The sequence below is a fragment of the Pongo pygmaeus genome, chromosome 15 (assembly GCF_028885625.2).
Source record: "Pongo pygmaeus isolate AG05252 chromosome 15, NHGRI_mPonPyg2-v2.0_pri, whole genome shotgun sequence".
Taxonomy (NCBI): domain Eukaryota; kingdom Metazoa; phylum Chordata; class Mammalia; order Primates; family Hominidae; genus Pongo; species Pongo pygmaeus.
This window is the reverse complement of record NC_072388.2, coordinates 18,905,369-18,977,457: the sequence shown is the minus strand read 5'-3', so window position 1 is coordinate 18,977,457 and position 72,089 is coordinate 18,905,369. Positions and strand designations below refer to the sequence as shown.

At 42.0% G+C, this 72,089-nt stretch overlaps 3 protein-coding genes and 1 pseudogene across 3 annotated transcripts in view; 2 read left to right on the top strand and 2 right to left on the bottom strand.

Annotated features, from left to right (window-relative positions):
- LOC134738129 (seminal ribonuclease-like) overlaps positions 1-737 on the top strand; it is a 7,183-nt gene extending 6,446 nt beyond the window's left edge. Inside the window, exon 2 of the transcript XR_010123675.1 lies at positions 1-737. This exon is cut by the window's left edge and continues 394 nt beyond it. The gene's annotated coding sequence lies outside the window, so the exon portion shown is untranslated.
- Positions 738-1,773: 1,036 nt separating this feature from the next.
- LOC129012716 (non-secretory ribonuclease) lies at positions 1,774-2,728 on the bottom strand. The gene is made up of 2 exons (XM_054448678.2): positions 2,674-2,728; positions 1,774-2,443 (listed from the first exon to the last, which is right to left on the bottom strand). The coding sequence occupies exon 2, from the start codon at positions 2,436-2,438 to the stop codon at positions 1,953-1,955; it is 486 nt and encodes a 161-aa protein (XP_054304653.1). The 5' UTR covers positions 2,439-2,443; positions 2,674-2,728; the 3' UTR covers positions 1,774-1,952.
- Positions 2,729-23,346: 20,618 nt separating this feature from the next.
- On the top strand, positions 23,347-24,679 carry LOC134738102 (ribonuclease pancreatic-like; annotated as a pseudogene).
- Positions 24,680-43,864: 19,185 nt separating this feature from the next.
- Positions 43,865-44,828, bottom strand: LOC129012943 (eosinophil cationic protein-like). Its single transcript, XM_054449111.1, has 2 exons — positions 44,762-44,828; positions 43,865-44,531 (listed from the first exon to the last, which is right to left on the bottom strand). Exon 2 carries the CDS (start codon positions 44,524-44,526, stop codon positions 44,044-44,046), a length of 483 nt encoding a protein of 160 aa, XP_054305086.1. The 5' UTR covers positions 44,527-44,531; positions 44,762-44,828; the 3' UTR covers positions 43,865-44,043.
- Positions 44,829-72,089: the final 27,261 nt, after the last annotated feature.

Genomic DNA, 72,089 nt, shown 5'->3' with positions numbered 1-72,089 from the left:
AGCAGAGGTATGGAAATCAGAAATCTCTGACTGAAGGACCAAGGTGCAGATCTGATGGCATCATATCTCTGTTGCATTCTGATTCGGGCCGTTCAAAAAGACCCACTCTGTTCCCAGAACAATCACTTGAATGTTGCACCTGTCCACAGCTTCCTGTTTCTCATGGATTCCTGAGTGAAGCCCTGTAATGGAGTCCAGGGCAAGGGCTATCATTATCCATTTCTTCTCTCTCTGAGTCTACAAATCCCTAATTTTCAAGGCTGTGCCCTTCCTGACAGGTGTTGAATGAACCCTTTGACTCACCATTGGGAACATCTGTGGAGGGCAGAATGGGCAGAAGCCAACTCACCTTCATGAGTGCTCCCACTTCCCCATCCTCCTCCTTCCATTTCCCCTTCCCAGGTGACCAGCAGCTCCCCATCTCCAGGACATGGAAGTTTTGGGAAAGATGACCACCTCTCCTCCAGGCAGCATTACAATCTGTCCATATTGCTGTCTGAACAATTTGTCTCATCCACATTTGACTCAAACCCTGGATCCACCTCTAGTACAATTGCTAATAGCTGGAGATTTGATGTGCTCATTTAAAAGGAATATCTCTGAGGCTAAACTTATTTTTATCTTGGTTTCACCACGTTTACAGCATTCTTCACTTTTTCTACTTTCCGTTTTTGTGTTTTCTATCATAACATTCAATCCTATCAAAATTTATCATTCATAAATCATAATGAAACATGTGCATTTTCAGCTTTTTCACTGCAGCCCCTATATCTCTTGAGATAGAAATTATGTCAATAAAAACCAGACTTCGACCATAGAGCATCAAATAGGACCTCAGTATCAAATTGGGCTCAATTGTGAAATACAACTAAAACAAGTGGAGATCTATACTCAAGTTATAGGTTGGTGTGGGGGAAGGGGTCAGTAGATGGAAAATTACCTAGAGGAGATATCAAGCCTAGGGAGATCAATGCTAAGTTGATGTAATTGGATTTTTGTCTTTTGAAGGTAGGCCAGGAATCAGTTATCACATGGAGAATGATGCGGGAATTAAGGAATTTGGTCAAATATTGAGTGTGAGAGACTCATGATAAACCAAGTCAGGAGGACTTCTGTTAAACCTGACTTTAGGTCTGGCACTGGTGGCTCATGCCTCTAATCCCAGCACTTTGGGAGGCTGAGGAGGGTGGATTGCCTGAGGTCAGGAGTTGGAGACTAGCCTGGCCAACATGTTGAAACCCCCTCTCTAAAAATTACAAAAATTGGCTGAGTGTGATGCTGCATACCTGTAATCCCAGCTACTCGGGAGGCGGAGGAAGGAGAATAGCTTGAACCTGGGAGGTGGAGTTTGCAGTGAGCTGAGATCTCACCACGCACTCCAGTCTGGGCGACAGAGCAGGACTCTGTCTCAAAAAATAAAATAAAATAAAATAAAATAAAATAAAATAAAAAGTAAATATAAATATAAATGGCTCTACAAGGAAGGGCTAGGAAGCCCAACAGGATGACCTAGTTGTGAAGAGGGTTTAGAGGAGATGACTAAAGCTTGATCAAACAAGAGTCTTCGACAGTTGCTAGATATCGGTTGAGACCTCAGCTTCTCAGCCTAAAGCAGGGAGAGGGATAAGTCTGTGCTGCTTCATGACAGAGTCTCTTATCTTCAAATCTCTCTGTTTCCCGGAAGTCTCAGGTTAGAGGAAAGAAAAATCTCTAGAGTAGATTGTCACTAAATGACAGCAGAGCGGCTAACGAAGACACACAGACACTTTCAGATGAACTTGCAAAGCAGTTTATTGCAGCCTTCACAAGGGACTTCAGCTCAGGAAAGCTGAAGGGGTATGGAGACTGATGGGGACAGATGCTGATACCCAGGGTACATGGAGAGATGAGATCTTGGCTATGATTGAGGAGCTTGGCAGATGAGTGATGACGAGGAGTGCTGATACAGGAGCTTAGATGATTCTATCCAGGTGAACTGGAACCACTGGATACTGTGGAGGGTCCCGTCGTGGATCCCTGTTGTCACATGCAACTATATAGAACATGTTTGCTGGTGTCTGCGCATACCTGCAGTTTGAAATATTCTGTGGACTTGGAGTTGTGAGGTTACAGTGGATTAAAGGCACCTGGACTCCACTATGATGACAATTGTTGCGACTTCTGTTACTAGGACAGGTTATATTTGGGTTACCACAAACATTAACTACATTAGCAAAAGTTGTACGAAGAAAAGTATTTTGGTTTTTGCAACGCCGTTGAAAATTGTTAATGACCTGCATTGCATTGTTGCATTGCTGGGAGGTCATATTGATGTGCTGGGTTTCAAACCATTGAGCCCAGGTAAACTGTGGAGGTTTGACATGGAGTGAGCCGTCCACAGCCAGAAGCCCCAACAGAAGAAGCAGACAAATTTGAGAAGTGAACAGTTTTGGAACCATGTTTCCTGTGAGAAAAGAAGAGAAGTAACTACTCCCCAATCCGGTCTCGGTTATGACACACACTGTAGTGTCTTACCCCACAGGCCCCTCTGCTGCCACTCTGGGGTCCCATTTCCTTTACTTCCTGTCCCCAAAGTGTGCCACATCTCCTAAGCACTAACGTCAGCTCCCTTCTCCCTCAGTTGCTGCCCCATTGCTGCCCCTTCTGTCCCAGCTCTGGGGATTGTTGACTTACCCAGTCTCTGAGCTGTGGCTCCTGTGAGAACTGATCCAGCTGGTTGTTCTGGGGTTCGGGGGCAGCTGGTCTCTCCTACTTGGAACTGTTTAAATAAAGCATCCCTTGGTGGGTTGGGCCAGCAGAGCCAGGAGGGAGGGTCTGACTCTTGGCCATGCAGAAACCCACAGATTGGTACATAGTCCACTTGTGCAATCATCCTTTTTATTTGATGACTTGGCTGAGCCACGGATACCCAAGGACAGCCCTGCTGCTCTTTCTGCTATAAGCACTCTAATTCCAAGTCATCCTGTGTAAGACAGAGTTTTGCTGGTTAGATCCGAACTCTGGATGAAAACTATACGCTGCCTGCAGAATGACCACAGATTTTATGACTGTCCTCTGGCAGGCCACTAAATGACCAAAGTACATGAAGGCAGGCATAGTAGTTAGAACAAACAGAGCCACAGAGGGCTGTTTGCCCAGGAGAAACCCAGCTTCCCTTTCATTTTTAGTAATATCCTTGATTCTCTCTCACACAAATGCTCTCCATCTCATCCACCACTCTTGCTGGAAACTTGAGCTATTAATTTCTTGAGGCACGAGATTCTGTAGATAATTAAAACAACCTGCGCCACATATTTGAGGGATTTTTTTCCTTTATTCCTCTTGCATTAGATTCACTTTCTCTTAAGTCTTGCCCTGATTATTGCTTCCACTTTGTGTAAAGTTACACAACCTAAAAACACACTGAGGAAAGTTGTAAAATCTGGCATAGAATTAATGAACATTTGGTGTCATGAAAGATTCCAACCTAGCACTCGGTATTCCTGTGATCTTTTCAGCCTATGGTATTTTCTGCAAAACAGTGTGTTGTGGGGTTGTCATTCATCTTCCTGGTAAGTTTCATTTTGTGATATTAACAAGAAAATGGTTCTGTATTTACAAAATGAACATTTAAGGAAAGAGCACTGTATTCCTGAAAGTATAGAAGTCAAGTGTACAGTTTGATACACAAAGCATACACTTATTCTTGGCCCTCAGAGACATACAGGAAAGTAATTGTAGACACATAATTGTATTGCACTTGTGTGAACATGGTTTCATGGGGACGCCGAGGGTGAAGGAAATCACTTGGCTTGAGGGACAAGGAAGACTTCAAAAAAAAAGTTTCATTTCAGCAGGGCCCTAAAGGATAAGCAGGGAGTTTTCAGGGGCTTTAGGGAAGAGATGAGCATTCTGGGCACAGGGGATGATGTGGGGAAATTGTACAGAGGTGGGAAGTGAATTGCAGTGGTAAGGCCTGGGTACTAAGAGATGTTAAATCTGGTCTAGCTTTGAGATTAGAAAATTGATATTAGACCCTTAAATGATATCATATACCTTCCAACAGTTAATCTACATAATTTTTACTACCATCCAATTTTCCTGTCATTTAGAAATGCAATAATTTTATCACTGGAGTCCTTAGGTAAATGTGGACACAATGATGACCTGGTGAGGACTCAATGTGCAGCTAATAGTGCTCTGCCTTGAAGTCCTGTTCTGGCCGACATTCATTAGCAGCTTTATCATGAGGTGAGGATTTTTTTTTTCATGTATATTGTGTGGGGATCATTTTTGTAGGTGATGAGAATGTAAAGGTGAATGATACGTAGAGTATCCCCTCTGTGATGCTGACAGCCACACTGGGTAGAAAGACTTGCACTCAAGTGTCTATAGTACGAGGCAAAAGATGTAGACTGCAGCTCCAGGGCATGTACTTGGCTAAAAAGTGCCTCTTTTCAGCATACACAGTGCAATTTATAATGTTTGGTTTGGAAGGTAAAGTTTGACGTTGGAATAGTTCACTAAAAGTTTTCATTACTGTCTTATCTTTAAAAATCACATGATGTTGGTTGGTGCACCGTGTCTCCTTTACTGTGTTGTATCAATTAGAGCTGAGTAAAGCTGCCTCTGTGGAAGGGGCTCTAGCTCATGGTTGTTCTCTGACTCCATCTCTCCCTCCTGACTTTCATCCTGTCTGTTCAGGTGATGACACCTGCCTGGCTCCTGGAGACATCTGTGCTCATGACACATCAGACTTGTTGCAGTGTCTTAAGAAATAACTCACACCATAACCTGCCCAATTTGCAACCATATTCATCCTTTAAAATTGTGGATTTTTTTTTTTTTTGAGATGGAGTCTTGCTGTTGTCCCCCAGGCTGGAGTGCGGTGGTGCGATCTTGGGTCACTGCAACCTCTGCCTCCCGAGTTCAAGTGATTCTCCTGCCTCAGCATCTCGAGTAGCTGGGATTACAAGCACCCTTCACAATGCCCGGCTAGTTTTTGTATTTTTGGTAGAGACAAGGTTTCACTATGTTGGCCAGGCTGGTCTCCTGACCTCGGGTGATCCGCCCCCCTCGGCTTCCCAAAGTGCTGGGCATGAGCCACCACTCCTGATCACTAAAATTGTATTCAGAACATGCCCATAAGATTTTTCTGATTCTCCCTTGTGTAGATTTCCTGTGTACATTTCCAACTACTTTCATTTGCCTGCAGAACTGTAGAAAAGATCTACTTTGATATTTACGAGCTTTGGGAGAAGACTGTTTTATATGAAGCGGGAATAAAGTATAAGCCAACGTTAAACAAAACTCTCTGTGACTTCAGCATGATTTTGTCTTTAACAGACGTGAGCCACTTCTCCCGGGTTCTTTATTTTATTAGCATAACTTGTCTTGCAGCCTAATTTAATGACACATTTTCAGACCCAATCCACACTTCCACTGAGAGGAATAGTCAGAATTATGCCCCAGTATTAAGTACTTTTTCTGGAAACCGATGAACATTGTAAAATATTGTCCCAGACAAAGACTTCTGCATTTATGGTAAAAACCACTGTTGAGTACACTGGATTGATCAATGACTTTTTGCATAGCATTTATGTGCAAAAAATATAATGTTTAATGCTTGCAATTTCTTCAGCCCCAGGGTACCCTTGCAATATTTGCTCTTAACCTGCTGACAGGGAGGTACCAAACCACCGATACCTTCCTGCACACAGATTTCCCTCATGCAGCAGTGGCTGTCTATGGGAAAGACAATGCACACTATTTACTAGGTTGGTGCAAAAGTAATTGCGATTTTTGCCACTAAAAGTAATACAAGATTGTCATAATAATATGGTGCAGGTTAAATTGCACCAAATGGAGTAATATTTTACTTACCTAAATTCTAAAGGTATTTGGTGTACTGAGCTCTTTCTGGTCTCTTAAACCACAGAAAGGTGGCCCTAGGCCTTCCCTCTTGTGTGGGGCCTCCTGCTTGTCTCCTCTGAAAGCCATTAAATAAGTAGATCTGACACCTTTGATTAAGTTTCTGGCATGAAAGAGGAAAGAACTAAGCCTTCTTCTTTTTCCTCAACTATAACAAGTCCTTTACTTCTCTGGAAAGGGAAGAAAGGGAAATAGAGCTCAGATGGAATTAGGGAGAAGTGTGTCTTAGGAGGGATGAAATAAAGTGTGTTTCCTAAGAAACTGGAAAATTGCATTCATGTCCCATTGAACATTTTTAAAATCTCTTTCTTTCTTTCTTTCTTTTTCTTTCTTTCTTTTTCTTTTCTTTCTTTTCTCTCTTTCTTTCTTTCTTTCTTTCTTTCTCTCTCTCTTCCTTCCTTCCTTTCTTTCCTTTCTTTCCTTTCTTTGTTCTTTCTTTCTTTCTCTCTCTCTTCCTTCCTTCCTTTCCTTTCTCTTTCTTTCTTTCTTTCTCTCTCTCTCTTCCTTCCTTCCTTTCCTTTCTCTTTCTTTCTTTCTTTCTTCCCTCCCTCCCTCCTTTCTTCCCTCCCTCCCTCCTTTCTTCCCTCCCTCCCTCCTTTCTTTCCTTCCTCCCTCCTTTCTTTCTTTCCTTCCTTCTTTCCTTCTTTCCTTCTTTCTTTCTCTTTCAGATGGAGTCTCACTCTGTCACCCATGCTGTAGTGCAGTTGCAAGATCTCAGCTCACTGCAACCTCTGCCTATCGGGTTCAAATGATTCTCCTTCCTCAGCCTTCCGAGTAGCTGGGATTACAGGCATGCGCCACCACGTCCCGCTAATTTTTGTATTTTTGTAGAGATAGGGTTTCACCATGTTGGCCAAGCTGGTCTTGGACTCCTGAACTCAGGTGATTCGCACACCTCAGCCTCCCAAAGTGCTAGGATTACAGGCGTGAGCCACCGCACCTGCCCTTATTTCTTTTCATTGACACATAATAGAGGTACATATTTTCAGGGTACATGTGATAATTTAATATATTCATATAATGTGTAAGGATCACATCAGGGAAATTGGGATATCCAATACCTTAAATATTTGCCTCTTCTTTATGTTAGAAACGTGCAAATTATTCTCTTCTAGCTATTTTGAAGCGTACAGTAGATTATCATTAACTATAGTCATCCTCCTGATCTATCAAACACTAGGTCTTATTTCTTATATCATTTCTTATATTTGTACCCATTAAACATCCTCTGTTCATCCCCATTGCATTTTGAGCATGTAGATGCATTTGCTAAGATTTCAGAGCTCACACAAAATGAATTATTGTATAGGTTAGTGTCTCTTTAAATGAAGTTGTTATATAAGTTTTGTGTTACAGCGATGTTGGGTGTAGATTTTGTATAGCCTTGTCCAGATACCAGCTCTGACATTTTCTATTTGAGACTCTTACTATAAGAGTTGTACAGGGCCAGGTGCAGTGACTCATGCCTGTAATCCCAGCACTTTTGGAGGCCAAGGTAGAGGGATCACTTCAGGTGAGGAGTTTGAGACCTGCCTGGCCAACATGGAGAAATTCCACCTCTACCAAAAACACAAAAATTAGGTCGGGCGCGGTGGCTCATGCCTGTAATCTCAGCACTTTGGGAGGCTGAGGTGGGTGGATCATGAGGTCAGGAGATCGAGACCATCCTGGCTAACATGTTGAAACCCTGTCTCTACTAAAAATACAAAAAATTAGCCAGGCATGGTGGCATGGGCCTATAGTCCCAGCTACTTGGGAGGCTGAGGCAGGAGAATCGCTTGAACTCAGGAGGTGGAGGTTGCAGTGAGCCGAGATCACCTGCACTCCAGCCTGGGTGACAGAGTGAGACTCTGTCTCAAAACCAACAAACAAAACAAACAAACAAACAAAACACACACACACACACAAATTAACCAGGCATGGTGGGGTTCACCTGTAATCCCAGCTACTCAGGAGGCTGAGGTAGGAGGATCACTTGAACTCGGGAGTCAGAGGCTGCAGTGAGCCGATACTGCGCCACTGCCCTCCAGCCTGGGAGACAGAGCGAGATCCTGTCTCTTTAAAAAGATTTAAAAAAAAAAAGAGTTGGACAGTTATTCATCATTTCTATGCCTCCGTTTTATAATCTGTAAAATACGACAACACATACATTGGTTTGTAGGGGAAGTTTAATGTGTTAATTTTTGTGTGTATGTGTGTGTATGAAATAATGAAATATGTAGCATAAAACATTGCAAAAGGAAAAAAAAAGTCTTGATGAGGACGATCAGTCTTATAAATCAAGGTGTTAGTGTAGTATCCGTTACTGCGCTATCTTCTCTGTGGTATTTACGATGAGACAGTATGCTTGTTTCCTTTCCTTATTTCCCAAAGTGAAGGCATTAGAACTAGAGCTCAGGTTTTTGTCTCTTTTTGACCAAGTGCTGCTTAGGTGGACAGCAAGTCATTTTGACAGGGCCGCTGTTTCTCAGGGACCCTTCCCAATTTGAGATAGAAGAAATCACCTTTTAACATCTTGCATTTACTTGTGAAGTCAGAACAAAGGGAAATAGATCATCATGAAAACTAGGTTTTCCATCAGTTTGGTGGTAAATTTGAGGAACTGTCTTAGCAAATAATTAGAGCACCTTTTCATGATAAAAATACAGTACTTGCACAATTTAGTCTCTTTCATACAGAATTTGATGAATTTGGCCAAATCATTGACCTTGAGCTTCACTTTTTTCTACTGTCCTTGGATCCTTTATTCTTCTGTGAAAATATTTTCCAAGGTAGAATTGTTTAATTTACAGCCATAGATGAAACTGAACACAAAATTATGAAATATGTACAACAGGTGGAAAGTGAAGTGACTGATGTTAGAAAGTACACATAAATAGTAAAAATTGTTCATTGTTATGCATTTCTTTTAATGGGAGTGAATAATTAACACATTAGTCCATAATGTTATGCATATTATTGCTTAGGACCATGTTATATAAATGTAAGAGTGAATAAAACAGATAATATTAGTCAATAGTACAAATGGAACGGGGGCATGGTCCAGGGATGCCTGATGTCTGGGAAACCCTGAGATAGAGAGTTGGGCTTGCCGAAGTCAACAGCCTACTTGCCTACATTTCTCAATTTGTGATAATTCCTTTATTTCTCAACAATAGTCACTCTGACTGATATTTTTTAGTAAATGGTACCTTTTCTTCAAAGGGATTCTTGGCCTCTTACTCTGTCAAGACATGCTCTTGCTTTGAAACCAGGATATTTTCCTTCATGGAGCATCATCCCTTACTCCATCTCTTTGAATCTCCTATTTGGCTCACATCCTTCTCTTAAGAGGAACAAGCTTGGTTGTCCATCTAAAGTAATGGACTTAAAAAAATAGATTAGAGTTTGACTCCAAACTCTGCTATTCACCCACACGGGACCTCAAACAAGGCACTTATCTTCTCTTTTCTACCAGGGAAATGTTAACATTCTTTGTTTCTTATATCACAAATACACAGACCTAGTAAGTCTGATGGTGGGACACCCTGCATCCTGAGCACAAATGAAAGTCTATGGTGTCTCTAAAAAAGTAGAGACGAGGATTACCTACAAGATAGTCCTGTTGTGAGTCTTAAAAAAATGCCTTGAATGAAATGGCTACCCCCATGTGGTGTTGGGTTCCTTCTTTTTTCCCAATGCTTAGTGAAAAATTACAATGTATGTAAATGTTCAGTGATGCTGAGATTTTCTTGGCTAGATAGCACCTGCCAAACAAAGCTTCCTCTTGGATGTAATGAGTTTTGGGCCCCTTGATCACCTATTAGACTGGAGGTAGGCGAAGGGAAGGGAGATAGCCAAGAAGAGGAACTACTACATTATTGTTTGTTGACTGAGAGATATCTCCCAGGCTATTAACCGGTCCTCTAATCTAGATCTCAGGGGCTTGAAATCATCCCATAGTCTTTACGCTAATGTTTTCTCTTGCTCCATTAAATAACAGTTCTAAATGACAGGACCTCACATCTTCTCTACAGTGAAATTGGTTACAAGTGTGTGTGTGTGTTTTTTTTTTTTTTTTTGCATAGTTTAAAAATAATGATGTAATCTGAATATAGTAATTTTATTTCAGATAATTATGCTTTTTTCTGCCTAAATTCGTAATGATTTAGGAAAATCAGATTTACACAGACAAACAGTGCACAAATGTCAACCAAATTTTCTTTACATCTTTTCCTACAGACAAACACACACACACACACACACACACACACACGCACTCCAGAGTATTGGATTTCTAAATAGTCTGAGCTGGAAGGAACTTCTGAAGACATTTATACCAAACCCCTCAGTTTCCAACTGAGGAAGAGTAATGGTAGAGTGATTTGTTAAGCACACTAAAAAAATTAATGATTGAACTGAGTATTAGAAAATATCTTTTTGCAGCCAGGGACGGTGGCTCACACCTGTAATCTCAGCACTTTGGAAGGCCAAGGTAGATAGATCGCTTAAGGTCAGGAGTTCGAGACCAGCCTGACCAACATGGTGAAACCCTGTCTCTACTAAAAATACAAAAATTAGCTGGGCGTGGTGGTGGGTGCCTGTAATCCCAGCTACTTGGGAGACTGAGGCATGAGAATTGCTTAAACCCGGGAGGCGGACGTTGCAGTGAGCCGAGATCATGCCACTGCACTCCAGCCTGGGCGATAGAGAGAGACCCTGTCTCAAGAAAAAAAAAAAATAAAGAAAGAAAAGAAAATATCTTTTTACTTTGAGAATTATGTTAGTACTATGTGTATTCTATTTGTACAATTCAAAACTGAGATGGGTGTGGAGATGTAGTGTTTAGCAAGATGACTATAGTTAGCAATACTGTATTGCATACTTGAAATTTACTAAAAGTGTAGACCACATGTGTTCTCAACACACAAAAAGAAAAGAAAATGATAACTATGTGAGATGATAGATATGTCAATTAGCTTCATTATTATGATTATCTCACAATGCTTTTGTATAGCAAAACATCAACTTGTACATCTTAAATATATACAAGTTTTATTTATCTATTATGCCTCAATTAAAGCTGTAAAAAATGAGAAGAGTATATCTGTAATCAGTATAAACTTCCAAGAAAACCTGTTGGGCCAGAGTAGTGAAATGGGAAGAAAGAAAAGAGAGAGGGGCCAGGCATGGTGGCTCACCCCTGTAATCCCAGCACTGTGGGAAGCCGAGGTGGGCAGATCACTTCAGGTCAGGAGTTTGAGACATTCCTGGCCAGCATGCTAAAACTCCATCTCTACTAAAAATACAAAAATTATCTGGGAGTGGTGGCAGGTGCCTGTAATCCCAGCTGCTCGGGAGACTGAGGCAGGAGAATTGCTTGAACCTGGGAGGTGGAGGTTGCAGTGAGCCAAGATTGCGCCAGTGCACTGTAACCTGGGCAAGAGGGCGAGACTCTGTCTCAAAAAAAGAAAAAGAAAAGAAAAGAGAGAATGATATGGAGATGAATGTATAAGAGGGAAGGAGGATGTGGTGAAGTGAGTTGCTCAGGTGGGTCCTTAGAGGAGTGAAGGGAGATGGAGACAAATGTGAGAAGTACTGAAGTCTGGGATATGATTAATAGGGGAACACCATCATCACTGGCCATCAGAGAAATGCAAATCAAAACCACAGTGAGATATCATCTCATACCACTTAGAATGGCGATCATTAAAAAGTCAGGAAACAACAGGTGCTGGAGAGGATGTGGAGAAATAGGAATGCTTTTACACTGTTGGTGGGAGTGTAAACTAGTTCAACCATTGTGGAAGACAGTGTGGCGATTCCTCAAGGATCTAGAACTAGAAATACCATTTGACTCAGCGATCCCATTACTGGGTATATGCCCAAAGTATTATAAATCATGCTGCTATAAAGACACATGCACATGTATGTTTATTGCGGCACTATTCACAATAGCAAAGACTTGGAACCAACCCAAATGTCCGTCAGTGATAGATGGATTAAGAAAATGTAGCACATATACACCATGGAATACTATGCAGCCATAAAAAAGGATGAGTCCCTTTGTAGGGACATGGATGAAGCTGGAAACCATAATTCTCAGCAAACTATCACAAGGATAGAAAACCGAACACTGCACGTTCTCACTCATAGGTGGGAACTGAACAATGAGAACACTTGGACACAGGGCGGGAACACCACACACCAGGGCCTGTCGTTGGGTGGGAGTGTGGGGGAGGGATAGCATTAGGAGAAATACCTAAGGTAAATGATGAGTTAATGGGTGCAGCAAACAAACACGGCACATGTATACATATGTAACAAACCTGCACGTTGTGCACCTGTACCCTAGAACTTAAAGTATAATAAAATAATAATAATAATAATAATAATAATTAAAAAAAGAGAACAGTATCTCCAGGCACTGAGACACAGATGCCCTACTCTCTTTTTATTCCCTCCACTGAGATGAAAACATGACTCAGATGTGGACCCTTTTCCTGTTCACCTCCTGGACAAGATTGTTTTTCTCTAGACCCAGAAATTTGGATATCTCTTCAATGAATTGCCCAGACTCTTCCACCCTGTCAACAGTGGTCATGAGGGAAGCCTTTGCACTTGAAGTAAGACATTTCTCCCCTGACAGGGTTAACTTTCCATGCTCAGCAGGATTTGACAGAGTTGATTGCTCCCTGCTCCTTGATGAAGCTGACCTGAGAATGATCTTCTTGTGACAGAAACAGGATGAAAAGTCTGGTGAGCTCAGGCCTGGTGCCTTCAAGGCAGACACTCTTGTCAAGGATGTGTGCTGAGTTACAGCACCCCACCCTTTCCTGATTATTTCTCCTACATCCCTGGACTCATGTTCTCAGTCATCTTCATTAGTTCTTCCCCTTTCTCTCCAGCCTCTTGATGGTGGAGATTCCGAGGGGTTAGCTATTCTTTCTTTTCTATGGACACATGCACTCTCTTCATAATCATATCTAATCTCATGGCTTTTGTTGGGGCTCAGCACACTATACTCCAAAGTATGGCACTTTGGCATGCTGAACTCTTTGAAATAAAGGAGATTGGAGGGCCTCAGAAGCAGCCTCCAGAGCCAAGGTCTCTCTGACCTTCTCCTGCCTTCCAGCCTCTTGCTCCCCTCTCCCCAGATCACCCATAAAATCTAGAAATATTACTCTAGTCTTCCCTCTGCCATTCTGTGTAGGAGCTGGCCATAAAGAAATTACCTGACCTACCTTGTCTGATAGTAGGTCATATGACTGATTCCAGAGGGGATCTTGCTGTATAGCTGGGAGGGAGAATTGCTATACAGAGAGGCCAAGACAAATCTAAACAGACAGGCCATGCTGGGTTCCTTCCTCAGCCTGTTACTATCAAATCATACGCTTTTTGTCCAATTACATTGCTACATGGCTGTTCATCCCTCATTGAACCTGAGCATAAATCTGGACAGTTTTGTCTGGGTCTCTGGGTCTTCATTTCTGAAGGTTTCTGAGTCACATAAAACTTTAAGTAAATTTGTTATGCTTTTCTCTTTTTATCCTGTCTTTTGCTGTAGGAGTGTCAGAGCCTTATGAGGAGGGAGGAGAGATATCATACTTCTTCTACCTCTACACTTTTAACATCATCAATTTTCTAACAATGCCCAAATCTTCAGTACACCTCTCTCTCCTGAACCCTATACTTGTACAGCAACTTCCTATATGACATTTCTTCTTAAATGTCTAATAACTATATCAAACCTAGTATGTCCCCAGGAAACACTGATCATCTTTCCTACTCTTCCCCCGAAGTTGTTCCTCCCTCAGTATTCCTCATCTCAGGAGAAGGTAAGTCCATCGTCTCTAATTCTTGAATAATCTTCTTTTCTCTTATATCCCACATCCGGCCTGTCAGGGAAGTCTGTTTCTGCCTTTAAATCACACACAGAATCTGACCACTTCTCGTGGGCTTCACTGCTACCACTGTTCTGAGCCACCAGCACCTTTCACTAGAATGACGGGAAAAGCATTCTCACTGGCCTTCCTGCTTCCACCACTGATAGCCCAAGCAGCTAGAGGGTCCTTTTAAAACACAAGTCAGGTCATGAAACTCTACTCAAAATCTTTTAGTGCTTTTTTATTTCACTTTGAGTAAAATGAAATCCTTATAAAATCTCATGTGCTCTTACATGATTCATATTCCCAAACCATTTGCTTTTCAAAACTAATCTCCTACTCTTCTTCCCAATCAAGTTGCTCTAGTTCTCTGGCTTCTTAGCTGTACCTTAAAGACACGAAGCGTATCCCTACCTCAGGGCCACCCTAGCCACACCACACCCACAATGTGCATAGCTAACTTCCTCTCTCTGTCTAAGTCTTTGCCTAAAAATAGTTTTCTCGGCTGGGCGTGGTGGCTCACACCTGTAATTCTAGTACTTTGTAGACCGAGGTGGGCGGATCATGAGGGCAGGAGATTGAGATCATCCTGGCCAACATGGTGAAACCTCATCTCTACTAAAAATACAAAAATTAGCTGGGCATGGCAGCACTTGCCTGTAATCCTAGCTACGCGGGAGGCTGAGGCAGGAGAATCACTTGAACCTGGGAGGCGGAGGTTGCAGTGAGCTGAGATTGCGCCACTACACACCAGCCTGGCGACAGAGCTAGACTCTGTGTCCAATAATAATAATGATAATAATAATAATAATTTTCTCAAGGAGATCTATTTTGACTACTTTATTTTAAAATGCTACCCATGGCTAGGTGTGGTGGCTAATGTCTGGAACCCCAGCACTTTGGGAGACCAAGGTGAGAGGATCACTTGAACCCAGGAGTTCAAGGCCAGCCTGGTCAATATAGCAAGACCTTGTCTCTACCAAGAAGAAAAGAAAGAAAAGAAAATAATAATACATTTTTAAAAATTAAATTAAATTAAAGGCGACGTATATGAAAATGAATAAATGACACTCATGGATTTCTAATCCAAAATTCACTGTAATCTTCTTTCGGCCACTTACCACAACTGAAACCCCTTACTCCGAAGTACTTGATCTTTTCTGATGGTCTAAGAACCTGAATGTACCGTTAAACTATCCTAAGCAATAACGAACTGTTATGGCTTAATGAGCAGTTTATCAGAACTTAGATGATGAAAACAGTACATGGTTTCTCTGTATTTTCCTGTTTCTTTCTCCTCTCTCATAGTCCCACTATCAGGCAGATGTTCCTTGTATATCTGTAAGATGACAGCAGCAACTCCACATCTTCCATTCTCTCAAGATGAAGTCCTGCCTTCATCTCCCAATATTCCTAGCAAAGGTTTCTGACTGGGACAAGTGCCCATCTCATCTAATGAGACACACACACTGAGTAGCTCATTAGTGGAGCTGGGGTGGAGCCAGTCCATCCAAGACACAGACTGCAGCAAGGTGGAGGATTGGTTTTTCAAATAAAACAGGAATATGGTTTTCAAAAAGACTAGCTCATCTCCACACAACCAGTATTCCCCATCCCGATGTCTGTACTTGCATTGTCCTCCAGTGGGCCACAGCTCCATCATCACTTTACCCACCTTTGCACCTGCTAAGAGGGGGTCCTCCCCCTCTGGTACCAGAACCACTGGACTTACAGTTCTTGAGAGAAAGGGCTATGTCTTGGTTATCTTTGTGTCCATCTCCCAGCCCTGTTCTGGCACAGGGTAGGCTTCCTTAAATGTGTGCTCACATGATATTTTTAGGCTGTCCTGCATGATAGCTCTTCTTTTGGTTACTCAGCATCTCTTGAGCAGCTAATACCCAATTATCAATGTCCTTCTAGGACTCATTGCTAATTTCCAAATCCCACTTCTCTGGCCCATATGTCTAAATATGATATTGCAGTATAGTATTATTAATGTTGCTGCTGTTTTCTAATAAGAAGATAAAGTGTTTTAGGTCCAGTTTTGGGACTGACCGTTTTTTCTCCTTGCAAGTTTGTTGACACTGGTGTAAATCACTGATGAGAGTTTGCACAAGCTCCTGGGTCTCATCTAACTCATTTTTGGGAAACTCTGTGTTAGATTTCTCTCTACTTTCATATTTCAACTGTACTGCATCTATTCTTGTCCTATCTGTGACAAAGATGAAACTGGCAACACCATTTACATTGCTGTGGCCGTAGTAACTAGCTGCCCTCAGGCTTATGCTAACCCTTGCATGGTGTAGGATTGATGCTGAGAAGTGATAACTCAGGTAGGAACTATAGTTCCCTGCCTGAAGGCCATGCCAGTGAAAAATGGCCAAGGCAGTTAAGAAAGTGTGCTTCTCCCCCTTCTATTCTGTTTGCCAGCTACATGAAATGGATGAGGAAATGACAGAACCAGAAGATGGAAGTAAACTGTGTCTCTGAATAACACATGGAACAAGGCTGCCTGTCAATGAGCAATACTAGGCTTTTATGTAACAAGATACTGTTTTCCGTTTTATATATACTCTGGTAGAACAAACTCTCTCACCTTGTTTTTTAGTTTGTTTTTTTGAAGGTGTCTTTGCTATTCTTATACATCTATATATCCTCTAGAATCAGTAAGTTCCCAAAATAAGCAAACAAAGACTTGGTTGAGAATTTGATTGGAATTGTTCTAAATCTGAAACTGCCCTTGCAAATATCATGAAGTAAGAGAAATCTAACATAGTTGACTCCGTCTTGCTTCTAACCTCCAAGCTGTCCTTGGTCATTCCTGGGCATATGCCAAGCTACTTCGGGTGGAAGTTATAGTTGAAATTTAAAGTGAGGATGATAGTAGCCTTTCCCAAAACTTTGTAAAACTAGTGAAAGTCTGCAAGGTTAGGATTATGAGAGGTGCCTGAATTCTGATGAAATGTATTTTCTATAATCCCTTTCTGCTCAAGGGTCACGTGGCCAGAGGTCACAAGATTTGTCACTTCTCCAGTTGCTCCTGCTGATCACATCACTACTGTGGAAACTAAGGTTGGTCTTTTGAGATGCTTTTTCAGATTTTTGCATTCTGGCAACCTATGGAACCAGGACTCATAACTCAACCAGTCCTGTGGTTCCACCCAGATGCAGACTCAGCCTATGAGGATTGTTTTTCACACCCCTCTGAATTCATCCCCAGCCAGTCAGCAGCACCCATTCTCTAGCCACCTGCTCACCAAACTATCCTTGAAAAACCCTAACTTCCTGGCTGGGCGTGGTGGCTCATACCTATAATTCTAGCACTGTGGGAGGCCGAGGCGGGTGGATCACAAGGTCAGGAGTTTTAGATCAGCCTGGCCAACATGATGAAACCCTGTCTTACTAAAATACCTAAAAATAGCCAGGCGTGTTGGTACGTGCCTGTAGTCCCAGCTACTTGGGAGGCTGAGGCAGGGGAATCACTTGAACTCGGGAGGGGGAGGTTGCAGGGAGCCGAGATCATGACACTACACTCCAGCCTGGTGAGAGAGTGAGACTTTCTATCAAAAAAAAACCCAAAAAAGAAAAAAACCAAAAAACCGCTAGCCTCCAAGACTGCTGGGAGAGTGATTTGAGTAAGAACTCTGTCTCCGTGGTCTCAGTGAACTGATTCTGTCTGTGCAGCAGGCAGGAAGAACTCATCAGGCAATTACAAATCTATAGGTCAATTTGCAGAAAAATTGATATATCTAAATTAATGAGTCTTACAATCTATAAACATGCTATACCTTTCTATTTACCTTAATGTCTCACAATAAAGTTTTGTATTTTGTCCGTAAAGTTCTTTATCTTTTCCCATTTTTTCTCCTTATGAACTTAATATTTTTAATAGTATTGCAAATTGTATCATTTTAACATTTCAGTTTCTGCCTGTTGCTGGGGTTAGGGCTCAGAACACATCACTCCAAAATATTCCTCTCTAGCATATTGATTATTAACTATTTATTTAGAAAAACTGCCCGCACAGGGGTTAGCTCTGAAAAGCTGCCCTTTTGTAAAAGAAATTCAGATCTATAAAAGAAATTTTCATTGGTAAAGGTGTTTTGATCAGGAAGAGAGCTGCTCCAAGGCAATTTTTATCCCCTGAGAGACTCTTATCTGCATAACAAGGCAACCTTTATTTACCATGTATTTACTATGTGTTTCCTCCTCTCATGCTCCCATAACTTGCACCACCACCCTCCAGAAGCCCCAAGCTTCTGTTTCTTTCTGTAGCTTAAGATGCTATATAAGCTTTATTCATCTGGCCTTTATTTGAGTCTTATATTTTTGTGGGACTCCTATGTATACACACATAATTAAATACAGTTTTTCTGGTGTTAATCCGTCTTATGTAATTTAACTTGTAGCCCAGCCACAAAAAACCTAAAAGGGTAGAAGGAAGTCATTTTTCCCTCCCTTGTGCTGAAATATAAAAATAAATAAACCATATGCCAATTTTATATCTAGCAATTATTAATCTAAATAATTAATTTGCATGTTAGGGGCAAAGGGGAATTTCCCTTTTCCTTTAAGGTTTGAGTTTGCTGAAATTAACCGACTGTAGATTCACTGGAGAAAAAGGAAAGTTTATTGTATTCATGGGGGAACGATGAGAGAGTGACTACCCAGTAACCCAGCGAGGTTCAGAATCTATATACCCTTCTTCACAGGAGAGAGAGAGATGGGGGAATGTAGGCAATTTTGAGGAGTAGGAAATTATTTTTAGGAGAGTTGAATGGGCCTAAAGAACCTACCATAGTTTGTAAATTATACTCTTTGTAAACTCTTTGGAGTATGACAAAGAATAGACAACAGCTTCTGACAAAGTCTGCCTAGGTGTGGTGACATCCCTCAGTCTTACTTTCTGCTGTGAGTTTAATCCTCCCTGGTTAAGAAAGTCTCAGGGAGGTGACCAAAGACCACTGGGTTCTTTCTGGAGGAGCTTCGGATAAGGTAACTTCAGAGAGGAAGAGTTTCATCCTGCACTTGGGGGCAAAACAGGAGACGTTAAGAAAGTCCGTGGTTCTGAGGCTGATTCTAACACCCTTTCATTTTCTTTAGTTCAAAGACCTTAGCATTGGAGGGTGAGAGGGAAGTGAATGGTTAATGGGTAAAAAAACCAGAATGATTAGGCCGGGCGTGGTGGCTCACACCTGTAATCCCAGCACTTTGGGAGGTTGAGGGGTGCAGATCACCTGAGGTCAGGTGTTGGAGACCAGCCTGGCCAACATGGCTAAACACCGTTCCTACTAAAAATACAAAAATTAGCTGGGCATGGTGGTGCATGCCTGTAATCCCAGCTACTTGAGAGACTGAGGCAGGAGAATCACTTGAACTCAGGAGGCAGAGGTTGCAGTTAGCTGTGATCACGGCACTACACTCCAGCCTGGGTGACAGAGGAAGACTCTGTCTCAAAAAAAAAAAAAAATAAAATAAAAATAAAAAAAAAAGAATGAATAAGATCTAGTATTTGATAGCACAAATATAGGGTGACTATCATCAATTATAATTTTATTGTACATTTTAAAATAACTAAAAGAGTACAATTGGCTTCTTTGTAACATAAAGGATAAATACTTGAGGGGATGGATACCCCATTTACCCTGATGTGATTAGGCCCTGGATGCCTGTATCAAAATAGCTCATGTTCTCCATAAATATATACACCAACTTTGTACCCACACAAATATTTTTTAAAAATTTAAAAACAAGCAACAGAAAAAGCCCAGAGTGCCCCTTGTTCCAAAGCACCATAATTTGAGGTATTGTTTCTGAGTCCCAACACATTGTTTTCAGATTTTTCAATGTATACTATTATATCTGTAAATAGTGACAGTTTTGTTTCCTCTTTTCCAATTTTAAAACTCTATGATGGCCAGGCACAGTGGCTCATGCCTGTAAATCCCAGCACTTTGGTAGACCGAGGGGGGTGGATCACCTGAGGTCAGGAGTTTGAGACCAGCCTGACAAACATGGTGAAAACGTATCCTTACCAAAAATGCAAATTAGCCAGTTGTGGTGGCTCATGCCTGTAGTCTCAGCTACTCGGAAGGCTGAGGCATGAGAATCTCTTGAACCTGGCAGGCAGAGGTTACAATGAGCCAAGATCAAGCCACCGCACTCCAGCCTAGGCAACAGAGTGAGAATCGGTCTCAAAAAAGAAAAAAAAACCAAAACAAAATGAAACAAAAAAAACTCTATGTTATCAGAGAGGGATATAGTCTTATTTTTTTGAATGGATCACCAATAGTCTAAGTGCTATTGATTGAACAATTCATTATTTCCTCACCAGTTAGAAACGCCAGCATTATGAGATTTAGTAAATCGCCATTGTTCATAGTTTACTTCTGAAGACTCTCTATTTCAATGATATTTTGTCTTCTGTGCTAGTAATACACAGTAGTACTGGTGAGGATACACCAGTTATCAAAATGCTGTATGAAGATTATTTAATCAGAGTAAAGAGAAGCAAGTGGTCTTGAGGGATGTTTCATCAATGCCCCGGAAAAGCTTTATGAACTAGCCCATGCCACAATGACCAGAAAGCTAAAGGCTGTCAGATACAAGGTCTGTCTCCTCCAGATAGTGTTGGGCAAATCTTGTGAAACTGCTCTATATAGTCTCATTTCTGCTTTCGTGGCAAGTTTTCATATTTCCGTAAAACATCCTACTGTGTTCAATTTATTAGAATACGTTGTCAGTTAAGCAAACGTATTTGCCTTAAACTAAATCTCCTCATGTGGTAAATATTTGTTGGCTAAGCTATACATTCTTCCATAACTGCCACTAATCACAACTACTTATTACTTTAGGTAGTGTGGTTTTTTTCTTCTTGGTTATCTTTGGAGGACTAGGTTAGTCTCTCACACTATGAAGGCATCTGTCTCTTCAGAATAAGGACACATTTTTTTTTGCAGAATAAATTTCTGAATCTTGCCTTATCCTGCTGTCTGCCACATATTCTCTTCAAAAAGTTAAGATACAGGACATTGTTTTACATCACAGCTCTACTACTTATGAGTAATAAGACTTTTTTCATAGTACTCAGACAAACAGAGCATAAAAGCTATATTAGTCCATTCTTGCATTGCTATTAAGAAATATCTGAGACTGGGTAATTTATAAAGAAAAGAGGTTTAATTGGCTCACTGTTCTGCAGGCTGTACAGGAAGCATAGTGGTTTCTGCTTCTAGTGAGGCCTCAGGAAACTTCCAATCACAGTGGAAGGCAAAGGGGGAGCGAGGTGTCTCACGTGGTGGGAGCAGAAGCAAGAGAGACAGGGAGGAGGTGCTGCACACTTTTGAACAATCAAATCTCATAACTAACTCACTATCACAAGAACAGCACTAAGAGGATGGTGCTAAACCATTCATGAGAAATCCACCCCCATGATCCAATCATATCCCACCAGGTACCACCTCCTACACTGGGGACCATAATTTGACATGAGATTTTGTGGGGACACAGATCCAAACCACATCACCAGCAGATTGGATATTATAAACATAATGGCCTGTTACGTGAGGCTATAAACATAAGAAATTATGAAATCCATAGAAGTGGTCATAACAATAAATACCTGTCAGAATTGTTGTGTGAATTAAACAAGAATAACTGAGCATGAAGTTCAAAAAGAGTTCATTTCTGGCTGGGTGCAGTGTATCATGCCTGTAATCCCAGCACTTTGAGAGGCTGAGGTGGGCAGATCACAAGGTCAAGAGATCGAGACCATCCTGGCCAACATAGTGTAACCCTGTCTCTACTAAAAATACAAAAATTAGCCAGGCATGGTGGGGAGTTCCTGTAATCCCAGCTACTTGGGAGGCTGAAGCAGGAGAATTGCTTGAACCCAAAAGGCGGAGGTTGCAGTGAGCCAAGATCGCGCCACTGCACTCCAGCCTGGGCAACAGAGCAAGACTCCATCTCAAAAGAAAAAAAAAGGAGTTCATTTCTCTTTTCTTGGCAGCTTGGCCAATTACAAATCAGATAGAAGTCAAGGATGTTAAAATCTAGGTATTAGATCTCAACTCAGCTTCTTGCCATGGATTAGTCAGTTTTGCTTAATTATATAAAAGGTTTTTGAGGCCTATCTGCTCAGGAGACCTATTAAGACAAAAAAATTATGAAATCTACTACATCACACCTTGTTGATAGACTGTATATGCAACTCCTCCTATCACCCTCATTAGCAGGTCCCTAAATTTAGCTGATTTTGGAGTTCTGAAAAATGTACGTACTAATTTCTTCCCTTGCCTTACTGAAATACAGACTGGAGTTCCAAGTAGCTTCTCCTTCAATAAAAACATATATAATTTCAGCTGGGCTCAGTGGCTCACGCCTGTAATCCCAGCACTTTGGGAGGCTGAGGCGGACGGATCACCTGAGGTCAGGAGTTCGAGACCAGCCTGAACAATATGGACAAACCCTGTCTCTGCTAAAAGTACAAAATTAGCTGGGCGTGGTGGCACATGCCTGTAATCCCAGCTATTTGGGAGGGTGCAGCAGGAGAGTCGCTTGAATCTGGGAGGCGGAGGTGGTGGTGAGCTGAGATAGCATTATTGCACTCTAGCCTGGGCAACAAGAGTGAAAGTCCATCTCAAAATAAATAAATACATAAAAATAAATATAAATAAATGAATATGGCCGGGCATGGTGGCTCATGCCTGTAATCCTGGCACTTTGGGAGGCCGAGGCTGGTGGATCATGAGGTCAGGAGTTCAAGACCAGCCTGGGAAAGATGGTGAAACCCCTTCTCTACTAAAAATACAAAAATTAGCTGGGCATGGTGGCCCATGCCTGTAATCCCAGCTACTCAGGAGGCTGAGGCAGAGAACTGCTTGAACCTGGGAGGCGGAGTTTCCAGTGAGTCAAGATTGCGCCACTGGATTTCAGCCTGAGTGACAGAGCCAGACTCGGTCTCAAAAACAAACAAACAAACAAACAAACACCAAAAAACCCGTATAACTTTAATGGTGGAGACAAAAACAGATTATGCTGTAATCTTTACATAATAGTGATTCAATTTTTTTGACCTTGCTAACAACTGCTTTAAAGAAAAACTACACTTAATTAAATTAACAATTCTGAAATGGAAACTCAATTTGCAGACTAAGTATTTCTCCTAACCTGAACATGTATAAGCCAATATGCATATATACAAAATCACACGTGAACCCAAACACACAGTAATGTATACAAAAATACAGAATGTCAGAGCTGAAAGGGATCTTTTGTCTACCATCTTCACTTTAGAGATGAGGAGTAGAAGGATAAGGTGATTTGCCAAGCTCCAATAGAAAGCTTATGATAGACACCGAGCTCCAAGTTTCTGCATATTTGCAGTGATGTCATAGGCACTCTGTGTGATGCTGGTGAATATTTTAGGTGTGCAATAGTAAGAATACAATTAGTATTACCTGGTAATCTGTTTAAGATCATTGACAGGCCTAAGGGTTTTCCATATGGCCTGCACCCTAACCTCTGGGAAGAAAATATCCACAATGAAATTTCTACAAGATTAGAGGAAGGAGAGAGGCAACGGGGATTCCATTTCTACTAGGAGTATCCACCTCTGAGAGGAAAATATCCATCTCTGTGGATGTCATCTGGTCTGCAGAAAACCCTTTCCTGGAACTCCCAGGTATTTAAAAAAAGAGTCACATATTAGACCTAGAGACAGAAAGCTCACACCCAGTCACCCAGAATCCCTGATCACCAAGAATTAGAACATTTCTGGAAGATGGGCTCTATACATGGAAGAGTTGGGAATCTTTATTTTGAGACAGAGACATATGTCGGGGAAACACAAACTCTACTCCCTTAGAATTGAAATGCTCACATTTTTAAAAACAACGTTTAAACAGACATTTGTATTTAAGGGAGTGAAAATATTTTCTAAGATGCAGGTCATATGGATCTGTCAATTCCCTTCTGAGTTAAGTCACTCTAAAAAGGGGTTGGCAATGATACCTGCCTCATCTTAAGGCTATGGGTGAGCATCAGATGGACTGATAGATGCAAACACCTCAGAGATGAAAGTTTTTAGTTTAACTGGTCTGCTTAGGTAAGGAGCAAGAATCACTTTGGGGTTTGGAAATAACCTTGTACATAGGACAATCCCATGAAGGGTTGAGAGGGCTGTAGCCATCTCTATTATTGACAAGGAGGTGGAAGAAGGATGTGAGAACACTTGTTGCCATGAGTACACGAAGAATAAGTGTAGAAAAGGCAGGAGGGGAGAACTGCGAACATTAAGTGTTGGGCCAAGACTTCTTAGGAACAGGACAAGGGATCGTGGCTTGTTCTTTTGAATCTGCTCTTCTTTGAAATGCTTTCACAGGAAACATGAATCTGATGTGGACCCTCCTCCTTTTCCTGCTTTTGGACCTAACTGTCTTGACTCCAGCCCTGCCCTTCTCGACACGACATATAGACAACCCCAGTTCTTGGGTCCCTAGAGGACACCACCGATACTGTGATGTGATGATGAGGCGCCGTTGGCTGATCTATAGGGGTAAATGCAAGCAGATCCACACATTCATTCATAGAATCTGACCACCATAGCAGATTTCTGCAGAACTCCACCACTGCCCTGTACCAACAGCCCCTCCATGTGCAGCTGCCACAACAGTACTCATGATGTCAACGTCACTGACTGCTTTGCCAGCACAGGGACCTGACCTCTTCACTGCCACTACCAAAAATAAGAAGGAGTCCACCAGGCCCATGCGAGTGGGCTGCAAGAAGGGGGCACCTGTTCACCCGGATGGCTAGGTTCCTCCTGACACCGGCACCTGAGTGACTTGCACCCTATGCCTTCAAATCTTTGCAGCACTGTCAAGGTGTTCTTTGTAAATGCTTCTTCTCTTGCACGTGGACCCCTCATTGTTCTCAGACACGTATAGGCTTCCGCGTCTTTCTTAGAGCCTGTTCCCCACCAACCCCACGTCCCCTATCCCTGCCACAGTGTCAGGGCTTTTGGTGGAGGATAAGGTGGCAGTGGAGGGTTGGGAGGGAGCTTGAATTACGGAAATAATTCTCTGGAAAAGGCTTGTTCCAACCAAGCTGCTAGACAATCCCCTTCTCGTCTGGCTGATCTTCCCACCAGCTGCTCTCATAAAACCTCCTGATGGCTGGCCGTACGTGTCCCGGATCATAGGGTCCTTCTACATTCTGCCGGACTTTCTGTTCCTTTCTCCTCAATGGGCTCCTTCGGAGGGTATTAGGGACGACACCCAGGTTGGAAACCGCTTCCTTTAGGGAAACAAATCGCTGTGGCTCCCGGGGTGTCACCAGAAGAAGCCTCTGCTGGAGAAGTGGGAGGAGAATGGGCAACTCCGCCCCGCCCAGAGCCTCAGTGGTCTTCCAGTTCCCGTGGCAGTCGTATTGGCCGGCAGGGGGCGCTGCGCCGCGTGCTTCCTGCAGGCCAAGAGTCCAAAACGTCCTTGGTTCCCTTTAAGACAGCGTGAGATGGGCTGCGAGTTTCTTGGTTGCTGACAGCGATAGAGGATAATAGGTGAATAAACAGAAAATCCAGCCAGCATAAATACAGTCTAACTGTTGAAGAACAGATTTCTGAGTCTACCATAACTTTCATGCACTCCGTCACTTTAGTGTTGAACCTGCCACCTTCAGATTCACACTGCAGCACCTTGGGTAAGAAGGAAAGGAAGTGAATATGCACAGAAGACTTACTTGTATTATGAGCTTTACAGTTTAGCTGCACTAGAAAAAAGTTTATTCCTTTCTTGGAAGTAAGGGCCTCAGGCCCTAAAGCTCTACAAGGCCCTAGAGCAGGTGGCAATACCAGCCAGGCTGTGTCCTTCCCTTCAGGGTGATGAGTTCCTCTAGGTCCAGGCATGTCCAGAGGTTCTGTCTGAGAGCCACGGACCGAAGTAAACAACCTGGGAAGTTTACATGGTGTTCTGTTTTACTGTGGCTGAGCTTGCACTCAAGCCATGAGATGGAGTCCTTCCAGTCTTCCTTCACCTTTCCACGGGCAGAGGAGCCTCTCCCCAGTGCTACATCCAACACAGGCTCAAGGGGAATCCTGCCAGGCTACCCGCCAATGTTCGCTTAAGGCCCCAGAGCTCTTCAGTCAGCTTGTGGTGAATGCTGCCTGGCCTGGGACTCACGCTGCAGGACAGTGGATTCCTCTCTGACCCAGGGCAGGTCCAGAAATGCCAGCCAAGAGCCAAGATCTGGAATTGGGGATCCAAGACCTGGCTTGGTGCTCTACCCTGCTGTAGCTGAGCTGCTACCTAAGCTGCAAGACAGAGTCCCCTTTACTTTTCCCTCTGCTTTTCTCCAGCAGAAGAATTGTCCCTTCATGACTGCCACAGCTGTGAGTATGGTGGGTCTCACCTGAAGCCGGCATATCTCAGAGTCTCACCCAAGGCCCATGGAGTGTACTGCTGGGTATTGCTGCTGGTTATTTAGGGCCTGAGGGTTCTTCAGTCAGCAGGTGATGAATCCTGGCAGGACTAGGTCCTTTCCTTCTAGGCAGTGGGTTTTCTTCTGATGTAGGGTGAATCTAGAAATGTCCTTCAGGAGCGAGTGCCTGGAATGGCAGCTTCATGATTCTGACTGGTGCCCTATCCTACTGTGGCTGAGCTGATGTTTATGATGTAAGACAATGTCCTAGTTACTCTTTCCTCTCCTCTCCTCAAGCAGAAGGAAGGAGTCACTTTCACTGCTGTGAGCTGTGCTGCCTGGGGTTGGGGGAGTCATTGTGCAAGCACTCCCTTGGCTGCCCTGACAGGTGTCACACTAGTGGTGTCCAGGTCCACTGGCTCTGAGCCCAGCACATCACTGGGACTTGCCTTCCAGTTGTAGTTCTTGTGGCCTAGATTGAGTTTCAAATGTATTTAGGACCCCAGAGCACTTTAGCCTATTGAGCAAGGCTTTCCCAAACTCAGGTTCTGACTGCTGGGATAGACGATTCCCTTTCGGCTAAAGTGGTCTAAATGCTCCTTCTGTGGGTAGGCTGTGACAGGGCAGCACTGAGTTCAATGCAGATTTCCACAGTTGCTGCACTCTCCCTCCCCCATGCTCTCAGATTCTGTCTCAGCTCCATGTGGCAGCTAAGGGAGATGGGGGAGTGGTGGCCTTAGTGATTCAAAATTGTCTTTCCTAACCTCTTCAGTGCTTGTTTCAGTGATACGAAGTTAAAATCAGGTACTGTGATAGTTGACTTGATATTTGTTTCCTATGTAGGTGCTTTTTTGTGTGTAGGTAGTTGTTAAATTTGGTGTTTCTGCTGGTATGTGTGGGGGTGCAATCAATGGACACTTCTATTTGGCCATCTTGCTTGACCCCTTCCCCTTGATTCTTTGGCTATCTGAGGAGCTAAATATATTCTCATGTATTAACCCAAAAGAGTTTTTTAAGCATTTACTCAGTGACTTCTAAACCCCAGGGTTATAGCAATGAGACTGAGTCACTTCATACCCCATGATGAGCTTCAGCTAAGCCCTGTACAAATTCTCCCTACATTTAAGTGAAGAGTGTTGCTATAGCCTGACAGGTCAGTTGTGTACACTTGGATATCAATAGGGTCAACTGAATGCAAGCCTCATATCAAGACATAAATGCTGGATAATAGGTGTATGTAGCTGGAATCATCTCAGGAATAATGCAAATAGTATCACTGCCTCCTGTGCTTTGGAATTTCTCCACACCGAGATTACTTCCGATGTACATGAAAGCTTCTGAAGTCAGAGTTTGGTAACAAATGGATCTCAAAGTTGGGCTGGAGACAGGTTGTTGGAGAACTACTTGAGGATATGATTGAAAATGCAGAATCCTGAGCTCCATGTGCAGACATTCTGTGTGAGTATATGCGGAATGGAGCCCACTAATCCGTAGTGCAAATCTTCCCCCAGGTGATCCAAATGGAAAATACTTAATGTTTGAAGTTCTTTAGGTGTGGCACTTACATGCTGGCAGAAAACACTATGAATGAATTTGTGTATAATATTTGATTATATAGTTTATTATTATAGAAGATTAGATATTAGTCATTAGGGATTGATTATAAATATCCCAGGGAGACAAATTTGATGACCTATGTGCTAGTCTGTATATGTCACTGCTTACCCATAGCTTCCTTTTAAGATTTAAAGAATTTTGTCCTCTTGCTTTTCTATTTGGCTAGAGGCAGTTGGGGGCATGAGGAAAACTCCTTCCTGTTCCAGAAATACTGAGGAGTGAACTGTTACATTCATATTTACTGAGTATCCTGTCCCTTTAGTTTTTTCACAAGTCAGTTAACTCAGTCTGAGGAACACTAAATCCTAAGAATACTTAAAATAACCCCTCAGGCTTTTTTTTGCCAGTCTTTTGTCCTACCAAATGCAAAGACAGTTTTGAAGGTCAGGCCAAAATAGCTTCCTCACTAAAAATACAATTAGATATTACTGTGGAGTCTTACAGGAATAATGATCAAGCAAGGAAACTATGTAAAGTTTTGTACATGATGTAATTATATTTCATTTATTCAATTAATCAAGTATTCAGAATATTCCCATATAAGCAATCAAGTAACTCATATACATAAACCAAGTAAACCACATATATGCCTCTTTAAAACACACACACACACACACATTCATTCCTCATTGCAGACTCATAGATTGCAAAGTGTCTGAGATAGCCATTTTTTCGAAGCCCATTTTTGGTGATGGGTAGCAGAATGTTACGATAATTTGCTCAGATTCCACATCCAACTGGTAGGCCATCGGCAGTGAATCCCCCAGAGTTTTGCCCTGAGACTTTTATTGATACAGTCAAGATCATGTAATGGCCCTCTACCACAATCCTAAATATGGGAATGCACTATATTTTGAGAAGTGTGTGTGGTAGAAAAATTGTTCAAGGAAATTGCTGGATCTCAAGAGCTTTGATTGTGGCTGAACATCCAGAGCTTTGTGGCTGAACATCCAGAGCTTTTGTCCTGTAGTGACATGACCTGGATCTTTCACAAACCTTTCCTGTAATAATGAGGTAATGAACTCAGAGGATTTCAATATCACAAAGCAGATTGGCTTTCAAAGCACAAAGTTCTTACAGTACCACAGCTAACAGGTCTCACGCTCTGTCTCACTCTACGTGCTGACTTGGGATAGTCACACTCTTCCTCCAAGGTGAGAAGGGGAGGGACAGACATGTGTAATAAGGGCCAGTTTAGAGCCTCACTCTGTGACCAGGTGGCTGGACTGGAGAAGAAAGAGAGCAGGAGATGGAGTGAGGGATATCTCCATCACTCTCTGATTCCCAGCTGTGGGGTGATGGGTGTTGGGCTCACCGACCCTCAGCCTTCCAGGTCATCCAGTGCTGCCTTATTATGGGTCTTTTAGTTTTACTTGATTACTTCTCCTTTGTTTGAATGTTGTAGTAGTAGGGAGTCTGTGGTTAACAAATATACGCATCTCTACAAATATAGATATATGCACATAAGTGCATATGCATATGTAGAATGCATATACATTCATATGGTGAAAATATAAATTCAATCATTAAAAAAGGGTATCTAGTGAAAAGGATGTCTTCATAGAAACTGCTATGCTTTCTGCTTTCTGTAAATTCTGCAGAACTGAGAGCTAACTTAACCTCTTTTCTTTATAAATTACCCAGTTTCAGGTGTTTCTTGGTAGCAGTGTGAGAAAGAACTAATACAGGGGCAAACGTCTCATGAATGGTTTAGCACCAAATCCTTGGTGCTGTCTTGGAGATAATGAGTGAGTTTTTCTGAGACTGGTCATTTAAAAGTTGTGACACTTCCCCCTACGACTTCCAACTCTCTCTCTTGCTCTTGCTTTCCCCATGTGAAGTGCCTGTTCCCGCTTCATCTTCTGCCACGATTATAAGCTTCCTGAGGCCTTCCTAGAAGCTGATTCCAGGGCTATACTTCCTGTGCATCATACAGAACCATGAGCCAATTAAACTTCTTTTCTTTATAAATTACCCAGTCTCAGGAATTTTTTCATAGCAGTGAAAGAACAGCCTAATACAGCAATATAGCAAGATCCCGTCTCTACAAAACAAAACAAAAAACAAAAACAAACAAACAAAAAAACAAGAGACACACCAGAGAGCTTACTCCTTCCTCGCCTACGTGAGGACATAGTGGTAGGGGAACAACTGTCAACAAGCCAGGAAAGGAGACCTCACTGCAAACTGAACCTGCCAGAACCTTCATCTTGAACTTCCCAGTGTCCAGAGCTGTGATTGTGATATTGTGATTTATAATGAGAAATGCAATTGCTGGGCATGGTGGCTGCAGCCTATATTTCCAGCTACTTGGAAGACTGAGGCAGAAGGATGGCTTGAACCCAGGAGGTGGGGGCTACAGTGAGCTATGATGGCACCACTGCACTCCGGCCTGGGTGACCAAATGAAATCCCATCTCTAAAAAAATATATAGCATATATTTAATGTTCCTGCCTGTTTCCTGACTTAGAGCCCCTAAAACTCTTAAAATTTCTGAATAAGTGTCTAATGAAGTACATTAATGAGATGAATGGCACCTGTGTAGCCTCAGGAGGGGGCTGGTTGCTAGCAGACCTGAGCAAGTGATTAGAGGGTTAGAACATCCATTCCCACCCTAGCTAACCCCCTGGAAGGGGGATTGAAGGTTGAGTTGCTCAGCAGTGGCCAATAATTTCATCAGTCATGCCAACGTAGTGACACCTCCATAAACCCCAAGAGGAGAGAGACAGACTTTGGTAAGTTTCTGGATTTGCTGAATGATATGGTTTGGCTCTGTGTCCCCACCCAAATCTCATGTCAAATTGTAATTACTAATGTTGGGGGTGGGACCTGGTGGGAGGTAATTGGGTCATGGGGGCGGATTTCCCCCTTGCTGTTCTCATGATAGTGAGTGAGTTCTCATGAGATCCGGTTGTGTAAAAGTGTATAGCACTTCCCCTGTCACTCTCTCCTGCTGCTATGTGAAGATATGCTTGCTTTCCCTTCACCCTCTGCCATGATTATCAGTTTCCTGAGCTCCCCTCAGCCACGCTTCCTGTGCAGCCTGCAGAACTGTGAGTCAATTAAACTTCTTTCTTCATAAATTATCCAGTCTCAGGTAGTTTTTTCTTTCTTTCTTTCTTTCTTTTTTTTTTTTTTTGAGATGGAGTTTCACTCTTTTTGCCCAGGCTGGAGAGAAATGGCGTGTTATTGGCTCACTGCAACCTCTGCCTCCCAGGTTCAAGTGATTCTTCTCCGTCAGCCTCCCAAGTAACTGGGATTACAGGCCTGTGCCACCACACCCATCTAATTTTGTATTTTTAGTAGAGTCAGGGTTTCACCATGTTCGCAAGGCTGGGCTGAAACTCCTGACCTTATGATCTGCCCATGTTGGTCTCCTGAAGTGCTGGGATTACAGGCATGAGCCACCATACCCAGCCTCAGGTAGTTCTTTATAGCAGTGTGAGAACAAATGAATACAGTACACAAGAACATATCCCTGTGCTGGGAGGGTGGCACACCCCAATTCCACAGGGACAGAAGATCCTGCACTTAGGACCCTTCGAAGCCTTGCCCCATTATCTCCCTGTCTGTACCTTTAGTATACCTTTATGATAGATGTGTAAACCTAAGTAAAGGGTTTCCCTGGGCTCTGTGAGCCATTCTAGCAAATGATCAAACTGAGGAGGAAGTCACGGGATCCTCCAAACTATAGTTCATTGGTCAAAAGCACAGATAATGATCTGCTACTTGAGACTGACAGTCTTGTGGGACTGAGCATTAACCTGTGGGGTGTGCATTCACTCCAGTTTTTGTCACAATCGAATTGAATTGTAGGATACACAGCTGGAATCGGTTGCTGTAAGAAAGCACCCTCCCGTATTTGGTGGCCAGAAGTGTGAGTGTGAGTATGGAGGAGAAGAGCTGATGTTTCCTCGACTGGGAGAAAGAAATTTCTGTTTTTTCAGCTACTCATTTGTGGTATTTTGTTATAGCAGCCTGGGTAGATTCTTACAGCGGCCTACACCATTCTTCTTTCTCATTAACAATATATTTTGGTAATATTCCATGCCAGTAGCAAGAGATTAACTGTACGTTTTTTGCATTAAAAAATACTGCAGAAAATTCCATTGTAAAGATATACAATCCTATTTTAACCAGTTCTGCAGGATGTATTATTTGTTTCTAAATTTACTATTTTAAACAATTCTGAACTGTATATTCTGAATGAAAGACTGACACTGAACCCCATATATTTGCTATTGCATTGTGGTTAACAAGTCATGCTTGTACTATGCAGGGTGCTAGGATCGGCTATACTGAAGCTACTGCATAGCTGTGAAGTGTGGGAGCTGCTGGTGAAAACAGTAAATCTTTCCAGTTGCACGTGTGTGTCACTTAACCAAAGAATCATCGGAAAGTAAAGTTGTCACCACAAAATAGCAACTGTAGTAGGAGAATGTCTCTGTCATTTTCTGTGTAATGAAAAATCTGGTAACATCTGTGCACTGAGATTCACAGTTATTGGGTTAGACTAAAATCTTTAACACCAGAAAGGGTAAATTTAATACCTATTTTTATATGTGGAGGAAGAACATGGGCAGTGGGAAGGGTAACTGACTTTTTTTCATTTTCATTTTGAGTCTCTTTGTCTTTGACATAACTACTTATTACCAAAAAGTTTTGGCAAATTTTTCTGTCATTTGTAAAAAAGCAAATGAAGAATCCTTTCTTTCTCATTATTAGCTGTGGCCTGATTCTTGGCTCCACTCCAGGTGAACGTGATGTCACAAAGAAAATGAATCTCTGGTGAATTGAGAAGTGCACTGACCCGGTGAATGTATGTGGGTTCTGGCTGATGGTGCCATTTTGTTAACATCTCCTGGTGCACCTGGGAAACCATAGGTCATCATGATGATGGATTTTGTATTTCAAGTTGCTTGGGCCTGTGGGTGCCCGGATTAACATTATTTCTGGGTGTGTCTGTGAGGGTATTTCTTTAAGACTAGCAGTTGAATTGGTTGATTAAGTAAAGTAGGTTGCATTTCCAGTGTGGATGGGGCTCATCCAATCTATTGAGGGCCAGAATAGATTGAAAAGTGGAGAAAGGCAGAATTCATCACTTTTTCTTGCCTCACTTCTTAAGCTAGGACATCTTGTGTCATCTTCCTGTAGTCGGGTTGACATTTACATAATCAGCTTCCATGGTTTCTGGGCATCGGGACTCGAACCGAATTATCCCACCAGCTTTCCTGCGTCTGCCAGCTTGCAGAGGGCAGATTGTGGAACTTCACAGACTTCATAATTGCCTGAGCCAATTTCTCATGATAAATCCCTCTGTATCTATATTTCTATCTGTGTCTACCTAAATCTTTTATGTTTCTCTCGATGATCCTGACTAATACAGTCATATTTTCTAACTCAGTGGGGATTTGTGATAAGCATGTAATGTGCTCAGTTTCCCAGATATTCATTTGGGTAACCTGGCTGGCCCTATATTCTAAATTATCTCACATCAGCCATTTTACATCCAAAATAGCTTTGAAATAGTGAGAATTTTGAAGTAGTAAACTGATCTTCTTTTGAAATCACTATAGGTCAGAACTAAGACAAAAGTGGCAACTCTGTCATAATTCTACGTGCATTTTAAGACAAACATTTATTTATTTATTTATTATTATTATACTTTAGGTTTTAGGGTACATGTGTGCAACGTGCAGGTTAGTTACATATGTATACATGTGCCATGCTGGTGCGCTGCACCCACTAACTCGTCATCTAGCATTAGGTATATCTCCCAATGCTATCCCTCCTCCCTCCCCCACCCCACAACAGTCCCCAGAGTGTGATGTTCCCCTTCCTGTGTCCATGTGTTCTCATTGTTCAATTCCCACCTATGAGTGAGAACATGCGGTGTTTGGTTTTTTGTTCTTGTGATAGTTTACTGAGAATGATGATTTCCAATTTCATCCATGTCCCTACAAAGGACATGAACTCATCATTTTTTATGGCTGCATAGTATTCCATGGTGTATATGTGCCACATTTTCTTAATCCAGTCTATCATTGTTGGACATTTGGGTTGGTTCCAAGTCTTTGCTATTGTGAATAATGCTGTAATAAACATACATGTGCATGTGTCTTTATAGCAGCATGATTTACAGTCCTTTGGGTATATACCCAGTAATGGGATGGCTGGGTCAAATGGTACTTCTAGTTCTAGATCCCTGAGGAATCGCCACACTGACTTCCACAATGGTTGAACTAGTTTACAGTCCCACCAACAGTGTCAAAGTGTTCCTATTTCTCCACATCCTCTCCAGCACCTGTTGTTTCCTGACTTTTTAATGATTGCCATTCTAACTGGTGTGAGATGGTATCTCATCGTGGTTTTGATTTGCATTTCTCTGATGGCCAGTGATGGTGAGCATTTTTTCATGTGTTTTTTGGCTGCATAAATGTCTTCTTTTGAGAAGTGTCTGTTCATGTCCTTTGCCCACTTTTTGATGGGGTTGTTTGTTTTTTTTCTTGTAAATTTGTTGGAGTTCATTGTAGATTCTGGATATTAGCCCTTTGTCAGATAAGTAGGTTGTGAAAATTTTCTCCCATTTTGTAGGTTGCCTGTTAACTCTGATGATGGTTTCTTTTGCTGTGCAGAAGCTCTTGAGTTTAATTAGATCCCATTTGTCAATTTTGGCTTTTGTTGCCATTGCTTTTGGTGTTTTAGACATGAAGTCCTTGCCCATGCCTATGTCCTGAATGGTAATGCCTAGGTTTTCTTCTAGGGTTTTTATGGTTTTAGGTCTAACGTTTAAGTCTTTAATCCATCTTGAATTGATTTTTGTATAAGGTGTAAGGAAGGGATCCAGTTTCAGCTTTCTACATAGGGCTAGCCAGTTTTCCCAGCACCATTTATTAAATAGGGAATCCTTTCCCCATTGCTTGTTTTTCTCAGGTTTGTCAAAGATCAGATAGTTGTAGATATGTGGCGTTATTTCTGAGGGCTCTGTTCTGTTCCATTGACCTATATCTCTGTTTTGGTACCAGTACCATGCTGTTTTGGTTACTCTAGCCTTGCAGTATAGTTTGAAGTCAGGTAGTGTGATGCCTCCAGCTTTGTTCTTTTGGCTTAGGATTGACTTGGCGATGCGGGCTCTTTTTTGGTTCCATATGAACTTTAAAGTAGTTTTTTCCAATTCTGTGAAGAAAGTCATTGGTAGCTTGATGGGGATGGCATTGAATCTGTAAATTACCTTGGGCAGTATGGCCGTTTTCACGATATTGATTCTTCCTCCCCATGAGCATGGAATGTTCTTCCATTTGTTTGTATCCTCTTTTATTTCCTTGAGCAGTGGTTTGTAGTTCTCCTTGAAGAGGTCCTTCATGTCCCTTGTAAGTTGGATTCCTAGGTATTTTATTCTCTTTGAAGCAATTGTGAATGGGAGTTCACTCATGATTTGGCTCTCTGTTTGTCTGTTGTTGGTGTATAAGAATGCTTGTGATTTTTGTACATTGATTTTGTATCCTGAGACTTTGCTGAAGTTGCTTATCAGCTTAAGGAAATTTTGGGCTGAGACAATGGGGTTTTCTAGATATACCATCATGTCGTCTGCAAACAGGGACAATTTGACTTCCTCTTTTCCTAATTGAATACCCATTATTTCCTTCTCCTGCCTAATTGCCCTGGCCAGAACTTCCAACACTATGTTGAATAGAAGTGGTGAGAGAGGGCATCCCTGTCTTGTGCCAGTTTTCAAAGGGAATGCTTCCAGTTTTTGCCCATTCAGTATGATATTGGCTGTGGGTTTGTCATAGATAGCTCTTATTATTTTGAGATACATCCCATCAATACCTAATTTATTGAGAGTTTTTAGCAAGAAGGGTTGTTGAATTTTGTCAAAGGCCTTTTCTGCATCTATTGAGATAATCATGTGGTTTTTGTCTTTGGTTCTGTTTATATGCTGGATTACATTTATTGATTTGCGTATATTGAACCAGCCTTGCATCCCAGGGATGAAGCCCACTTGATCATGGTGGATAAGCTTTTTGATGTGCTGCTGGATTCGGTTTGCCAGTATTTTACTGAGGATTTTTGCATCAGTGTTCATCAAGGATATTGGTCTAAAATTCTCTTTTTTGGTTGTGTCTCTGCCCAGCTTTGGTATCAGGATGATGTTGGCCTCATAAAATGAGTGAGGGAGGATTCCCTCTTTTTCTGTTGATTGGAATAGTTTCAGAAGGAATGGTACCAGTTCCTCCTTGTACCTCTGGTAGAATTTGGCTGTGAATCCATCTGGTCCTGGACTCTTTTTGGTTGGTAAGCTATTGATTATTGCCACAATTTCAGCTCCTGTTATTGGTCTATTCAGAGATTCAACTTCTTCCTGGTTTAGTCTTGGGAGAGTGTATGTGTCGAGGAATTTATCCATTTCTTCTAGATTTTCTAGTTTATTTGCAAAAAGGTGTTTGTAATATTCTCTGATGGTAGTTTGTATTTCTGTGGCATTGGTGGTGATATCCCCTTTATCATTTTTTATTGCATCTATTTGATTCTTCTCTCTTTTTTTCTTGATTAATCTTGCTAGCGGTCTATCAATTTTGTTGATCCTTTCAAAAAACCAGCTCCTGGATTCAATAATTTTTTGAAGGGTTTTTTGTGTCTCTATTTCCTTCAGTTCTGCTCTGATTTTAGTTATTTCTTGCCTTCTGCTAGCTTTTGAATGTGTTTGCTCTTTCTTCTCTAGTTCTTTTAATTGTGATGTTAGGGTGTCAATTTTGGATCTTTCCTGCTTTCTCTTGTGGGCATTTAGTGCTATAAATTTCCCTCTACACACTGCTTTGAATGCATCCCAGAGATTCTGGTATGTTGTGTCTTGGTTCTCGTTGGTTTCAAAGAACATCTTTATTTCTGCCTTCATTTCGTTATGTACCCAGGAGCAGGTTGTTCAGTTTCCATGTAGTTGAGCAGTTTTGAGTGAGATTCTTAATCCTGAGTTCTAGCTTGATTGCACTGTGATCTGAGAGATAGTTTGCTATAATTTCTGTTCTTTTACATTTGCTGAGGAGAGCTTTACTTCCAAGCATGTGGTCAATTTTGGAATAGGTGTGGTGTGGTGCTGAAAAAAATGTATATTCTGTTGATTTGGGGTGGAGAGTTCTGTAGATGTCTATTAGGTCCGCTTGGTGCAGAGCTGAGTTCAATTCCTGGGTATCCTTGTTGACTTTCTGTCTCATTGATCTGTCTAATGTTGACAGTGGGGTGTTAAAGTCTCCCATTATTAATGTGTGGGAGTCTAAGTCTCTTTGTAGGTCACTCAGGACTTGCTTTATGAATCTGGGTGCTCCTGTATTGGGTGCATATATATTTAGAGTAGTTAGCTCTTCTTGTTGAATTAATCCCTTTACCATTATGTAATGGCCTTCTTTGTCTCTTTTGATCTTTGTTGGTTTAAAGTCTGTTTTATCAGAGACTAGGATTGCAACCCCTGCCTTTTTTTGTTTTCCATTTGCTTGGTAGATCTTCCTCCATCCTTTTATTTTGAGCCTATGTGTGTCTCTGCACGTGAGATGGGTTTCCTGAATACAGCACACTGATGGGTCTTGAGTCTTTATCCAATTTGCCAGTCTGTGTCTTTTAATTGGAGCATTTAGTCCATTTACATTTAAAGTTAATATTGTTATGTGTGAATTTGATCCTGTCATTATGATGTTAGCTGGTTATTTTGCTCATTAGTTGATGCAGTCTCTTCCTAGTCTCGATGGTCTTTACATTTTGGCATGATTTTGCAGTGGCTGGTACCGGTTGTGCATTTCCCTGTTTAGCGCTTCCTTCAGGAGCTCTTTTAGGGCAGGCCTGGTGGTGACAAAATCTCTCAGCATTTGCTTGTCTGTAAAGGATTTTATTTCTCCTTCACTTATGAAGCTTAGTTTGGCTGGATATGAAATTCTGGGTTGAAAATTCTTTTCTTGAAGAATGTTGAATATTGGCCCCCATTCTCTTCTGGCTTGTAGAGTTTCTGCTGAGAGATCCACTGTTAGTCTGATGGGCTTCCCTTTGATGGTAACCCGACCTTTCTCTCTGGCTGCCCTTAACCTTTTTTCCTTCATTTCAACTTTGGTGAATCTGACAATTATGTGTCTTGGAGTTGCTCTTCTCGAGGAGTATCTTTTTGGCGTTCTCTGTATTTCCTGAATCTGAATGTTGGCCTGCCTTGCTAGATTGGGGAAGTTCTCCTGGATAATATCCTGCAGAGTGTTTTCCAACTTGATTCCATTCTCCCCGTCACTTTCAGGTACACCAATCGGACGTAGATTTGGTCTTTTCACGTAGTCCCATATTTCTTGGAGGCTTTGCTCGTTTCTTTTTACTCTTTTTTCTCTAAACTTCCCTTCTTGCTTCATTTCATCTTCCATCACTGATACCCTTTCTTCCAGTTGATCACATCGGCTCCTGAGGCTTCTGCATTCTTCACGTAGTTCTCGAGCCTTGGCTTTCAGTTCCATCAGCTCCTTTAAGCACTTCTCTGTATTGGTTATTGTAGTTACACATTCATCTAAATGTTTTTCAAAGTTTTCAACTTCTTTGCCTTTGGTTTGAATTTCCTCCTGTAGCTCGGAGTAGTTTGATTGTCTGAAGCCTTCTTCTCTCAACTCGTCAAAGTCTTTCTCCATTCAGCTTTGTTCCGTTGCTGGTGAGGAACTGCGTTCCTTTGGAGGAGGAGAGGTGCTCTGCTTTTTAGAGTTTCCAGTTTTTCTGCTCCGTTTTTTCCCCATCTTTGTGGTTTTATCTACTTTTGGTCTTTGATGATGGTGATGTACAGATGGTTTTTTGGTGTGGATGTCCTTTCTGTTTGTTAGTTTTCCTTCTAACAGACAGGACCCTCAGCTGCAGGTCTGTTGGAGTACCCGGCCGTGTGAGGTGTCAGTCTGCCCCTGCTGGGGGGTGCCTCCCAGTTAGGCTGCTCGGGGGTCAGGGGTCAGGGACCCACTTCAGGAGGCAGTCTGCCTGTTCTCAGATCTCCAGCTGCATGCTGGGAGAACCACTGCTCTCTTCAAAGCTGTCAGACAGGGACATTTAAGTCTGCAGAGGTTACTGCTGTCTTTTTGTTTGTCTGTGCCCTGCCCCCAGAGATGGAGCCTACAGAGGCAGGCAGGCTTCCTTGGGCTCTGGTGGGCTCCACCCATTTCGAGCTTCCTGGCTGCTTTGTTTACCTAAGCAAGCCTGGGCAATGGTGGGCACTCCTCCCCCAGCCTCACTGCTGCCTTGCAGTTTGATCTTACAGCGCTGTGCTAGCAATCAGCGAGACTCCGTGGGCATAGGACCCTCTGAGCCAGGTGCGGGATATAATCTCCTGGTGTGCCGTTTTTTAAGCCTGTCGGAAAAGCGCAGTATTTGGGTGGGAGTGACCCGATTTTCCAGGTGCTGTCTGTCACCCCTTTCTTTGACTAGGAAAGGGAACTCCCTGACCCCTTGCACTTCCCGAGTGAGGCAATACCTCACCCTTCTTTGGCTCACGCACAGTGTGTGCACCCACTGACCAGCGCCCACTGTCTGGCACTCTCTAGTGAGATGAACCCAGTACCTCAGATGGAAATGCAGAAATCACCCGTCTTCTGCATCGCTCACTCTGGGAGCTGTAGACTGGAGCTGTTCCTATTTGGCCATCTTGGCTCCAAGACAAACATTTATTAACCAAAATCAAGTTTTAGTTTAAAAACAATGCTGTTTTTCAGAGGTAACTTGAAATAGAGATGTAGACAGAGTTTATATGCTCCTATCCTTCCTAATTGCCTCACTCCCTTATGTAACTGGAGTGGAAACAGCTCATAAAATGTGAGTATCAGCTATGCTCAGTGGTGTGTATTTATAGTCTCAACAACTGGGATGGCTAAGATGAGAGCATTGCTTTAGTCTAGAACTTCAAGTCCAGCCTGAGCAACATAGGGAGACCTCATCTCTAAAAATGAACTAAGAGGCTGGGCGCGATGGCTCATGTCTATAATACTAGCCCTTTGGGAGGCTGAGGTGGGTGGATCACCTGAGGTCAGGAGTTTGTAGACCAGCCTGGCCAACATGGCGAAACCCTGTCTCTACTAGTAATACAAAAATTAGCTCCGGAGTTTGAGGCAGGAGAATCGCTTGAACCTGGGAGGCGGAGGCTGCAGTGAGCCAAAATTGCACCACTGCCCTCCAGCCTTGGCAAAAAAATAAAATAAAATAAAATAAAATGAACTAAGAAACAAACAAAAAGTCAGTATCAGGCAAAATTGATTACAATGTTTAGCCTATATCCCTCTCCTCTTCTCTCTTCTGCCCTGACAATGGAGTCTTCTTCCTTCTCTTCTGGAAAGTCAATTCATGGACATCTTGAAAGACAAAGCCTGTTGTTTTTTCATTAAAATACTTGATCTACTTGGATATCCTTGAACATTGCAGGCTACTCTGCTGGTGGAGTCTCATATTCTTGAATCCCAAGTGTAGTCATAATCTCTGCAAGTGTGTCTCCCCAAGATTGATGATTTGCCTCCTTGACCTTCTATTTAACCCTACCTAAAGACGTCTGCCCTGATATGTACCCAATTATTAAGAAGTGAAAGCAATAGCATTGTGAATTAACCTTCCTTCTGTGCTGGACTTTACAGAATGTGTTAGAGCTGGTAGCTGAAAAAACTAGGGCTTGTTTCCCTGGTGAGTAAAAAGACTCTCTATGAGAATGTACGTTTTGATAAATAAAAGTTTTGTTACTTGGTTCAAGTAAGAAGGCCACTGGGAGTATTCTCCATAGCAGTGTCTTCCTGATAGAAAGTGACAAGAACATTTTATGTGGTGATGGAGAGGGCAGAGGTTGTATCATCACTTGTAGAGGAGGAGTCCCAGTTGCCCAGACACAGTGAGTGATTCTGCGAGCACATAGTTCACATGTTATGGTAATGAGGCTCCTCCTTGGGTGGAGACTTAAGCATGGTAATGAGGAATGTTCATGCCAGTTTCTCTGTAAGTTGCTGGGTTATGCCAGGAGCTGGTTTCCACCAGTAAGCTTGTATAACAGGCTGATTGCTCAAGTTGACTAAATTCTTATAATCCCTGGAGACCCTCCCTGCCTGCTTATAGAAGAATTAACTGCATTTACTCCTGCAAGACTTCCTGAAGATTTGATATTAAGAGAATTTTATAAAATCAGACATCAGAGGTTCAAGGAAGAGAAGTGGACTCTAAGGGTCATGTCTTTGGAACACGCTGATGTGACCACTTAACTTCTCTAATGGTAGTCTCTGTGGTGCCAGCCTTTGGTCCAGGGCAATCAGAAAATCTTGGATGTCTACTGCAGAAGGAGTAGTGAGTCCAGCCAGGGTTTCCTGATGGTCAAGCACAGAATCCTCCTTGGTCTTGTTTGAACCGTCTCACCCCCGGGAGAGGGGAGCTGCCTCTGACCTCAGCCCAGTCATCAGCATGGGGATGGCAGGAAGATGATGTGGAAGGCATGGAGGGGCTGGAGAGAGGCCATGGCAACAGTGGGGGGAATAGCATGGGGCTGCAGCATGAGAGGATGATGGTGAGATTCACTGAGATTGGAAGACTCTTGTTTCCCTCTCCCTCAACCTGTGGTCCTTTGTTGGGGCCTTGCTTCCACTCTTGTCTCCTAAATAGTTGTGTTCTGCACAGCAGCTGGACAGATCTTTAGGCAATGTTATTCTTGCATGTAACATGCTCAATTTGTGCCCCATGAGGAACTTACTTTATTCTTCCATCTTCACAGGCATGAACGGTCTGAATCTCATTAACTCCTATCATTAATACTCATGGCTATGATGATCTTGTCCTGACCAACCAACTTTTGTGTTTCTAACACGCCAAACCTCTATCCATTCAGGACCATTTTTTAAAACTGAAAATGTTTTATTACATTAAGTAATAAATACATACAAAGATGCGAATAATGGTAGTCATTCTCTTTCAGATGTTTTAATCAACTTATTGTAAACACAGAACGGAAAATCTACTTACAGCCTTGGTATTTGTCAGGACTTTTGAACTCTCTTTCTCTTTGCTGGGATGATTCTCCACCTGGTGTCTGCATGACTGGCTGCTTTTCCTCCTTTTCAGATTTCATTCTCTGAGATAGGTCTTTCCTGGTGACACTCTGCCCTGTCACTTTTGTGGCACATACAGAACCTCTATATTGTGCTGCTCTGTGTAATTTTCTGTGTACTATGCTATGCATTTTTCCTCCTGACACTTAGCAAAATTTTATATGCTTAGAACAATTTTGTATGTTTGTTTTTATCCTTGTATAATGTGGCCTCAAAAGAGCAGTGACCTGTCTTGGTTTGTGTTGCATCATCACTCCCTCAAACTGTGCCTGGAGCAAGGTATCTGCTCAGTATATGTCTGCTGGATGAATGAATGAGCGAAGGAATGAATGACAAGAGAGGAGATGAAGTCACAAGGTGGAGAGGGCGTGGGGGCAGGTGGGGACTGATCCCTCTATCCTATGGTTTTAGAGATGAGGCATCCCTGACTGAGAAGAGACCTGTGATCTGGTACCTGAAGCAAGGAAGGTCCACTCCATCTTTCTTCACAGGAAATGTGGCTCCAGCTTTCAGTGTCTCACCTTCTCCTTCTGCTACTTTGAGGCATTGGGAAGACTGCACTCACTTCCTGACATGCCCTATTTTACCTAGAGTCAGTGGATTCTGTTAAGCACTGAGATTTCCCAAACTCAGTGTCTCTGTGCAAACTTTTAAGTTCACAGCCCCGCCTTGGAGAAGCAAGATCTCAATAGCTTCTCCAGAGGACAGACTTCAATACAGCTGCTGTCTGATGCCAATTAAAGCACCATTACTGACATGGAGTCATCCGAGGGATGGAAATTGCTATTTCTGAGGGTCTGGAAGAGGAGGAGAAATATAGAAGTCAGAAATCTCAGACTGAAGGACCAAGGTGCAGATCTGATGGCATCGTATCTCTGTTGTATTCTGAGTCGGGCCGTTCAAAAAGACCCACTCTGTCCCTGGAACAATCACTTGAATGCTGCACCTGTCCATGACTTGCAAGAAGGGGATTCCCCTTCCTGTTTCTCATGGATTCCTGAGTGAAGCCCTGTGTTGGAGTCCAGGGCAGCAGCTCTCATTATCCATTTCTTCTTTCTCTGGGTCTAAAACTCCCTAATTCTCAAGGCTGTGCCCTTCCTGACAGGTGTTGAATGAACATTTGACTCACCATTGGGAACATCTATGGAGGGCAGAATGGGCAGGAGCCAACTCACCTTCATGAGTGCTCCCACTTCCTCATCCTCCTCCTCCCCCTTCCCCTTCCTACGTGACCAGCGGCTCCCCATCTCCAGGACATGGAAGTTTTGGGAATGATGTCTACCTCTCCTCCAGGCAGCATTACAATCTGTCCATATTGCTGTCTGAACAATTTATCTTATTGCACATTTGACTTAAACCCTGGTTCCACCTCTAGTACAATTGCTAATAGCTGGAGATTTGATGTGCCCATTTAAAAGGAATATCTCTGAGGCTAAACTTTTTTTTATCTTGGTTTCACCTCATTTATAGCATTCTTGACTTTTTCTACTTTCTTCTTTTGTATTTTCTATCATAACGTTCAATTCTATCAAAATTTATCATTCATAAATCATAATGAAACCCATGCATTTTCAGCTTATTCACTGCAGCTCTTTTTTTCTTGGGATAGAAATCATGTCAATAAAAACCATAGTTGGACCATAAAGCATCAAATGAGACCTCAATATCAAATTGGGCTCAATTCTGGAATACAACTAAAACAAGTGGAGATCTATATACAAGTTATAGGTAGGTGTTGGGGGAGGGATCAGTGGATGGAAAATTGCTTAGAGGAGATATTAAGGCTAGGGAGACCAATGCTAAGTTGACTCAATTGGATTTTTTTTTAAGGCAGGCCTGGAATCAGGTATCACATGAAGGATGATGGGGGATTTAAGGAATTTGGTCAGATATTGAGGGTGAGAGATTCATGGTAAACCCAAATCTCTAGAGCAGATTGTCACTAAATGACAGCAGAGCAGCCGACGAAGACACACAGACACTTCCAGATGAATTTGCAAAGCAGTTTATTGCAGGGTTCACAAGGGACTTCGGCTCAGGAAAGCTGAAGGGGTATGGAGACTGATGAGGACAGATGCTGATACCCAGAGTACATGGAAGAATGGGATCTTGGCTATGATTGAGGAGCTTGGCAGATGAGTGATGATGAGCAGTGCTGATACAGGAGCTTAGATGATGGTATCCAGGTGAACTGGAACCACAGGATACCGTGGAGAATCCCGTGGATCTCTGTTGTCACATGCAACTATATAGAACCTCCTTCCTGTTATGTTTGCATAGCTGCAGTCTGAAATATTCTGTGGACTTGGAGTTGTGAGGTTACAGTGGATGAAAGGCACCTGGACTCCACTATGATGACAATTGTTGCGACTTCTGTTACTAGGACAGGTTATATTTGGGTTACCACAAACATTAACTACATTAGCAAAAGTTGTACGAAGAAAAGTATTTTGGTCTTTGCAACGCCGTTGATAATTGTTAATTACCCGCATTGCAGTGGTGCATTGAGGAGGGTTCAGACTGACGTGCTGGATGGCAAACCACTGAGCCCTCGTAAACTGTCGGGGTTTGGCATGGAGTGAGCCCCCCACACCACTAAGCCCCAACAGAAGAAGCAGACAAATTTGGGAAGTGAACAGTTTTGGAACCATGTTTCCTGTAAGAAAAGAAAAGAAGTAACTACTCCCTGATCCTGTCTCGGTTATGACACTCTCTGTAGTGTCTCAACCCACAGGCCCCTCTGCTGCCACTCTGGGGTCCCATTTCCTTTTCTTCCTGTCCCCAAAGTGTGCCACATCTCCTAAGCACTAACTTCAGCTCACCTCTCCCTCAGGTGCTGCCCTGTCGCTGCCCCTCCTGTCCCAACTCTGGGGATTGTTGACTTACCCAGTCTCTGAGCTGTGACTCCTGTGAGAACTGATCCACCTGGTTGTTCTGGGGTTCAGGAGCAGCTGGTCTCCCCTACTTGGAACTGTTTAAATAAAGCATCCCTTGGTGGGTTTGGCCATGCAGAAACCCACAGATTGACACATGCTCCACTTGTGCAATCAGCCTTTTTATTTGATGACTTGGCTGAGCAACGGATACCCAAGGACAGCCCTGCTGATCTTTCTGCTATAAGGACTCTAATCCCAAGTCATCCTGTGTTAGAGTTTTGCCGGTGGGATCTGGACTCGGGGTGAAAACTACACGCTGCCTGCAGAATGACCACAGATATTATAACTGTCCTCTAGCAGGCCCCTAAATGACTAAATGACATGAAGGCAGGCATAGTAGTTAGAACAAATAGAGCCACAGAGGGCTGTTTGCCCAGGAGAAACCCAGCTTCCCTTTCATTTTTAGTAATATCCTTGATTCTCTGTCACACAAATGCTCTCCATCTCATCCACCACTCTTTGCTGGAAACTTGAGCTATTAATTTCTTGGGGTACAAGATTCTGTAGATAATTAAAACAATCTGCTCCACATATTTGAGGGATTTTTTCTTTACTCCTCTTGCATTGGATCCACTTTCTCTTAAGTCTTGCCCTGATTATTGCTTCCACTTTGTGTAAAGTTACACAACCTAAAAACACACCGAGGACAGTTGTAAAATCTGGCATAGAATGAATGAACATTTGGTGTCCTGAAAGATTCCAACCTAGCACTCGGTATTCCTGTGATCTTTTCAGCCTATGGTATTTTCTACAAAACAGTGTGTTGTGGGGTTGTCATTCATCTTCCTGGTAGGTTTCATTTTGTGATATTAACAAGAAAATGCTTCTGTATTTAGAAAATGAACATTAAAGACAGAGCACTGTATTCCTGAAAGTATAGAAGTCAAGTGTACAATTTGATACACAAAACATACACTTATTTTTGGTCCTCAGAGAAACACAGGAAAGTAATTGTAGACATATAATTGTATTACCGTGTGATAGAGGTAATAGCACTTGTGTGAACATGGTTTCATAGGGACACTGATGGTGAAGGAAATCACTTGGCTTGAGAAACAAGGAAGACTTCAAAAAAAAGTTTCACTTCAGCAGGGCCCTAAAGGATAAGCAGAGGGTTTTCAGGGGCTTTAGGGAAGAGATGAGCATTCTGGGCACAGGGGATGATGTGCGGAAATTGTACAGAGGTGAGAAGTGAATTGCAGGGGTAAGACCTGGGTACTAACAGTGTTAAATCTGGTCTAGCTTCAAGAGTCAAAAATGGAAAGTAGACCCTTAAATGATATCATATACCTCCCAACAGTTAATCTGCATAATTTTTACTACCGTCCAGTTTTCCTGTCATTTAGAAATGCAATAATTTTATCACTGGGGTCCTTAGGTAAATGTGGACACAATGATGACCTGGTGAGGACGCAATGCGCAGCTAATAGTACTCTGCCTTGAAGTCCCGTTCTCGCCAACATTCATTAGCAGCTTTATCATGAGGCAAGTTTATTTCTTCATGTATATTTTGTGGAGATCATTTTTGTAGGCGATGAGAATGTAAAGGTGAATGATACGTAGAGTATCCCCTCTGTGATGCTGACAGCCACACTGGGTAGAAAGACTTGCACTCAAGTGTCTAGAGTATGAGGCAAAAGACATAGACTGCAGCCCCAGGGCATGTAATTGGCTAAACAGTGCTTCTTTTCAGCATACACAGTGCTATTTACAATGTTTGGTTTGGAAGATAAAGTTTGACATTGGAATAGTTCACTCAAAGTTTTCATTACTGTCTTATCTTTAAAAATCACATGATGGTGGTTGGTGCACCATTGGTGTTGTATCAATTAGAGCTGAGTAACAGCTGCGTCTGTGGAAGGGGCCCTAGCTCAGGGCTGTTCTCTGACTCCACTCTCCCTCTTGACTTTTATCCTATCTGTTCAGTGATGACACCTGCCTAGCTCCTGGAGACATCTGTGCTTATGACGTATCAGACTTATTGAAGTGTCTTAAGCAGACCATAACCTGCCCAATTTGCAACCATATTCATCCTTTAAAATTGTGGAGTTTTTTGTTTTTTTTTTGAGATGGAGTCTTGCTCTTGTCACCCAGGCTGGACTGCAGTGGCGTGATCTCACTGCAACCTCTGCCTCCGCCTCCCGAGTTCAAGTGATTCTCCTGCCTCAGCCTCCTGAGTAACTGGGATTACAGGCATTCAACACAATGCCCGCCTAATTTTTGTATTTTTAGTAGAGACGGGGTTTCACCATGTTGGCCAGGCTGGTCTCAAACTCCTGACCTCAGGTAATGCGCCCACCTCGGCCTTCCAAAGTGATGGGATTACAGGTATGAGCCACCACTCCCAGCCATTAAAATTGCATTCAGAACATGCTCATAAGATTTTTCTGATTGTCCCTTGTGTAGATTTCCTGCATACATTTCCAACTACCTTCGTTTGCCTGCAGAAGTAGTACAAATGATCTCTTTGATATTTATGACCTTTGAGAGAAGACTTTTATATGAAGCAGGAATAAAGTATAAGTCAACATTAAAGAAATTCTCTGTTATGATCTCTGTAATCGAAACAAAATTCTCTGTAACTTCAGCATGATTTTTTCTTTAACAGACACAAGGCACTTCACCCGGGCTCTTTATTTTATTAGCATAACTTGTCTTGCAGCCTAATTTAATGACACATTTTCAGACCCAATCCACACTTCCACTCAGAGGAATAGTCAGAATTATGCCCCAGTATTAAGTCATTTTTTGGAAACCGATGAATATTATAAAATATTGTCCCAGACAAAGACTTCTGCATTTGTGGTAAAAACCACTGTTGAGTACGCTGGATTGATCAATGCCTTTTTTACATAGCATTTATGTGCAAAAATATAATGTTCAATGCTTGCAATTTCTTCAGCCCCAGGGTACTCTTGCAATATTTGCTCTTAACCTGCTGACAGGGAGGTACCAAACCACTGATACCTTCCTGCACACAGATTTCCCTCATGCAGCAGTGGTTATCTATGGGAAAGACAATGCACACTATTTATTAGGTTGGTGCAAAAGTAATTGCGATTTTTGCCATTAAAAGTAATACAAGATTATCATAATAATATGGTGCAGGTTAATTAAATTGCACCAAATGGAGTAATATTTTACTTACCTAAATTCTAAAGATATTTGGTGTACTGGGCTCTTCCTGGTCTCTTGAACCTCAGAAAGGTGGCCCTAGTCCTTCCTTCTTGCATTGGGCCTCCTGCATGTCTCCTCTGAAAGCCATTGAACAAGTAGATCTGACACCTTTGATCAAGTTTCTGGCATGAAAGAGGGAAGAACTAAGCCTTTCTTCTTTTTCCTCAACTATAACAAGTTCTTTTCCTCTCTGGAAAGGGAAGAAATGGAAATAGAGCTCAGGTGGAATTATGGAGAGGTGTGTCTTAGGAGGGATGAAAGAAAGGGTGTTTCCTAAGAAACTGGAAAATTGCATTCATGTACCATTGCATATTTTAAAAATATTTCTTTTTCTTTTCTTTTTTTTTTTTTTGAGATGAAATCTCACTATTGCCCAGGCTGGAGTGCAGTGGCGCGATCTTGGCTCACTTCTAACTCCGCCTGTTGGGTTCAAAGGATTCTCCTTTCTCAGCCTCCCAAGTAGCTGGGATTACAGGTGGGCGCCACCACACCCAGCTAATTTTTGTATTTTTGTAGAGACAGGGTTTCACCAAGTTGGCCAGTCTGGTCTTGAACTCCTGACCTCAGGTGATTTGCATGCCTCAGCCTCCCAAAGTACTAGGATTATAGGCATAAGCCACTGTGCCTGGCCTTATTTCTGTTTATTGATTCAGAATAGGGGTACCTACTTTCAGGGTACATGTGATAATTTAATACATTCGTATAATATGTAAAGATCACATCAGGGAAATTGGGATAACCATTACCTGAAATATTTGCTGCTTCTTTACGTTAGAAACACTGAAATTATTCTCTTTTAGCTATTTTGAAGTGCACAGTAGATTATCACTAACTATAATCATCCTCCTGATCTATCAAACACCAGGTCTTATTTTTTATATCATTTCTTATATTTGTACCCATTAAGCCACCTCTCTTTATCCCCATTGCATTTTGAGCCCATAGATGCATTTGCTGAGATTTCAGAGCTCACAGGAAATGAATTATTATATAGGTTAGTGTCTCTGTAAATGCAGTTGTTATATAAGTTTTGTGTCACAGTGATGTCAGGTATAGATTATTTATAGTCTTGTCCAGATACCAGCTCTGACTTTTTCTTTTTCTTTCTTCTTCTTTTTTTTTTTTTGAGACGGAGTCTTGCTCCGTTGTCCGGGCTGGAGTGCAGTGGCGCAATCTGGCTCACTGCAAACTCCGCCTCCCGGGTTCACGCCATTCTCCTGCCTCAGTCTCCTGAGTAGCTGGGACTACAGGCGCCCGCCACCACGCCCAGCTAATTTTTTGTATTTTTAGTAGGGACGTCGTTTCACCGTGTTAGCCAGGATGGTCTCGATCTCCTGACCTCGTAATCCGCCTGCCTCGGCCTCCCAAAGTACTGGGATTACAGGCGTGAGCCACTGTGCTCGGCCAGCTCTGACTTTTTCCATTGGAGACTCTTACTGTAAGAGTTGTCCAGGGCCAAGCATGGTGACTCATACCTGTAATCCCAGCACTTTGGGAGGCAGAGGCGGAGGGATCACTTCAGGTGAGGAGTTTGAGACCAGCCTGGCCAACATGGCAAAAACCCGTCTCTACCAAAACCACAAAAATTAGCCAGGCATTGTGGTGTGCACCTGTAATCCCAGCTATTCAGGAGGCTGAGGTAGGAGGATTGCTTGAACCCGGGAGTCAGAGGCTGCAGTGAGCCGATATCACGCCACTGCCCTCCAGCCTGGGATACAGAGCAAGACTCCGTCTCAAAAAAAAAAAAAAAAAAAAAATTGGACGGTTATTCATCCTTTCTATGCCTCTGTTTCATAATCTGTAAGACACAACAACACATACATTGGCTTGTAGGGGAAATTTAATGTGGTAATTTGTGTGTATGTGCACGAAATAACGAAACATGTAGCATAAAACATTGCAAAAGGAAAAAGAAATCTTGATAAGGACGATCAGTCTTAAGCATCAAGGTGTTAGTGTAGTATCCATTAATGCACTATCCCCTCTGTGGTGTTTGCAATAAGAGAGTATGCTTGTTTCTTTTCCTTACTCCCCAAAGTGAAGGCATTAGAACTAGAAATCAGGGTTTTGTCTGTTTTTGACCAAGTGCCTCTTAGGAGGACAGCAAGTCATTTTGATAGGACCTCTGTTTCTCAGGGACCCTTCCCAATCTGAGATAGAATAAATCACCTTTTAACATCTTGCATTTACTTGTGAAGTCAGAATCATCATAAAAATTATATCTTCTGTCAATTTGGTGGTAGATTTAAGGAACTGTCTTAGCAGATAATTAGAGCACCTTTTCATGATAAAAGTATAGTACCTGCATGATTTAGTATGTTTTGTACAGAATTTGATGAATTTGACCAAATCATTGACCTTGAGCTTCACTTTTTTTCTACTGTCCTTGGATCCTTTATTCTTCTGTGAAAATATTTTCCAAGGTAAAATTGTTTAATTTACAGCCATAGATGAAACTGAACACAAAATTATGAAATATGTACAACAGGTGGAAAGTGAAGTGACTGATGTTAGAAAGTACATATAAATAGTAAAAATTGTTCATTGTTATGCATTTCTTTTAATGGGAGTGAATAATTAACACATTAGTCCATAATGTTATATATATTATTGCTTAGGACCATGTTGTAAAAATGCAAGAGTGAATGAAACCAATAATATTAGTTAATAGTACAAGTGGAATGGGGGCATGGTCCAGGGATGCTTGATGTCTGGGAAACCCTGAGACCAAGAGTCGGGCTTGCCTAAGTCAACAGCCTACTTGCCTACATTTCTCAATTTGTGATAATTCCTTTATTTCTCAACTATAGTCACTATGACTGATTTTCTTTAGTAAATAGTACCTTTTCTTCAAAGGGATTCTTGGCCTCTTACCCTGTCAAGACATGCTCTTGCTTTGAAACCAGGATATTTTCCTTCATGGAGCATCATCCCTTACTCCATCTCTTTGAATCTCCTATTTGGCTCACATCCTTCTCTTAAGAGGAACAAGCTTGGTTGTCCATCTAAAGTAATGGACTTAAAAAAAAAGATTAGAGTTTCACTCCAAACTCTGCTATTCACCAACACGGGACCTCAAACAAGGCACTTATCTTCTCTTTTCTACCAGGGAAATGTTAACATTCTTTGTTTCTTATATCAAATACACAAACCTAGTAAGTCTGATGGTGGGACACCCTGCATCCTGAGCACGGGTGAAAGTCTATGGTGTCTCTAAAATAGTAGAAGCGAGGGTTACCTACAAGACAGTCCTGTTGTGAGCCTTAATAAAAATGCCTTGAATGAAATGGCTACCCCCATGTGGTGTTGGGTTCCTTCTTTTTTCCAATGCTTAGTGAAAAATTACAGTGCATGTAAATGTTCAGTGATGCTGAGATTTTCTTGGCTAGATAGTACCTGCCAAACAAAGCTTCCTCTTGGATGTAATGAGTTTTGGGCCCCCTGATCACCTATTAGACTAGAAGTAGGTGAAGGGAAGGGAGATAGCCAAGAAGAGGAACTATTACATTATTGTTTGTTTACTGAGAGTTATCTCCCAGGCTATTAACCAGTCCTCTAATCTAGATCTCAGGGGCTTGAAATCATCCCATAGTATTTGTGCTAATGTTTTCTCTTGCTCCATTAAATGACAGTTCTAAATGACAGGACCTCATATCTTCTCTACAATAAAATAGATTACAAGCGTGTTTTTTGGCATAGTTTAAAAATAATCATGTAATCTGCATATAATAATTTTATTTCAGATAATTATGCCTTTTTCTGCCTAAATTCATAATGATTTAGGAAAATCAGATATACATAGACAAACAATGCACAAATATCAACCAAATTTCCTTTACATTTTTTCCTACACACACACACGCACACACACACACACATGCATACACACACACCTATGCTCCAGAGTATCGGATTTCTAAATAGTCTGAGCTGGAAGGAACTCCTAAAGACACTTATACCAATCCCTCACTTTCCAGCTGAGGAAGAGTAACGGTAGAGTGATCTGTTAAGCACACTAAAAAAATTAATGACAGAACCGAGTATTAGAAAATGTCTTTCTGTGGCTGGGCGCGGTGGCTCATGCCTGTAATCTCAGCACTTTAAGAGGCCGAGGCAGGTGTTCACTTGAGGTCAAGAGTTTGAGACCAGCCTGGCCAACATACTGAAACCCTTCTCTACTAATAATACAAAAATTAGCCAGGCATGGTGGTGGGTGCCTGTAATCCCAGCTATTCGAGAGGCTGAGCCATGAGACTCGCTTGAACTCAGGAGACAGAGGTTGCAGTGAGCCGAGATCGTGCCATTGGACTCCAGCCTGGGTGATAAAGAGAGACTCAGTCTCATTAAAAAAAAAAGAAAAAAAAAAGAAAATATATTTTTGCTTTCAGAATTATATTAGTACTATGTGTATTCTATTAGTACAATTCAAAACTGAGATGGGTCAGGAGATGCGGTGTTTAGCAAGATGAATAGAGTTAGCAATTTTGTATTGCATATTTGAAATTTACTAAAAGGGTTGACCACATGTGTTCTCACCACGAAAAAAAAAAGAAAAAGAAAAGAAAATGGTAACTATGTGAGATGATAGATATGTCAATTAGCTTGATTATGATGATTATCTCACAGTGCTTTTGTATATCAAAATATGAAGTTGTAAAACTTAAATATATACAAGTTTTATTTGTAAATTATACCTCAATTAAAGCTGTAAAAAATGAGATGAGTGTGTCTGTAATCTCTATAAACTTCCAAGAAAAACTGCAGGGCCAGAGTAGTGAAATGGGAAGGTAGAAAAGAGAGAGGGGCTGGGCGGGGTGGCTCACCCCTGTAATCTCAGCACTTTGGGAGGCCGAGGTGAGTGGATCAGTTGAGGTCAGGAGTTTGATACTAGTCTGGTCAGCATGGGGAAATCCGACCTCTACTAAAAATACAAAAATTAGCTGAGCATGATGGCAGGTGCCTGTAATCCCAGCTACTTGGGAGGCTGAGGCAGGAGAATTGCTTAAACCCGGAAGGTGGAGGTTGTAGTGACCCGAGATCACGCCAGTGCACTCTAGCCTGGGCAAGAGGACGAGACTCTGTCTCAAAAAAAAAAAAAAAAAAAAAAAAAAAAAAAAGAAAGAAACAAAAGAAAAAAAACAGAAAAGAAAAGAGAGTGATATGGAGATGAATGTGTAAGAGGGAAGGAGGATGTGGTAAAGTGAATAGCTCAGATGGATCCTTAGAGGAGCGAAGAGAGATGGAGACAAATGCGAGAAGTACTGAGGTCTGGGGTATGGTTAAGAGGAGAACAGTATCTCCGGGCATTGAGACACCAATGCCCTACTCTGCTTCTCCTTATTCCCTCCACTGAGATGAAAACGTGACACAGATGTGGACCCTCTTCCTGTTCACCTCCTGGACAAGATTTTCTTTCTCTAGATCCAGTAATGTGGATATCTCTTCAATGAATTTCCCAGACTCTTCCACCCCATCAGCAGTGGAAATGAGGGAAGCTTTGCACTTGGAGTAAGACATTTCTCCCCTGAGAGGCTTAACTTTCCATGAAGCAGCCTCCAGAACCAAGGTCTCTCTGACCTTCTCCTGCCTTCCAGCCTCTTGCTCCCCTCTCCCCAAATCACCCATAAAATCTAGAAATATTACTCTAGTCTTCCCTCTGCCATTCTGTGTAGGAGCTGGCCATAAAGAAATTACCTGACCTACCTTGTCTGATAGTAGGTCATAAGACTGATTCCAGAGGGGATCTTGCTGTATAGCTGGGAGGGAGAATTGCTATACAGAGAGGCCAAGACAAATCTAAACAGACAGGCCATGCTGGGTTCCTCCCTCAGCCTGTTACTATCAAATCATACGCTTTTTGTCCAATTACATTGCTACATGGCTGTCCATCCTTCACTGAACCTAAGCATAAATCTGGACAGTTTTGCCTGGGTCTTTGGGTCTTCACTTCTGAAGGTTTCTGAGTCACGTAAAACTTTAAGTAAATTTGTTATGCTTTTCTCTTGTTAACCTGTCTTTTGCTATAGAAGTGTCAGACCCTTATGAGGGGAGAGGAGAGATATCATACTTCTTCTACCTCTACACTTTTAATATCATTAATTTTCTATCAATGCCCAAATCTTCAGTACGCCTCTCTCTCCTGAACCCTATACTTGTACAGCAACTTTCTATGTGACATTTCTTCTTAAGTGTCTAATAAGTATATCAACCCTAGTGTGTCCCCAGGAAACACTGATCATCTTTCCTACTCTTCTCCTGAAGTTGTTCCTCCCTCAGTATTCCTCATCTCAAGAGAAGGTAAGTCCATCGTCTCTAATTCTTGAATAATCTTCGTTTCTCTTATATCCCACATCCGGCCTGTCAGGGAAGTCTGTTTCTGCCTTTAAATCACACACAGAATCTGACCACTTCTCATGGGCTTCACTGCTACCACTGTTCTGAGCCACCAGCACCTTTCACTAGAATGACGGGAAAAGCATTCTCACTGGCCTTCCTGCTTCCACCACTGATAGCCCAAGCCGCTAGAGGGTCCTTTTAAAACACAAGTCAGGTCATGAAACTCTACTCAAAATCTTTTAGTGCTTTTTTATTTCACCTTGAATAAAATGAAATCCTTATAAAATCTCATGTGCTCTTACATGATCCATATTCCCAAACCATTTGCTTTTCAAAACTAATCTCCTACTCTTCTCCTTTCCACTCAATTTCCTCTAGTTCCCTGGCCTCTTAGCTTTCTGTAAAGACACCAGGCATATCCCTATCTCAGGGCCACCTTAACCACACCACACCCACAATGTGCATAGCTAACTTCCTCTCTCTAAGTCTTTCATTAAAAATAATTTTCTCGGCTGGGAGCGGTGGCTCACACCTGCAATCCTAGCACTTTGGGAGACCGAGGTGGGCACATCATGAGGTCAGGAGATGGAGATCATCCAGCCAACGTGGTGAAACCCCTTTTGTACTAAAAATACAAAACTAGCCAGGCGTGGTGGTGCATGCCTGTAATCCCAGCTACTCCGGAGGCTGAAGCAGGAGAATTGCTTGCACCTGGGAGGCAGAGGGTGTGGTGAGCCAAGATCGCACCACTGCACTCCAGCCTGACAACAGAGCTAGACTCCATCTCAAATAATAATAATAATAATAATAATAATTTTCTCAAGGAGATCTATTTTGAGTACTTTATTTTAAAATGTTACCCATGGCTAGGTATGATGGCTCATGCTGTAACCCCAGCACCTTGGGAGACCAAGGTGGGAGGATCACTTGAGCCCAGGAGTTCAAGAACAGTCTGGGTAATACAGCAAAACCTTGTCTCTACAAATAATAATAATAATAATAAATAAATATTATATTAAATTAACGGCTACCCATATGGAAATGAATAAATGGTACTCATGGATTTCTAAGACAAAATTCTTTATAATCTTCTTTCGGCCACTTAGCACAACTGAAACCCTTTACCCCCGAGTACTTGATCTCTTCTGATGGCCTAAGAACCTGAATGTACAGTTAAACTATCCTAAGCAATAACGAACTGTTATGGCTTAATGAGAAGCTTATCAGAACTCAGATGATTAAAACAGAACATGGTTTCTCTGTATTTTCCTGTTTCTTTCTAATCTATTATGGTCCCACTATCAGGCAGATGTTCCTTGTATATTTGTAAGATGGCAGCAGCAACTTCACACCTTCCATTCTCTCAAGATGAAGTCCTGCCTTCATCTCCCAATATTCCTAGCAAAGGTCTCTGACTGGGACAAGTGCCCATCTCATCTGAGACACACACACTGAGTAGCTCATTGCTGGAGCTGGGGTGGAGCCAGTTCATCCAAGCCACAGACTGCAGCAAGGTGGAGGATTGGTTTTTCAAATAAAACAGGAATATGGTTTTCAAAAAGAAAACTAGCTCATCTCCAAACAACCAGTATTCCCCATCCCGATGTCTGTACTTGCATCGTCCTCTAGTGGGCTACAGCTCCATCATCACTTTATTCACATTTGCACCTGCTAAGAGGAGGTCCTTCCCCTCTGGTACCAGAACCACTGGGCTGACACAGTTCCTGAGAGAAGGGTCCATGTCTTGGTTATCTTTGAGTCCATCTCCTAGCCCCATTCTGGGACAGGGTAGGCTTCCTTAAATGTGTGCTGTCCTACATGATAGCTCTTTTTTTGGTTACTTGGCCTCTCTTGAGCAGCCAGTACCCAATTATCACAGGCCTCCTAGGACTCATTGTTAATGTCCACATCCCACTTCTCCGGCCTGTACATCTAAATATGATATTGTAGTGTAGTATTATTAATGTTGCCGTTGTTTTCTAATAAGGAGATAAAGTGTTTTTGGTCCAGTTTTGGGACTGACCGTTTTTTCCCCTTGCAAGTTTGTTGACACTGGTGTCAATCACTGATGAGAGTTTGCACAAGTTCCTGGGTGTCATCTAACTCATTTTTGGGAAACTCTGTGTTAGATTTATCTCTACTTTCCTATTTAACTGCATTGCATCTATTCTTGTCCTATCTGTGACAGAGATGAAACTGGCAACATCATTTACATTGCTGTGGCCGTAGTAACTAGCTGCCCTCAGGCTTATGCTCACCCTTGCATGGTGTAGGGTTGATGCTGAGAAGCGACAGCTCAGGTAGGAACTATAGTTCCCACTTGAAGGCCATGCCAGTGAAAATGGCCAACGCAGTTGAGAAAGTGTGCTTCTCCCCCTTCTATTCTGTTTGCCAGCTACATGAAATGGATGAGGAAATGACAGAACTAGAAGATGGAAGTAAACTGTGTCTCTGAATAACACATGGAACAAGGCTGCCTATCAACGAGCAATACTAGGCTTTTATGTAACAAGATATTGTTTTCTGTTTTATATATACTCTGGTAGAACAAACTCTCTCACCTTGTTTTTTAGTTTGTTTTTTTGAAGGTGACTTTGCTATTCTTATACATCTATATATCCTCTAGAATCAGTAAGTTCCCAAAATAAACAAACAAAAACTTGGTTGAGAATTTGATTGGAATTGTACTGAATCTGAAACTGCCTTTGCAAAGATTTTGACAGTAAGAGAAATCTGACGTAGTCGACTTTATCTTGCTTCTAACCTCCAAGCTGTCCTTGGTCATTCCTGGGCATAGGCCAACCTACCTAGGGTGGAATTTAATTTATAGTTCAACTGTAAAGTGAGGATGATAGTAGCCTTTCCCAAAACTTTGTAAAACTAATGAAAGGCTGCAAGGTTAGGATTATGAGAGTCGCCTGAATTCCAATGAAATGTATTTTCTATAATCCCTTACTGCTCAAGGGTCACATGGCCAGAGGTCACAAGATTTGTCACTTCTCCAATTGCTCCTATAGGTAACATCACTACTATGGAAACTTAGTTTGGTCTTTTGAGATGTTTTTTCAGATTTTTGCATTCTGGCAACCTATGGAACCAGGGCTCATAACTCAACCAGTCCTGTGGTTCCACCCAGACACAGACTCAGCCCACGAGGTAGCCCACAAGGATTGTTTTTCACACCCGTATGATTTCATCCCCAGCCAATCAGCAGCACCCATTCTCTAGCCACCTGCCCACCAAACTATCCTCGCAAACCCCTAACCTCCAAGCCTGCAGGGAGACTGATTTGAGTAATAACTCTGTCTCCCTCGTGGCCAGACTTGTGTCAATTAAACCCTTTCTTTACTGCAATGCCGTGGTCTCAGTGAACTGATTTTGTCTGTGCAGCAGGCAGGAAGAACCCATCAGGCAATTACAAATCTATAGGTCGATTTGCAGAAAATTGATGTATCTAAATTAGTGAGTCTTACAATCTGTAAACATGCTATAACTCTCTGGTTACCTTAATGTCTCACCATAAAGTTTTGTACATTTGTCCATAAAGTTCTTGTTTATCTTTTCCTAGTTTTTCTCCTTATGAACTTAATATTTTACTAGTATTGCAAATTGTATCATTTTAACATTTCAGTTTCTGCCTGTTGCTGGGGTTAGGGCTCAGAACACATCACTCCAAAATATTCCTCTCTAGCATATTGATTATTAACTATTTATTTAGAGAAACTGCCTATTCAGGAGTTAGCTCTGAAAAGCTGCCCTTTTGTAAAAGAAATTTAGATCTATAAAAGAAATTTTCACTGGTAAAGGTGTTTTTGATCAGGAAGAGAGCTGCTCCAAGACAATTTCTATTACCTGAGAGACTCTTATCTGCATAACAAGGCAACCTTTATTTAGCATATATTTACTATATGTTTCCTCCTCTCATGCTCCCATAACTTGCACCACCACCCTCCAGAAGCCCCAAGCCTCTGTTTCTTTCTGTAGCTTAAGATGCTATATAAGCTTTATTCATCTGGCCTTTATTTGAGTCTTATATTTTTGTGGGACTCCTATGTATACACACATAATTAAATATAATTTTTCTCCTGTTAATCTGTTTTATGTCAACTTAACTTGTAGCCCAGCCACAAAAAACCTAAAAGGGTGGAAGAAAGTCATTTTTCCCTCCTCTGTGCTGAAATATAAAAATAAATAAACCATACGCCAATTTTATATCTAGCAATTATTAATCTAAATAATTAATTTGCATATGTAGGGGCAAAGGGGAATTTCCCTTTCCCTTTAAGGTTTGAGTTTGCTGAAATTAACCAATGGAAGATTAGCTGGAGAAAAAGGCAAGTTTATTGTATTCATGGGGGAACGACGAGAGAGTGACTACCCAGTAACCCAGTGAGGTTCAGAATCTATATACCCTTCTTCACAGGAGAGAGAGAGATGGTGGAATGTAGGCAATTTTGAGGAGTAGGAAATTATTTTTAGGAGAGTTGAATGGGCCCAAAGAACCTACCATAGTTTGTAAATTATAGTCTTTGGAAACTCTTTGGAGTATGACAAAGAATAGACAACAGCTTCTGACAAAGTCTGCCTAGGTGTGGTGACATCCCTCAGTCTTACTTTCTGCTGTGAGTTTAATCTTCTCCAGTTAAGAAAATCTCAGGGAGGTGATCAAAGTCCACTGGGTTCTTTCTGGAGGAGCTTTGGATAAGGTAACTTCAGAGCGGAAGAGCTTCATCCTGCACTTGGGGGCAAAACAGGAGAAGTTAAGAAAGTCCTTGGTTCTGAGGCTGATACTAATACATTTTAATTTAATTTGATTCAAAGTGCCTAGCATTGGAGGGTGGGTGAGGGGGAAGTTAACGGTTAATGGGTAAAAAAAATAGAATGAATAGGCTGGGCACCGTGGCTCACATCTGTAATCCTAGCACTTTGGGAAGTTGAGGCGGCAGATCACCTGAGGTCAGGGGTTGAAGACCAGCCTGGCCAACATGGCTGAACACCGTTCCTACTAAAAATACAAAAATTAGCTGGGCGTGGTGGCGTATGCCTGTAATCGCAGCTACTTGGGAGACTGAGGCAGGAGAATCACTTGAACCCAGGAGGCAGAAGTTGTATTGAGCCGAGATCATGCCACTACACTCCAGTCTGGGCGGCAGAGCAAGACTCCGTCTCAAAAAGAAAAAAGAATGAATAAGATCTAGTTTTGATAGCACAAATATAGGGTGACTATCATCAATAATAATTTTATTGTACATTTTAAAGTAACTAAAAGACTTACAGTGGCTTGTTTGTAACATAAAGAAAAAATGCTTTAAGGGATGGATACCCCATTTACCCTGATGTGATTATTAGGCATTGGATACCTGTATCAAAATATCTCATGTACCCCTTAAATATATACACCGACTACGTACCCATAAATATATATATTTTTTGAGATGAAGTCTTGCTCTTGTCACTTAGGCTGGAGTGCAATGATGCAATCTCGGATCACTGCATCCTCTGCATCCCGGGTTCAAGTGATTCTCCTGTCTCAGCCTCCTGAGTAGCTGGGATTACTGATGCCTGCCATCACGCCCAGTTAATTTTTGTATTTTTGGTAGAGACATGATTTCACCATGTTAGCCAGGCTGGTCTCGAACTCCTGACCTCAGGCAATCCGCCCGCCTCGGCCTCCCAAAGTGCTGGGATTACAGGCGTGAGTCACCATGCCCGGCCATCATAGAGTTAAAATTGGAAAAATTGCACTTAATTAGATTAACAATTCTCAAATGGAAACTCAATTTGCAAACTAATTATTTCTCCTTACTTGAACATGTGTATACCAATATGCACATATACAAAATCACGCATGAACCCAAACACACAGTAATGTATACAAAAATACAGAATGTCACAGCTGAAAGAGATCTTTTGTCTATAATCTTCACTTTAGTGATGAGGAGTAGAAGGATAAGGTGATTTGCCAAGCTCCAGTAGCAAGCTTATGATAGACACTAAACCCCAAGTTTCTGCATATTTGCAGTGATGTCATAGGCACTTTGTGTGATGCTGGTGAACATTTTAGGTGTGCAATAGTAAGCATAAAATTAGTAATACCTGGGAATCTGTTTAAGATCATTGACAGGCCTGAGAGTTTTCCGTACGGCCTGCACCCTAACCTCTGGGAAGAAAATATCCACAACGTAATTTCTACAAGACTACAGGAAGGAAAGAGGCAACAAGGATTCCATTTCTACTAGGAGTATCAACCTCTGAGAGGGATATATCCATCTCTGTGGATGTCATCTGGTCTGCAGAAAACCCTTTCCTGGAACTCCCAGGTATTTAAAAAAATAGAGTCAGATATTAGACCTAGCGACAGAAGGCTCACACCCAGTCACCCAGAATCCCTGATCACCAAGAATTAGAACATTTCTGGAAGATGGGCTCTATACATGGAAGAGTTGGGAATCTTTATTTTGAGGCAGAGAAATACGTGGGGGAAACATAAAATCTACTCCCTTAGAATTGAAATGCTCACATATTTTAAAACAGTATTAAAACAGACATTTGTATTTAAGGGAGTGAAAATATTTTCTAAGATGCAGGTCATATGGATCTGTCAATTCCCTTCTGAGTTAGGTCACTCTAAAAAGGGGTTGGCAATGACACCTGCCTCACCTCACAGGCTATGGGTGAGCAGCAGATGGACTGATAGATGCAGACACCTCAGAGATGAAAGTTTTTAGTTTAACTGGTCTGCTTAGGTAAGGAGCAAGAATCACTTTGGGGTTTGGAAATAACCTTGTACATAGGACAATCCCATGAAGGGTTGAGAGGGCGGTAGCCATCTCTATTATTGACAAGGAGGTGGAAGAAGGATGTGAGAACACTTGTTGCCATGAGTACACGAAGAATAAGTGTAGAAAAGGCAGGAGGGGAGAACTGCGAACATTAAGTGTTGGGCCAAGACTTCTTAGGAACAGGACAAGGGATCGTGGCTTGTTCTTTTGAATCTGCTCTTCTTTGAAATGCTTTCACAGGAAACATGAATCTGATGTGGACCCTCCTCCTTTTCCTGCTTTTGGACCTAACTGTCTTGACTCCAGCCCTGCCCTTCTCGACACGACATATAGACAACCCCAGTTCTTGGGTCCCTAGAGGACACCACCGATACTGTGATGTGATGATGAGGCGCCGTTGGCTGATCTATAGGGGTAAATGCAAGCAGATCCACACATTCATTCATAGAATCTGACCACCATAGCAGATTTCTGCAGAACTCCACCACTGCCCTGTACCAACAGCCCCTCCATGTGCAGCTGCCACAACAGTACTCATGATGTCAATGTCACTGACTGCTTTGCCAGCACAGGGATCTGACCTCTTCACTGCCACTACCAAAAATAAGGAGTCCACGAGGCCCATGCGAGTGGGCTGCAAGAAGGGGGCATCTGTTCACCTGGATGGCTAGGTTCCTCCTGACACCGGCACCTGAGTGACTTGCACCCTACGCCTTCAAATCTTTGCAGCACTGTCAAGGTGTTCTTTGTAAATGCTTCGCCCTTTGCACTCAGACTCCTGCGTCTTTCTTACAGCCTGTTCCCCACCAACCCCACGTCCCCTATCCCTGCCACAGTGTCAGGGCTTTTGGTGGAGGATAATGTGGCAGTGGAGGGTTGGTGGGAGGGAGCCTGAATTACGGAAATAATACTCGGGAAAAGACTTGCTCCAACCAAGCTGCTAGACAATCCCCTTCTCCTGGAGCTGATCTTCCCACCAGCTGCTCTCATAAAACCTCCTGATGGCTGGCCCTAGGTTTCCTGGATCATAGGGTCCTTCTGCCTTCTGCGGGACATTCTATGCCTTTCTCCTCAATGGGCTCCTTCGGAGGGTATTAGGGACGATACCCTGGTGGGAAACCGCTTCCTTTAGGGAAACAAATCGCTGTGGCTCCCGGGGTGTCACCGGAAAAAGCCGTTTCTGGAGAAGCCGGAGGATAGTGGGCAACTCAGCCGGCCCAGAGCCTTCGTGGTCTCCCCGTTCCCGTGGCCGTCGTATTGGTCGGCAGGGGGCGCCGCGGCACAAGCTTCCTGCAGGCCAAGAGTCCAAAACTTCTTTCTTGGTTTCCTTTGAGATGGGCTGCAAGTTTCTTGGTTGCTAACACGGGTAGACGATAATAGGTGAATAAACAAAATCCAGCCAGCATAAATACAGTCTAACTGTTGAAGAACAGATTTCTGAGTCTACCATAACTTTCATGCACTTCGTCACTTTAGTGTTGAACCTGCCACCTTCAGATTCACACTGCAGCACCTCAGGTAAGAAGGAAAGGAAGTGAATTTGCACAGAGGACCTACTTGTGTTATGAGCTTTACAGTTTAGCTGCACTGGAGAAGAGTTTATTTCTTTCTTGGAATCCATTACATCACCGATCCCCTTCTGAAGGAGGTTATTTTATCCACAAGAGGAAGCATCCAAAAGTGTTCATATTCTCTATCCTGTGACTCTACCAAAATGGTGACAAGGTTTTGAAGCGAAGGAGGGCACTTGACTCTAGGGCAGCCGTCCATTAACTGACTAGCCAGGTGCCTGTGGAACAGAGTTGCGTTGGGATTTTATCCTTTTGGAATAATCCAGTAACAAAACTGGATACTGTTACTTTCATTCCTTCCCCCGATGCCAGGAGGTATAGCTGTTTTGCCTTTGTTTTTGACATTCACCACTTAGCCTAATGCTCACTATGAAAGTGCCTTCAAGAAATCTTTAATAGGCCATTTTGGTAGGTCTGGTTGTTGCTGTGGATCTTTTGTAGATGCCCATTTTTAGATTAGAAAATTTTCTTCCCTACTGCTCCTGGTTATCTCTCTTGAATGGATTGGGAATTTCATTGAATGACGGGATTATACAGCATATTTCTTTAATCAGTTAATGGGGTGAATTAGATTAGTTGATTTTAGAATACTAAACCAAACTTGTATTCCTGGGGTAAACCCATTTTGGTTATGTGATATAATCTTTTTTATATATGACTAAATTTAATTTGCTAATATTTTGTTAAATTTTTTTTGCATTTATGTTCACAAATGAGATTGGTCTGTAATTTTTTGCATTGCCTTGTTTAATTTTGGTATCTAGGTTATATGTTAGCCTCCAGAAATGAATTGGGGAGTAGTCCTTCTTTATTTTGTAACTGGAATTATATGTTATTTTAATACTTGGTAGAACTCACATGTAAGGCTGTTTGGTCCTGATATTTTCTTATTTTCTTTGAGACTGCTTTTTCTTTTTTCTTTTCCTTTTTTTTTTTTGGAGATGGGTCTTCCTATGTTGCCCAGGCTAGTGTGCAGTGGCTATTCACAGGTGCAATCACAGAGCATACCTCGAATTACTGGTCTCAACTGACCCTTGAACACTTGGTCTCAGGTGCCTCAAACTCCTAGGCTTGAACTCCTGATCTCGAATAATCCTGCTGCCTCAGCCTCCAGGGTAGCTGGGTCTACAGGTGCACACCACTAGGCTTAGCCTCAAACTATTTTAAACTTCTGTTTCAATTTCCTTAATGGTTAAAGAGATGCTAACTTTTCCATTTCTTCCTGAGAAAGCTTTGGTAGATTGTTTTTTCCCATATAGGAATTTATCCATTTCATCTAAAGTTCCCAAATATATTAGCACAGTTATTCATAATCGGTTTAATGTTTATAGCATTGATTTTATGTCCTATTTTTATTCTGACTTTTTTTGTACCTTTTTTATCGATAAAACTTTTGAGGTGTGTCTCTCTTATTAGACAGAGATTTTTTCAGACATGCAGAAGCAAGTACTCATAAACTCATGTAGACACTTTTTTAGAATGGGTCCGTCTTTTTTTTTTTTTTGAGATGGAGTCTCGCTCAGTCACCCAGGCTGGAGTGCAGTGGCACAATCTCGGCTCACTGCAACCTTTGATTCCTGGGTTCAAGCAATTCTCCTTCCTCAACCTCCTGAGGAGCTGGGATTACAGGCATGCGCCACCACACCCAGCTAATTTTTGTATTTTTAGTAGAGACGGGGTTTCACCATGTTGGCCAGGCTGGTCTTGAATTCCTTACCTCAGGTGATCTGCCCTCCTCAGCCTCCCAAAGTGCTGGGATTACAGGCGTGAGCCACCGCACCTGGCCAGGTCCACCTCTTGAGTCACACAGATCTGCTTCCCCAGACAGGTTCAAGAGACAACTCCTCCAGGCTTCCTACCAGTCTCTGTTCCTGAAGGGAAACTTAAGAGGAAGTTTACTGTGGACAAACAAACTGTAGTCACTGTCAATGCTGCAGATCTTGGGGCTGAAACTAGCACATATCCACTCCTTCCTTTACTATGTATTCTAATCTCCCTTTACCCTTAGGTCTTAGTTGCTTATTCTTATTTACCCTCTCACCAATTCTGAGAGGTTAAGCCCTTGGTAATCATATTTTCCTCAGGCTGAGGTGGCTACACACGTGCATTCACAGTTAAAATGAAGCATGGGAGTACCAGAAAGCGCCCAAGTAGATTACTTGGGTTCTACATAAATTCTTTTCTGCCTCTATTGGGTAAAAGCAGCCCTATCTCCCTCCTGCTAATCAGGGTTACTTAGCCTCGACAGTATGGCAACTCCTCTTCATGTCTGCTGGTCCCTAGACACAAGAAATCCAAAGTGTCCTGGGAAAAGCTGTAGCTTGCAGTTCAATGAGACCTTTCTGTGTAATTTGGCAAGGGTGCATCTTCTTTGGGGACCTGGACCTTTGACCCCGCAGAGCCCAGAGTTACAGAAATGAAAGCACAACATATCTGAGTGGGTCAATCAGAGAGATGGTAAGTGGAGCTACCCCTGCTTCTACTCCTTGGTTCCTGGATCCGTGTATTCTTCCTATTGGGAACACAGTACCCTTTACAGGCCTCTGATTTAATAAGTACACTGCATCCTGAAGAATGATACCCCATACTTTCATAATCTTACCTCTTAGCTGCTGCTTCAGCTGTGTCTTTGGAAAGTCAGTTTCTCTTCTTTCCTCCCTCCCTCCTTTCTTTCTTCTACACTCCTTTCTTCCTCTCTCTCTTTTCCGTTCCTTCCTTTCCTCATTTCTCTTTCTCTTTCTTCCTCCCTCCCTCCCTTCCTTTCTTTCCTTGAGCTGGAGTGGCTTGCACCTTCCTTTTCCCACATAAACACCAATGGACTCTTCCCATTTGTCCTCTAGTTTCTTCCAGAGGTAGGTGAAATTATTGAAGAGACTTCAGCAGAAATTGGAGAAGATCTTCTGAACTGTGATTAAATGGAGTGTGGTGGTTTACCTAATTATCCTTGGTTATCACCTTCTGTGATTGAGATTTTACTTATTAAGCAGCAGAGCCATCTGGTGAAGACCTGCATTACTTTTTAATCTTATGTTTACCTTTTGTCTTTCCCAGATTTGATAAATGGTTTGTCCTCATGATCCACTGATACAGACTACATGGGAGGTCCCAATGTCCTGGTGCCCAAAGGCAAGATCATTCTCCCCCTGCAGTGTTTCTGTTTATCATGAAGTCAGTGGGCTCTTATTGGGGGTGCCTAATGCTGCAATAAAGAAAGGGTTTTCTTGGCCTGGTGCAGTGGCTCACGCCTGTAATCCCAACACTTTTGGAGGCCGAGGCAGGCAGATCACAAGGTCAAGAGATCAAGACCATCCTGGCCAACATGGTGAAACACTGTCTCTACTAAAAATACAAAAATTAGCTGGGCGTGGTGGTGTGCACCTGTTGTCCCAGCTACTTGGGAGGCTGAGGCAGAAGAATTGCTTGAACCTGGGAAGCAGAGGTTGCAGTGAGCTGAGACCGCGCCACTGCACTCCAGCCTGGTGACAGAGTGAGACTCCGTCTCAAAGAAAAAAAAAATGAAAGATTTTATCTTCTGAATTAAGCTGTATCCCTCTGAGCTAGTCAGGGAAATAGGCAATCTTTATTTCTATGGCTCATAGATACTGGTATCACTGGTTATCACTTGTGATAAGTAAGCAACATCCTTCTTTCATAGATTTATAGCTCAGTGTTTGGCATATGCCCTATAATTATTATCACAGGCAAGGTGTGCAGAGACACAGTTTTCTAGGATACAAGCACCTGTCTGTTTTGTTCACCTCTCCCTATATGGCACTTAGCATAGTGCTTGTCATATCAAAGGCACTCAGAAATGTTAATTAAATAAATATTAGTGATAGAAGAATGTCTTTCTATTGTCTTCACATATGAATAAAAAGTTGGCCGGGGCAGTGGCTCACGCCTGTAATCCCAGCACTTTGGGAGGGTGAGGTGAGTGGATCACTTAAGTCCAGGAATTTGGGACCAGTCTGGGCAACATGGTAAAACCCCATCTCTACAAAAAATACAAAAATTAGCCGGGCGTTGTGGCACACGCCTGTAGTCCCGTCTACTCAGGAGGCTGAGGTGGGAGGATCACTTGAGCCTAGGAGGTGGAGGTCGCAGTGAGCCGAGGTTGGGCTGCTGCACTCCAGCCTGGGAGATAGAGCCAGACCCTGTCTCAAAAAAAAAAAAAAAAAAAAAAAAAGTTAACTAGATAAAACATCCTTTGTTTCTGGATGTCCAAAGAGTTGTTTTTATTGTTTCACTGAAATGTCACGGATTAATATAATCTGTATTCCTGTATTAGTAGCCTGCTATTACTACATAAAAACATTCAGAATGCCTTCTCTTTTGTTGTATTTTAGACATTTTTCAAAAGCCTAGGTTTTTGTGTTGCTTTTGCTTATGCTGAGTCTCTGTGATCCCCACCTGTTTCTAAAACCAGCTCCCTATCTCCTGCCGAAGAATGTTCCTTCTGTTCTTTGACTTTTGATTCTCTGTCTTGTGTTTTAATGTTCAGTTTACGAATCTCAGTATATTTTAGGTTGATTCCCTGGAATTCAAGTGAGATGCATTTTTTTCTTTTTTTTGAGAAATTAATTAACAGTTTATTCTAATGTGTGGATGTTTAAGTTCCTGACATTTGACTGAGCTTTGTAATGTGTACATTCTACACTGTGGAAGGAAGGAGTTATAAAAATATATATATAGCCAGGTGCAGTGGCTCACGCCTCTAATCCCAGCACTTTGGGAGGCTGAGGTGGGTGGATCATTTGAGGTCAAGGGTTTCAGACCAGCCTAGCCAACATGGTGAAACCCTGTCTGTACTAAAAATACAAAAATAAGCCAGGCATGGTGGCAGGTGCCTGTAATCCCAGCTACTTGGGAGGCTGAGGCAGGAGAATCGCTTGAACCCAGGAGGTGGATGTTGCAGTGACCTGAGACTGTGCCATTGCACTCCAGCCTGGGCAACAAGAGCAAAACTCCATCTCAAAAAGAAAAAATATATATATTCTCAAAAAGAAAATCTATCTATCTATCTATATAGATAGATTTCAAAATATGAATTTTTTAACCTATCAAGATAGAAGATCCTGTTAATAAATTTGGAGAACAATTAGATATTCAACAAGTAGACATTGTGCATTTCTACTTAATGGACATCTGTATTGCCAGAATGCCATTGAACATGATCCTGGTTTTAAAGTAGTGGTTGTCCGAGAAAGGAGTATGAGGCTGAGCAAATTCTCTTAGAGTGGCAGAATTGCTAGATTGAACAAGTTGATTTAGAATAGATTCCTATACATCTCTCTTATGGCTTTCAAGGATTCAGCAGGCCATTCTGGACAAGATCTACAAGAAAACATATGTGTTTCATTTTGGGTGATAACCCAAGGTTAAACCCAAAACCCTTAGGTTCAGGATTTCAAAGTATAGGCCACACTAAGAGAAAATATTTATGACACATATACACTTGATTAATGCAACATTTACATTTGTTTCTGTAAATAAGCTAGCAGGGAGCAAGCTAATGTGTAGGGTAATAGGGACAGACATACACCAACTTAAGAGGAACAATCAGTGTCTTACTGTCAGGCTGCCGCTGATGCCCAGCTAGTGCATCATTGACACCCCCACCTACAAGATTTTCTTCCTCATTTCTGCATAAGGAGGCTAAAGTTACCTCAAAAGCTGGTGGTCGTGGTCTGCAGAAAACTCAGCTTAGCATTCCCCTTTAGAGATACGGGGATACTGATGCTCAGTGTTCAGTGACAGCACAGCTGTCTGGACTTTATGCTAAAACTCTCACTAGAGATTGAAGTTTATAGGAGCCTTAGCCTAGATTCTCATTAGTTCTTCCACAGACTTTCTCTCAAAAACAAGCAAAACGTTTATATTACCCACTTTTCATATATAAGCATGTTTTTCACTTTTAAATAAATTCTCTCAAAAATTACATTTTAAACCACATTTTACATAAACATAGTTATGAAATTTCTTAATAACAACATATTTGTAATTTGACCAAGTGGAGTGAAAACCCTCTATCAAAACAAATGCAGTTTAGTGGGAAACGAGGCATCCTTTATAAATACATAAACGAATCATACACAGCACAATATCTGTGCAATATTGGTTAGCTTCCTTCTAATTCATCTCCACATGTCTTAGAACTATAAGGAATCTCCCATCATAACTCAATCTTCCCCACAACTGAGGCCCACAGCCTGAGCTGGCCAGATTCCTTTGAGGGAACTGAGTTTCCATCTCTCACTCCCTGTCATCAGCCTACTAGAAACTGAGGTGAAGGAGTGTGAATGACTTGGAGCAGTGCCTCACTGACAGGAGAAGAGCACAAGGAATATTCTCTTCCAAGAGGGCCTGCAACGTCTCTACACCAGAGGGTACCACTTCCCGAATCAAGCTTTGCTGACATATTTGAAATCTGGAGGAAGGTGAAAAATGACTATTTTCATAAAGTAGGTAAAGGAAAATTCTGGAAGAGTACATCCATTTTTTTATGCCCACCTGGAGAAGATTTGTAGGAGAACAAAATTATAAGTATCTGAAGTCAAGCAAGCACACCATGGGTCTGAGGTTGTTCTTGCTCTCTCCTGCACTTTGACTTCTTCATCTATAGAATGTCAATAGCCCTGTATGCTGATGTAGATATCTTTTAGTGGGTTAATAAATAAGGGTCTTTGGTTCAAATTGCATGTCGTGTCCTTTTGCCAGCAGTGACATATGTTTTTAACACTCTATACTGAAACAAAGAACAAGAACTTCGACAAGAACAAGTTCCCACCCTGGTAGTCACATGCACTCAAAACAGCTCTTTGGAAGAGGCCACTACCACCAAGGGCAAAATTTCAAACAGTTAGTCAGCTCCCAGGCTGTTTTCTTGAGTAGGAAAAAATAATTGAAATACTCAGCAATAAGAGAAAAGCCAAACAGGTGATGGCACATCTCTTGGATGCAAAACTATGCTGCCATTATAAATGCACTCTAGGAGAATATGTATGGAAATGGAAAAGCATTCCCTTTATATTGTTAAGCAAAAAAAAAAAAAAAAAAAAGAGAGAGAGAGAGCAGCCATAAAATAGTACCCACATTTTAGTTTTTAATGTAATCAGCAAAAAACCTGGCTGGAAACTTGTAAATATGAACAGTGTTTATCTTTGGTTGGTGAGATTATAGCTGACTAGTTTTTTTTTAATTTTGTTTTTAGATTTATGACTTTTCCCAATTTCCTAACATTTCTATATTTGAAAGGTGTTACTTCTCTAATCAGAAAAAAAATTTAAAGTGTTATTTAAAATATTGACTCCTCAAATCAGACATTCTGAGGTCCTCTCCAGCTCTGCAAATCCCCTCTTCTTGCTACAGTGGAGGTGGCACATTCACCTAGAATTTTGGGCTCCTCTTCTGAGTAGTAGGTGATACTAATAGAGGAATATTTGGAATTCCAGAATTTGCTCAGAGAACTCTTGGCTAATTTTTAGGGATGAATCCACTTCTTTCTCCCAGAGTAACCTCCTCAAGAAAAATGCTTCACCTGCTGGATAACCAGAATTTCTTCTTTGTTGTCTTTCAGAAGGCTGCTTGGTAACACACACTAGTCAGGAAACCACTATTTTTGAAACAATATTTTTCTCCAAGAATTATTATCATTGACTCTTCCCTTTGTCTTCTGTCATTCATTCTTAAGAAGGCAAAGCTAGGTTTTAGGAGGAAAGCTTGGGCATTGTCTGAAAACAGATAGCGATGTCATTAAAAGTCCTGTGGGACCTAAGCAAGGTACCTGTCCCATCTGAGCCACTAGGAAGCAATACTGTGGCCTGTATTAGCTGCAGAAAGGCCCTGAAAAATAAGGCAGTCAGTACTAGAAAAGGCAAAGGAATTTGTTAAGCTGCCACTGCAAGCAAATGACAGAACAGAAACCCAATCCAGGGTGCTCTGCCTGACTAGTTCCATGACTGTATGGGAAATAAAGCCACATATACCAAATCACATGGTGTGATGGAGATAACACAACAGCTGTGAAAAAGCTAGCATGACATTAGCCTTTTTAGGTAACAAGGCTAAGCTTGTTGCCAGACCTGATGCATTTTCACCCTTTGATGCATACAAAAAATATGAACTTTCTTTTCTACAGGATTAGGGGATAGAGAGAGGTAACTACAGAGTATGCCCATTATTCTGTAGAGAATATTTCCTCTTTACGTTTGCTGTGTCCAGAGTCTTAACTTTAATTTAATTAAGAGACACCAGGAGAAAGATACATACATATTCATCCATGTCTCCCTAGGACCTGGATCTGCATTTGACATGAGGTGGGCTTCCGTGTTTATTATTCCCCATCTTCCTACCCAGCTAGAAAGTGGATCTTACCTCTGTGTGTAAAACAAGATCTATCACTCCCAAAACACATGTACACACACACACACACACACACACACACTATGAACTGAGTGCCCACAGGAAAGATACTTATTGGTCAGTCATCCTTACCCAGGACACTGGACACTTGGATTTAAGTAAGTTCATGATGATGGAGAAAATGGAGAAAGTGAATTGAATTATTTGTAAGTCCGTGCTTATGGAAAAATGAGGAAAGAAATCGAATTATTTAGTCTGAAGCTCAGAAAGTAAGGGAAGACTTCAAATCATACTTACCATGCTTACAATGGTGATTGTAGGATATAATATAATGAACAAGAATAAATCTTTAAGACAGGGACAGATAGTGCTTGAACATGTTATTTAGGTCAAGAGATCTCCATCTTAATTATAGACTAAAGGAGAAGAGATGAATGTAAACTAGGGAGGCTTAGACAAACCTAGGAAGTTTCCAGGGAATCTGCTGTCCTTAGACTTGACAAAGGGGCAAAAAACATCTCTCTCTTTACTCTTCTGATTCTTTGTATCCCTTGGAGGTGGAAGGTGGACTGTGTCACCGAAGACCTTTCATCTCTGAGTCACAGTAAACATCCCAATAAAGCAGTCCAAAATGATATCCTGAGAAGTCCACTTGATGTCAAGTAAAATAATAATTAATGTATACAACTATACCCTAGGCTTAATCTCAAACCTGTGTAGCTAAATGGGAGAGTTAAGGGAGAAAAGGTGAAAATCATCCTGTGTTAGCATCTGGCCACCAAATAAAGGCAAATAAAGGAGATACTTGCTTTTTAATCCCGGTGCCAAGGTCTCTGGATAGAAAAGGCTGGTGTAAGTCAGGTATTGTGGGAGGAATTTGCCTCTGAGGGATGGACAGTGGTTCACATGGCCAGATCAGGCAGCAGATGTGTGCCGATGCTGGCAAAGCCTCCGTCCTTACAAGAGACAAGTCAAAGAAACCCGAAGTAATGAAGAGAATGCAGAGGGTGGAGCCTCCAGCAAGCCCGAGATGAGGAGTAGTCTGGGGTTG

Excerpts from the sequence above, each read along its gene's own strand:
- LOC129012716 (XM_054448678.2), bottom strand. The coding sequence starts at position 2,438 with ATGGTTCCAAAACTGTTCACTTCTCAAATTTGTCTGCTTCTTCTGTTG.
- LOC129012943 (XM_054449111.1), bottom strand. The coding sequence starts at position 44,526 with ATGGTTCCAAAACTGTTCACTTCCCAAATTTGTCTGCTTCTTCTGTTG.